The 57015-nt window shown below is 49.2% G+C and overlaps 2 protein-coding genes and 1 non-coding gene across 4 annotated transcripts; 1 reads left to right on the top strand and 2 right to left on the bottom strand.

Moving 5' to 3' along the window:
- Nucleotides 1-10521: 10521 nt before the first annotated feature.
- Nucleotides 10522-35455, bottom strand: FBXO31 (F-box protein 31). 2 transcript variants are annotated; one of them, XM_074582753.1, is made up of 10 exons: nt 35060-35455; nt 27556-27627; nt 25006-25092; nt 20516-20592; nt 18991-19158; nt 18202-18276; nt 16367-16476; nt 15473-15626; nt 14493-14857; nt 10522-13295 (listed from the first exon to the last, which is right to left on the bottom strand). In XM_074582753.1, exons 1-10 carry the CDS (start codon nt 35436-35438, stop codon nt 13073-13075), a joined length of 1710 nt encoding a protein of 569 aa, XP_074438854.1. In that variant the 5' UTR covers nt 35439-35455; the 3' UTR covers nt 10522-13072. The 2 variants fall into 2 exon arrangements, with proteins under 2 accessions (XP_074438854.1, XP_074438855.1); XM_074582754.1 differs by lacking the exon at nt 25006-25092.
- A 346-nt stretch (nt 35456-35801) lies between these two features.
- Nucleotides 35802-35874, bottom strand: TRNAM-CAU (transfer RNA methionine (anticodon CAU)). The gene has a single exon. It is a non-coding gene; the product is annotated as a tRNA-Met (tRNA).
- Nucleotides 35875-43299: 7425 nt separating this feature from the next.
- MAP1LC3B (microtubule associated protein 1 light chain 3 beta) lies at nt 43300-53077 on the top strand. Its single transcript, XM_074582752.1, has 4 exons — nt 43300-43620; nt 46431-46486; nt 48960-49066; nt 51138-53077. The coding sequence occupies exons 1-4, from the start codon at nt 43581-43583 to the stop codon at nt 51310-51312; spliced, it is 378 nt and encodes a 125-aa protein (XP_074438853.1). The 5' UTR covers nt 43300-43580; the 3' UTR covers nt 51313-53077.
- Nucleotides 53078-57015: the final 3938 nt, after the last annotated feature.

Raw genomic sequence — 57015 nt, 5'->3', positions numbered from 1 at the left:
GTCGTCCCGGGAGAACGGGCACCAGTTTGGGGATGTTTCGATGCTGCGGGGAGGGTCCAGCCGGGGCTACCAGAGGGTTTGGGGCTGGCCCCCGTAGCCCGGGTGATGCTCACCTGGCGCAGGGGGGAGATGCCCAAAGGGAAGCTGCCGAAGGGCAGAGCCAGACTCTGTGCTGGGCTTTGCAATGACACTTCGGGGGGGTCGGTGGGTGGTTTGGGGTGGAAAACGGTGGATTCTCAGTCCTCGGGGGAACGGAAAAAGCCACGGATGATCTGACCCGGTGCTGGCGACAGCCCTGCGTGGTGGGCAAGAGACCGCCAGGTCCTTCTGCCAACACATCTGTGATGCTCTCCTCCCTGCACCGCGTTTTCCTTGGCCGGAGAGAACAAACACATTCATTTTATCTCTCCGCTGGTTCCCCTTTCCAGAACTCATCAGCTAGCCTTGGTTGCGGAGCTGCCACCGCGCCGCTGCAACGCCCAAATCCAAACACTAAATACATTGAAAAAGAACGTTTTTGATAATTACCTTCTGTAGAACTGTGGGATCTGTAATTGAGGGTGAAATTACGTCCAGGGTGCATTTCAGTACTGAAAATAGCATGATAAATTAGCTCAGCTTTTTCCTGGTTGACTCAGCTAATCCTTCAGACGCCGACAGCCAGATTTGATTGTATCATCTCTCCTTGGGCTCGGTAAATACCAAGGCCAAGCCGTGGCAGCTGCAGAAGATATATACGGAGTTGCTGCCTGCAATATATAATCTGCCCTTATTTCTGAATGCACCACAGCTCGGCGGCGGAGCCGAACAGAGGTCGCTCACGCTCCTGTTTTGATTTATGAATATGGATTTTGTTGGTTAAGCCATTAGGAGCGGTGATGAAGCAATTCGGCGTACATCCTGAACTGCAGCTTGCCTCATTTGAAGCCCGCTCTGCAGAACATTCTCCCTGTCTTCCCCCTGCAACGCCTTTCATGCAGAGAAGATTATATTAAGGCTTTGTCTGTAATGCTGTAATTCCACCTTGAGCCCTCTCCGGTGTGAAACAACCCAGCCACGGGCAAGGAAACGGTTGCAAAATGAGATTGCAGGGGGCTCGCAACCCGCGCCCGGTGGGAGAAGCTGAGATCCTGCCCGAGAGGCTTAAAGAAAAGCGTTGAAGCCGCTGAGACCCCCGCGGGGACCCCGCTCTGGCTGCTGGCGGCGCTGCCCCAACGCCTCCATCCGCCCCAGGGGAGCCAGGGACGCCCCTGCCCGGGGTGCATGGGGCGGGGGTGACCCATCCTGCCCTGCTGTACCCACCCCCGGGGCCGAACGCTCCAGAGGAGGGTTACCATCACGGCCACGGCTCGCCGAGCGGCCGAGCATCGCTCCCCCCCCCCGGTGAAGCCCGAACCGGTTAGATCCCTCTTCCAAGGTCGTATTCCCCGTTCCCGGGTCAGCACGTCCCAGCCCCATTCCACGGGGCTTTGTACCAGCGCCGGGTGAGAAACAGGCTGTGCCCAGGGAGGCCTCGCTCTGCAATTAGAGAAAACAAAGAGGGAGATGGGAATTGTCCGTACAGCAGGGCGAGGGCCGGGGTACAGCCTCCGCCGCCTGGCTCCCAGCTGGCCGCCGGCTCCGAGCCGTATTTTTCCCCATCGCTGCCGTATCTGCTTGTTTTGGAGAGGAAAAGGCACCCCCCCCCCCCGGGCGGTGATTGCCTCCAGCTGCCCTCGTGTCAGGCACCGCGCCGTAGAGGGCCAATTTGGCACCGTCTCCCTAACGAACCAGCGCAAGCCAAGACGTGGTTGTGGATGAAACAAACGCGTTCTCGGCGCGGGAGCCTTTGGGAAGGGTCCCAGCGAGGGCAGGTTTCCCCTTTCCAGCCAGCAAGATGCTCAGAAAGCAGCGCAAATAATACCCGAGCTCTCTCCCTTCCAGAGCGGCAGAAAATTAAATTTCCACATTATTTATCCGAGCAACTCGCCGAACTCCTAAATGGAGCGGATCGGTCGCAGCCATCTAGCGGGTCGCTTGCCAGCCGTCCCCTCCTCATCTGTTTTTAATTAGCAGCAACACGCCGGGGAGGGGGGGAGGTGGGGCTGAGCCAGGGAGCGCTACCGCTGCTGGTACAGTGACAGATAACGGAGCTGGCCTCCTCCGGCCGGGAGTCGGGGACGTCAGGCAGTTGGGCTGCAAATCACCCCCTAATATGCTGGGAGCAAGGGTGGGATAAACGCGCTGGAGCGGGGAATAAGGTCACCACCAAAAGGACACTCGCTCAGGTATTACGGTAACGAGGATTGAGGGACGACGGGGTCAAACGAGGCTCGGTGGGAAGGGGGGGGTGACAGCAGGAACCAGGGTGAGCTGCGAGACCTGCCCCAGCCGGTGGCTAATTCGGGTTCCCAGAGGGATGAGAAGGTGAGAAAAAGCCCCAGGGAGAAGCCAGCCATGAGAAAAACAGCGCGGAGAGAGGTGAGACAGGGAGGGAGGGGAGTGAATTTACAGATAAGTTTAAAGCAGTTGCATCCCCCTGGCTCGGGGGAGGCACGAAGCGTTCGCAGTGGCTGAGGTGGGTTTGGGTTGTCCCCCGGGTAGGAGCGACAGACCGAGAGAGCTGACGGGAACCGGTTCGCTTGGGACCACGTGGAGAAGGGTGACAGCATGTCGGTGGGCGAGCAGGAAAGATGCTCCAGCTTGGACCTCTCCCGGCATGACCCCAGAGCAGCCCACGAGCCCCAGCCGGAACCACACCGTCCCCCCCAGCCTGGTCCCGGCCTGCACCAGGGGGATGCCGGGGCCACCAAGAGCGTGGACTGACGGATGCGAGACGGAGCGCGCGGTGACAGAGCAGGAAGCAGGGAAGGAAGTGCGTCAGGTCGGCTAACGAGCTGCTTATTGAATAATTCAGAGGGAGTTGATGGCTGGCGGCCACAGACTCCCATTGCCCTCCCTGCCCTTCGCGTGGGTGTTTTGCTTCACCTCGGGCTGCGCTCCCGCAGAAGGCAGCGCTTCCTTACCCGCCTCAACCCTTCCCACCTATTTTCATAGATCTTCATGGTTGGAAAGGACCTCTGAGATGGTCGAGTCCAACCATACGCACACAAAAAAAAAACCCCCAAAAAATCAAAAAAAAACCCCAACAAACAACCTACAATCTCTGCCACGAGAGGCAGAGGCTTCGGTGGGAGGACGCACCGTTCCTGCATCACCGTGGGCCACCCACCCTCCAGGCGTGGCTGCTGGCAAACCCACAAGCCGGGGTCCCCAGGTGTCCCCCTGCCAGCCCCCAACGCACCATGGCACTGCCACAGGGAGGGTGCACAAGGCTCCCCCTCAGCAGGCCTGTGCGGACAGGGAGGGCAGCGATAGAGCACCCTAGGGGTGATGCCACCCGGTCCCCTGGGGTACCCAGGTCCCATGGGTGTCCCCAAGGGTCCCCACCTCATCCTGTGGATGTCGCAGGGATCTTGAGTCCTGTAGGTACCTGGTCCCAAGAGTCTCAGGTTGGCACGGTGCCTGTTCCATGAGTATCCGTGGTCCCATGAGTGCCCGTGCCCACGGGAGTGCCAGTCCCGTGAGCGTCCGTGGTCCCACGAGTGCTTGGAGGGGTGCTGGTCCCACCAGTGTCTGTGTCTAAGGGGGTGCCAGTCCCACGAGTGCCCGTTCCCGTGGGGGTGCCGATCCCACGAGTGCCCACGGGGGTCCCAGTCCCACGAGTGCCCACAGGGGTGCTGTTACCACAAGTGTTTATGGTTCCACGAGTGCCCGTGCCCAGTGGGATCCCGGTCCCACGAGTGCCTGTTCCCATGGGGGTGGCCAGTCCCATGAGTGCCCGTGGCCCCACAAATGTCAGTGCCCATGGGGGTCCCGGTCCCACGAGTGCCCGTTCCCGTGGGGGTGGCCAGTCCCATGAGTGCCTGTGGCCCCACAAATGTCAGTGCCCATGGGGGTCCCGGTCCCACGAGTGCCCGTTCCCGTGGGGGTGGCCAGTCCCATGAGTGCCCGTGGCCCCACAAATGTCAGTGCCCATGGGGGTCCCGGTCCCACGAGTGCCCGTGGCCCTACAAGTGTCAGTGCCCATGGGGGTCCCGGTCCCACGAGTGCCTGTTCCCGTGGGGGTGGCCAGTCCCATGAGTGCCCATGGGGGTCCCGGTCCCACGAGTGCCCGTTCCCGTGGGGGTGGCCAGTCCCACGAGTGCCCGTTCCCGTGGGGGTGGCCAGTCCCACGAGTGCCCATGGCCCCACGAGTGCCCGTGGCCCCACAAGCGTCAGTGCCCATGGGGGTCCCGGTCCCACAAGCATCAGTGCCCATGGGGGTCCCGGTCCCACAAGTGTCAGTGCCCATGGGGGTCCCGGTCCCACAAGTGCCCGTGGTCCCACGAGTGCCTGTTCCCGTGGGGGTGGCCAGTCCCATGAGTGCCCATGGCCCCACGAGTGCCCGTGGTCCCACAAGCGTCAGTGCCCATGGGGGTCCCGGTCCCACGAGTGCCCGTGGTCCCACGCGTGTCGGTGGCCACAGGTGGCCCGGTCCCACGCGTGCCCGTGCCCGGTCTCAGGGCGCCCCCTGGCGGCGGCGCCGCGCCACAGCACCGCCCCGCAGCGACCCAGCCCGGCAGCGGCTGCCGCGGCCCCCCCCGGGGCACCCGCGCCCCGGAGAGGGGGAACTCCCGAGGCGGGGTCTACACGAGGGACGTTGTGACATCAAATGCCGGGTCCCCAAGGCACAGCCAGGTGTGTCGGGGAGCCAAGAACAGAGAGCACCGCGCAGGTCCCGCACACACGTTAATTAGTGCAAGAAGGCATCAGCGGGGATGGCAGGGTGCAAGCCGAAGGGTGACAACTCCAAGGAACCAAAGAAAGATCTCGGGCGTCTTTAATTAGCCATGTAGAGCTTGCCACTAATTAACCTTTTGGACTGGGAAGAGGAGGAAGAAGTGAAGCCCTGCTGGGAAGCGGGGTGAGCAAAGCACACAGCGAATTACTCCTCCTCCTCCCAGCCTGTGCACCGGGGAGGGATGCTGAGAGGGGAGGACAGACCGAAAACAGCCAACATTTCCCCATTTAGGTGCCTCCAAAAGTTTGGAAGCCAGGAGACAGCAGCCCTTGGATCAAGGATCATCATCCCTCTTCCCCTGGTCCCCAGAATCGACCCAGGGCCTCCTAGCGCAGCCCCTGGGAGTGACACCCTGCGGGTCTGTCCCCCTCCATCCCCTCCTGCGCCCGGAGGGAAGGTGGATGATGCTCCCCTCTCACAGCGGGGAAAGAGCTCAGGGTAAAACAGATGGCGGATAAGCAGAAAACAGCGAAAAATTCCAACCCTCCCAAGCAGCACTGAATAAAAGCCTCTGTTCCAGCCCGTTCCCGATGGAGCGGGGAGATCAGGACCGAGGGAGAGCACAGGATGGTGCTTCACACAGCTCACGGTGCCGATGCTCTGGATGAGCGTACAGCACGCCTGGACCAAACTCCATTGGGCTGGCCAGGCCGGTCGGTCAGCGTGAGGCTCCAGACCTGCCCAGCAGCACGCATCGCCCAACAGCCAAAAATAAAATCACCGTTAGGCAGAAAGGCCCAAGTATTGCATTGGGAGGGAATGGCAAAACCTGACGTTGCTTTCGCATCCCGCCCTCACCCCAGGGCAAGGCCTCCGGCTGCTGCCAGGAGTTGGGCTCACCCGGGGAACTGATTTTCAGGCATGTACGTGCAGCATTAAGACGGGAGGACCCACCTTCCTTCCTGGCTGGAACCAACAGACCTCCGACTCCACGTTAAGGCACCAAAGCCTTGCGGTTTTTAGAAAAAAGCCAAGTAGGAAGAAGCAGCATCACTGCAAATGGCAGCAGCGGCGGAGCAGGAACGCAGCCTTGAGAGGAGACCAAGACCCAGCTGCAAACACGGTCCCCAAGCCAGTGTGGGATGTGCCTGCTCACAGCGTCTTCCCAGAGAAGGAAAAATTTACCCTTGCACGGCCTCAGTTTCTAAGAAAACAATTACAGGGACAACCCTCTGCCTGTTCCACAGTTAACAGCCCATAACCAGCCGTAACACTCGAGACTTTACCCCTGGCAGATGGAAAAAACCGTTCATCCATCACCGAGCCGGGAGGAGGAACCCACCTGCTGAGGAACATCTCTGCCAGGTCCCAGACACCTTCCTCGCTCCTCAAAGGTGAGCGAGGCTTAGCCCTGCGCCGCCCCGCTCCAGGAGGCGTTAAGCTGCCCAGCACCGAGCCTTCAACATCTCCCAGTTTTCTTTGGAAGGAGAGGGAGGGCGGCAAGCCAGCATTTGGGAGGTGCACGTGGTTGGCATCCAGAAACGCTGCCACTTGAGAAACTGCATTTGTGCTCCTCGAAGGCCAACCATATGGTAGGAGTTACGGCATGCTTATTAGGCATGTTTTACTGTTCTCCCTTGCTAAGTCTTGAACGACTGTGTAATCATATAAAGAACACCTCACATAAAGGAGCGGGGTCAGATGTGCCTTTAGCACCACAAAATTAATGCAAGGGATTGGTGGTAAAAAAAAAAAAAAAAAAAAAAAAAGGGGGTAATGGAAGAGGTCACGCATTCACAGAGGACTGCACTCCAGGAGCTGTAATTGCGCCCTGGTCTTGATTAACTACCCGCATTAAGGCAGAGGCATTTCCAGATTAAAAGTTCACGCATGAACTTTTGGGAGTTTCGTGCTCCATGGCCAAGGTTTGTTCTCAAAAATAATAACCTGCCAAGAAACGTACGGGCAGAATTGGGCTGCATACCTGGAAGCACAACATCCACTCCAGCAAAGGCAGGACCTGGGCCATTCACACCGAACTGGGGACGCCGCCGCACGTCCTGGCACACGACCAGGCACAAGGACAAACGAGTCCTCGGTGGCAGCTGAGCTCACCCCACAAATTCTCCCATTTCGGCATAATCGCTCTTTGTGAAAAGCGGTGAGGGCAGTTCAGATCCGAGGTGGGTGTGAATCTGAAGGTGGGGAGGGGAAACATGAAAAAAGGCGTAAGAAATACAGACAACTCTTAGCCTGATTCCATAAAGAAGGGAGCTTACGCGATCACGCTGCCTCCCCCTCCTCATCCCTCGTGTTAGTTTTGTGCCAGCTGATCTCTTTCAGACTAAGCGGAAGGAAGAATAAAATAAAATAAAATAAATCAGGATTACCGCATGCTTCCTTTCGGAAAGGGAAAGCTGTGGCTGGGAGGGCAGAAAGACGTCGTCAGGGCTCGGGTCGTTAGTTCTGCCGGCCACAGCGTCTGCTGCGAGAGGGCGCTGGGCACCGCAGGCACCCCGGGGTAGGAGCTGTGCGGGGCAGATGCAGGGGGAAACAACAGAAAATAGGGACAGGGGAAGAGCTGGGACTCTGCAGCACGAGGTGTGGGGGTGTGTGCCTCACGTCTTCAGGAAATCTGTTTAACTTCTCACCAAGTAACAAGGGAAAATTAATTCTTATCGTGTAGTGGAAGACGGGCTGCTGCACAAAGGGTGGAACTCACCCGCCGCTTTCCTGTGGAACAAGAAAAGAAAAAAAGAAGCAAACAGAAGTAAGTTCACAAAACTTTCCTTTTTATTATTTGAAACTGGAAAAGGCTCCTCGGGTAACAATGATCGGGTGTAAAAGTAACACACACATTTTGCTCAGCTTTCTGATACCTGGGATGAAGTAGGCCGAGCGTTGCAAAGACACGTCTGGCTTTTGGACAGCCCGCTCCTCGCAAACCCACAACCAAAAGCACAGGGAAAACCCCATCCCGCAGCCCGGGGAGCAGACCTGGCAGGTGAGCTGTTTAAACAGCAGCTATCGCGTTCCACATGGATATTTGTGGCATGAAACCAAAGTGTTTTGATGTCAAATGGCACTTTAGAAAGAAAAGCTCACCTTTTCCCTCTGCACTACCTTCTGTATGAAGCGGGGATCTGGCGCTTCACCTTCATTTTTAGTAAGTCCCACGGGGTACTTTATAGAGCCTTATTCACACTCAAAGCCTCAGGAGATGCCCAGATTAATCCATCGATATCATGTTAAAGGGGTGAGTGCAAAATACACACGGAAATGGGGTACACCTGCTTAGGGGAAGTAGGAGTAATAATCAATGAAAAAAAGTGCAGATTGCCTTAATTAAGCTAACGACCACAGTTGATGCCAGTGCTCTTTTCCTCAAAAATTAAAAAGACTGCAATCCAAACAAAAACCAGAATCATACTTTTTAATTTAGCGCACACACACACACAAAAAAAAAAAAAAGTAGTCAGTGGCACTCACAGTTTGGTAACTTATCTTCCATTCCACCGCCCGGTCACACATCTCAAATATTTCCCTGTCCAACTGGTGAGTTACTGCTGTCCCTCCGGCCTGCGGCGCGAAGGCCAGCACGCAACCCTTTGGCAGCTGAACCCAACAGAAGATTACTGGCCACGTGAGCAACCAGCTACGAGACAGAGTTAATAGGTCATCATTTCCTACACTAGCAAGTTGAGATTACACAGCCCATTTCCACACAACAGCCAACACTCCCAATAAGTTCCACTAGTTTTAAATCAATAAAAAGCATTAAGAAGCCATCCTTGCTTAAAAGTAAACATTGAGCCAGCTGGATTTTGCTGTTTTTCCTGGTAGCTTCCACCTCCAAGCACACTTGCACAAGAATTTGCGTTCTCCCCAGCACGAGTTTCCCAAATAACTGCCATCCGACCTCTGCTGTCCCATTCCAGAGTAGCCGTTGCTACTGTTCACTCCAGAGGGAAGCTGACAGCCAAAGTTACAAGTAATTCCGTTCTTTTTCCTCCTCACTAAAAAAAAAAAGAAGCCTGACGAGTCCATGTGGACTGCAGCGAGTCTCCTACAACCACAACGCCTGATCACAGCACATTTATAGCTATGAGATCAGGCCCAACACAAACAAACCGGCTGGATGAGGATCTTTGACGCTTCTGCTTTCCAGCTGGCCAAACCCGTGTGTTTTGACAACACTGGAAGCGGGATCTAGGAGCACAAAACAGCCCACGCATGTAACCAGTCACTTGCTTATTGCTCCAGAGCTAGAAACAAGCCCTAGGTCTTGCTGTGGCTACTGGGGCAATACTGATCTGCAACCTAATTGCAAGCATTTCGTTTATTCCAAAAGCCTTCTGCCAAGGGAGTATTCCTACCCCTGACAAGTTGTTTTCCATCTTCCCCAGCACTTTCCACCCATCTGGGATAAGGAAGTAAAGCCAATTGTCCCCAAGATTTTCTACAGAACGAACAGGACGAGGACACGTCAGCACCAGAAATTTACCACCATCTGCAAGGCACCGCCACGCGTTATACCTGTCAACAGCTCACAGAAATATCCCAACAAGCTGGACAACGAGGGTTCCGGAAAGAAACAGGGTATGCACTGAGACATACTGTGCAGCGGAGTGGTACAGCCCATAGCAAACAGGAACAAGTACAGCAAAATACTGTGCTGTCTGCATGGCCTCCCACAGGTACCACGAGGGAAAGCAGGACCGGGGCCACTGTCACATCCCCCTCGGCCACGGACGATGCTCGGATCCAAAGTCTGCGCTCCTTGTTCATCCCTCTCTCCCAAAGCTTTCAGAGCCACAAGTTATAACTCCTCATCGCGTTATTCTGCTTCTCCCTGAAAGCACTGATGTAGCCGTGCACAAAGGAACCAGCAAAGGCACAGGAGCACCCAGGGCATTTATGCCAGTCTCTCCGAATTCACCGTCCTGACAGCTTTCCTCACCCAAAGCCAAATCAGAGGGAATTTTCTTCTGAAATGCCACACAAGCCTGCCAGGCTTTGAGGAGCAGAAGGTGAGAAGAGAAGGCAGAGGAGAAGCATTAATACAAAGTTTGCTATTTTCATTGCCTTTGCTCTAGACAGAATAAAGCCCCGGTGTATCAGCACGTTTTGCCTTTAATCGGGACTAGCACATTCTGACATTTTGAGGCCACTCAGGTACACTATAAATAAAAAGACGCTACTACAGGGGCAAAGCTGAGCTGTGACAAGTTCCTGCAGGGCATCGAGCCTCCGCAAAGCCCTTCTCTCCAGCCGGCCAAGCAGGTCTCACCTTCATAAGGGAGACCCTTAACACTGCCATTGAAAAGGTTCAGAAGGGACAAGCTACAAGCAGAAGAATCATCTTAGCACAAACAGCAGATGCACAACCCGCGCCAACTGCCAACCAACAGGTCCTCGCCCCGGTGACAAAGCAGACCCGTGTTCAGCACCGAGCGAAACACTCCTGCCAACTGCTATCCGTGGGTTTGCACTCCCCAGCAGACTCCTGGTATCAAGGGGAATTTAATCTGCAGGTAGCAAATACTAAAAGCATTTTATGCCACAGCGGAACATGCCTACACGGCCTTTGCACACTCAGTCAACTCAACACAGCAGGTTACAGGGAGAAGACCGGCTACAGAGTCAGCGTCTGTATTTAGGAGACAGTGACTCGGATCTCAGGCCAAGTGCTTGCAGTGCATTCAATACGGTCTGGATTTTCAATCTTACTTTAAAAACAAAAAGCAAAAATTAAGTCAGTTATGTAAAACTTCAGGATTTTTATTTTTTCAAGTGAGTGGGGATAGCGAAGGAAGGAAGAATCCACAACCAGAGCTATGGATCCATTTGCAGCTGAAGCAGAGGTGGTTTTAGGGACAAGCTATTGAAACAGCTGCCCAAGGGACCTCTCTCATCCCTTTAGGCTGTTAGGGAGAATACAAAACAGACTGGCTGCACCAGCCTAACAGCAAGCTCCAAGATAAACCGGCCACCCAGATGCCAAACAGACTCCTAATGTCTTTAGGTATCCCAGAAATCTGCATCACCAAGCTGGAAACCTCCGTCTGCAAGATTAAGCACACGCTCTCCTTCTGCCCACAGCTGGGCAGCTGCAGCTAACGGCCGAGATGCCCGATTTTAGCTTCAGCTCACCTCCCTGCCCACACACCACAGCTCAGAGACCCGCCAGCCTTCCCCTCTCCCTACCCTGCACGATGGGGCGAGATCTAAGTCAACTCTTCCCTCTGCTGATGCTGACAGGTACACCTCTAACAGGCTGCTCAGAAACAACCTACTTTTTATAGCTTATTCACTGGAACAGTAATAGCACTTCAGATCCTCACCTCTAACACCGAGGCAGCTTTTCCGCTACTGACAAAGCCGTAGGAAACAAAGAAAAAAGTGCCCCAAATCACCTTCAAATTCCCAAAGGTTTGCGAAACTATATCCAAAGCGACAGGAATTAATCCTGTGAGTGACGTGACCTTCTGCTCAAAGTCTCTGCTGGAGACTCGGTTCTCACGCAGCTTGAGGGAACACTCAAGAGCCAGAAATGGCAAAAAACCCTTGTGAGAGTGAAAATAAAAGCTGCTCACAGTCAGGGAAACTGGGCAGCAACTGAAACTTTTCCACTGAAGGGGCCTGAATCCGCCCACCACAACACACGTACAGACACATTTACAAATCAAATCCTGCAAAAGATGTAAAGGCAGAGTTTTGTTAGACACCGATTCCACTGGTAGCGGGAAGAGAAGAAACCTGGAGTTTATCACCACAGCCAGAAAGCAACTGCAACAAAGGATCTATTTTACCTGTAACCAAGAGCTTCCTTACTCTTCTCTCCACATAAGGATCCCTATCATCTCTTCCTACGCAGGATTAACGCGTGCTGATGCAAATGCTGATGGTTTATAGCACAGCGCAGGCTGTAGATCAGCACTGGCCAGGATTTTCCTGCACAGGACAGTCTATGGAGAACCGGCTTCCTCGCCTGCAGCCCACACTTCCCAGTAGAGCTCAGATCTGCCACACAGAATGCAGGTATCATGGGAAGAAATTAAGCCCAGGAGCTTTCTGTGCAAGCAGCAATCATCTGGGACGAAACAAGCGTGACGAGAAAGGGAATAGAAGGGTCCTGCGAGTGGAGCAGCAGCACCCACCTGTCAGCACCAACCGTAAAAGGCGCCAGAAAAAGCCACAGCAATATTAGGAGAATCCCTCGCTGCTTCTTCAGACTGCACAGGGCAACCTGATACAAGAATGACACATAACTGGGGTCACATCAGTACCAGTGACACATGGCACCTTCTGCTGCCCATCACAGACAGGGGTCAGCAGGCTGCGTTTGGGTTTATTTCACAGTTAGTTTTCTTTTTGCTTCTTCCTTTACATTTTCAGGCCCAGCTTAAAACATCCAAGGTGAACCTTTCAGGTATGAAACCAGTTCTGAATGCACCGGCTTCTGCAGTTAACACTCATTTCCAGTTCCATACCCAGCTCCTATAAGAAAAAAGAATGACCTCCTATGCGCTCGGGGGGACAGCCAGAACCTGGAGCCTCAGCAACAGCACACCCACCGAGCTCCAGAAGCCAGGGCAACACTACACATACTGTCATCTACACTGGGGAATCCTCCCCTTGCTGCCAAGCTGAGGGAATTTCTCCAAAGGAAACCACCCGCTCCAATTACTAGGCCAAGGATACAGGTATTACACCAGCCTCTCTTGATGACGCTGCACCCAGAGAAAGGTTTCTGGGGAGGAGGATGTGCTCTGTCGCTGCTGACACAATTTATCATTAAGCAGCCAGCCAGTCTGCAGGTTTTCAGGAGGGTAAAGCAAGTCCCCCAGGAGGACAGATCAGCCTAGGATGCAACAAAGGCTTAAATGAGTCCCCTCCACGAAGAAGAGCTCTTTCCGCAGGAGGCTGATAACGGTCAGAGCAGAGGGCTTGTATCTATCCAGTCAATTAGATGTTCTTCTGATCCAGCTCTGACCTTGCATCATTTTTGTTCCAATACATTCTTTTTGCAATAAGGTCTAATTCCTCCTCTGCAGGATCCCTTCAGCTATACAAAGCTATGTTACAGACTGGGTAACGAGGACTGCTAGGGAGCAGTGTAGGGTGGCAGGGAGGTAAGGGCAGTCATGGATATTTTAACCGGGATGTGTACATTTGGGGTAAAAAGGCTTTATTAAAAGTGCATGCTTTTATTCAGAGGTACCAAGAGCAAGGAATCCCCATCCCAGCCCTGGCTGGGGAGTGCAGCAGCCTTTGCAACCCCTAGCCCCGTCCATCACAAACCACACGTCAAGTAGCCAGCGACTGAATGTTCTTCAGCATTTCATCAAAAGCCTCACGGGAAGGCGCTTCGGCGTTCTGGAAGGAGACCTTGATCCGGCTGTAGAGACTGAAGGACTTCAGCTCCAGCCAGATGAATCCAAAGCGATCGTCATCGAAGAGAACAAAAACACCTGGTGTTCGCTCAGGGCTGGTGAAGCCGTGGCCAGCAATAAGCCCCGTCCCATAAAAACTGCGGGGAGAGAATAGCAAAAAAGATGTGAGAAAAGCCATAATTACCCAACATTTAATAAAATAAAACAAGAAATAACAACCAACCAAACATGAAACTATGATCAAGCCGTGGTCAAACACACTGCCAGGTGCTACAGAACAGGGAGTTTTACATTCAGTCAGTTCTTATCACACAGCACAAAACACCGTTGATACCATTTCAAGAAAAGAAACTCTCCACTGCTATTTGGAGGTTGCTGCTTTTAGCTATTCTTATTAGCACCTGCACACCAGGGCTCAATTTCTCTGTAGTTCAGCCTAGTAATCCATCAGAGGTTTACCGCTGCAACTCAAGGATCAACCCTGGCCCAGACAACCCTCAGAGAAAAGGAAAGGCATGTTGAGAGGGTGACCAGAGAGGCAAACCTTGCGACAAAACCCAGGGGGAAGGGAAAGAAAGAAAAATCTAAAAAAAGAAAAACCTAACGGGAGCTGGGGAGGAGTAAAGGTCAGCCTAACCTCTAAGCAAGCAGCAGGTGGAGCAGGGTTTTATTCAAACACAACTGAATTGTGACAGCAGGGGCCTTCTGGGATTAACCAGCTATTGGTAGGTTTTTCCATCAGCACAGATGTTTGGCTGAAGGTCACCTTCCTAAGCCTCAGCTTTTGGGCTCTTTTTCCACACTTCATTTAGTATGCTGCTTCACTGACTCCAGGTCCCATTCAAAAAGGCTCTCTGCATACTTGCACCTATTGCTTAAGATGCTCAGCACCTTCCAGAGCTCGCCCCAAGGCACCAGAGGCCAGGGAGGGGTTGGAGAGAACACTGTGTTCCCACAGCCAAAGAACACAAGTGACACAGAAAAGAGAAGCAGCTTGAACAGATCTACAAATGTACGAGCTGGGCAGCTCTGGGAAACAAAACACACACACAAAAAGGGGGAGGCGCAGAATATGGGAGAGGTGCTAGATTCAGAAGTAGCAGGATAAAATCTAGCAAGGAAATGGGATGGCAGATGACAATGTAAGAAAGAGAGGGAGCACACAAGAGTGTGGGAGATGGGGCAGCAGCAGCACAAAACCTGAGCCCAAGGGGCTGAGAGATCCGCATGCAGGTAAAGGGCAAGCAAATGCAAAACATGCCTCAAAGACTACCCGCTTCTATTTCAAAAAGTGACTGTCACAAGTAGGCTACAAAACCACTAGTTCCCGTTACCAAATTCGGCAGGTCCGGGGATAGTCTTCATTCCTCGATATGACTCCCATAGGCAGCACAAAGGGCTGGGAAGCTGGTGCCTTGTTCTGGGTTGTCCCCTCCGCCCCAGCTGCAGTCTCTTCCCCCTCGGCACCTTCTCCTCCCAGGGGCTTCGCAGCAGGCTGAGCCGCAGCCTGCTGGGAGCGGTCCTCTTCCTCCTGCCGCTGCTCCTCCTCCTGCTCCTCCCGACGCACCTGCTCCTGGACCTCCAGGACGATGCGAGAGAGCTCACTGAAATCACGAAGGGTCTCGATGTCGGGCAGCTGCAGAGGATGCGCCAAGTCAATCTCCACAGTCTGCTGCCCAGCTGGGATGTTGGGATCTCCCTAGAGACAGGAAGCAACAGCATGGCTGCAGAGGCAGGGCGCTACAGAATTCAGACCTGTATCCTCCCCACATCCGCCATCTGACTTCTACATAGCTCGCTCTATTCTACAATCACCCTCGGACTTTGTTCATTGTTCCCTGAGCTGTCTATGTCACCTCTGCATTCCCTCTCCCAGAAACAGAATTTTAAATCAAAAGCTACGAGCCAGGCTGTACTTGCAAGGGTGAAAGGAAGCCAAAGCTGCAACTGCATTTTGTCAGAATCCTTGCCTGCAGAGAGGAAGGAGCTCACTGCCTGGCGGCACTGAAGAGCTGCCAACATTCGGTACCTGCTCTTCAGATACATGTGAGTGATCTCCAGTGACTTGCTACCTGCTGCTCACAGAAAACAGCTGGATGGGAGACAAAAGGGAGGGGGGGGAACGAGGTGGCACCATGAGAAACTTTGCAGAGTAGGTTCGAGCTACTCTGCACGTTTTAGGATTCACTCGATGCCACCAATCCCCACAAGGAACAGGGTCTGGGGTGGCAATAATTGACTGCCTCCCAGACAGAGATCTCTCCTATAAATCCATGGCATCAAGAAGATCTGAGAGAAAGGAAAACGCACTCACGGTGATTTTAGTCCCCTTCGCTTTCTTTCCATGGAAGCTCAACATGACAATCTCCAGACCATGGCTCCCATACGTTCCCTTGAAGAGACCTGGCTTTATAAGGTCATCAGGGCTACTAGGGGGGAGGTAGATGCGTCGGTATGTCAAGCAGTTGCTGTGGAAAAACCAAAAGTTTAGAGGTTAAGAGAATCCCTTGACTTGAGGAACATATTTGCAGTCCATTCCTCCAGGCAGCTTTGGGCTGTCATCAAGAGAGAGGCGGGATTTGCGTTTTCAGCAATACCAACAACAAGCTTAACAGATTTCGCTGTAGACCTACGGAAGCACCCCCTCCCTTCACTTCTCTCTACTGGTCCTTGTTAGCACACCAGGAGGCTCCTGCAGCAAGGTCACAGTCAGCCTCCTCACTCCCTGGGATTTCTGGAGAACTTAAGAGCGAAGCATATTTAAACATGTGCTACAGCGAGCTGGCTGCTATTAGAAGTTTGGAGTGACAGTTAAAAAAACCCCAAGTTCTCAGGGAGCGTGTGATTTCTGCCTAGCGCACTACAAAGCATACTGCTTACTAATACACATAATAAGCAGACAGCTCCTTGGGATCATGGGTATTTGCTCTGTCTTCAAATTAAGCACAGTTAAATGACTCAAAACCATCTTACTGCGCACAGCTATTGTAAAGAACTTGGAACCGTATTATTACCACTGTCATTACATCACATCTGTGTAAAACCGGAAAGCGCTGTGCGTCACCGTATCTCTCACAGAGCCTGCAGAAGGAGAACATTCCCCTGGCTGTCAAAGCCCACTGCAAGCACCCCATCTTCAGAACAAACGACCCAACGTGCTCTTGAAGCTGCAGCAGCCTCATTGCCTAGAAAGAGCTGGTGCCCTTACTCATATTGGCTGGTGTAGATGAACTTCATCAAGATGAGCTCTTGCATGTGTTCATGGAAGATGTCTTCCAGAGTCCGACCCCACTCTTCCCTTAGCCATGTCCGAAATTCCTGCAGCACAAGGAGAAGAGAAAAGGGGGAAGATAAAGACATTTCATTTGTGACAGTGACGTACCCCAACATGACTTCTCCTCGTCAGCACGATTCACCAGCAGAGCCACAGAGAGGGCATATGCTCTGCCAAAGACAGAGGATCATGGCTGGACTTGGGAACAAGTACATGTTGCTACACCACTGGCTTGGAAGTATGCTTAACAAGTACTGATAATGGTAACTGCCCTACACCTGCCAGATGCCACACAAAAAACATGGCTCCCCTTCAAATAAATCACAGGTAGAACCAATACATCTCCTCAGAATAAAAGCGTAAGCATCACCTGTTACTGCAAAGTAGCTGATCTACTACTTCTTTACGTCCTGACTTACCTTGCAATAACTCATTTGTGTGCCCATAAGCTGACTCCTGGGCCCTATCCTACCATGTTAAACATAAAAGGGCAAGCTTTTGAAAGGCATTGAAGATTTAGGAGGTTAAATCCTGCTGATTTAATACTGATGCATCTAAATCCAAAGAGCGCTTTGAAAACATCTCCTGAAGTACCTCTACACCAGCTCTGACAAGTTAATACCCTACCATGAGTTAGCATGATAACAGCTTACACTAAGATAGCCGCCTACCAAGCGATATTCCAAACCTGCTTGCTTTATCTTCTAAAGCCAGATCCTCCAATTACCATAATGCCACGCACACTTAACGCAGTGCTTTGAAAGTATTAAAGCATTTCTCATCTGCTACAGAACCCGAAAACACTTAACTAAACCTTTCACCCAGCTGTTTCCCATTAGTAGACAGACATTTTAAAGCATTTGTTAGAAGCAACTGAAGTATGAGATTTGTCATGTTTAACTAGCTGGCAGCAAACTACCTAGAACAGGTATTAGCTGAAGGTTTTCATCCTGACATTTATACCTGCACCTTAAAACACGTAGTTTGAGTCGGGAATCTGCCTTGCTGGGTATGGCTGACACTGACATGGGATAAACAACCAAATGAAGCTTTTAATCCCTCGACCAAGACGACAAGCAGTAGAAAGGTGCCCCACTGACAAGCAGGTATTCAAATGCAGCTGGTACTCAACATTAGGTCCACGTCTGAAAGATCTTAATTATACAGACAGCAATACCACAGAGATCAGTGCCTGGCAAGTGCTGCACGGAGTACAATGCATGCTGCTGTCCCCCTCTGGACAGGCCTGCTATCAAATAGGAATGGTGTCCCAGCACACAAAGAAAAAGCGTGCCGGGGCTCAAAGAGCACCTTGCCACAGAGAACTGCCTAAAGCACCTTTTTGCTCAACAGGATGAGCATTAAGAGCCTGCTCCAACACTCTGCTACACACCGAGGTAAGGCACAGGGTCTCCACCCAGACATTGCGCAGGTCTAACACCAAATTGATCCCATATACCGGATCCTTAAACCACACCTTCACAAGTACAAAAGAGGTTCCCCAAGATCCTGCAATTCTTCAAATGTGGCCACTAAGTCTTGATTCAAGTCCCAGATCAATTCTACTCACTTAAAGAAAAAAATCATCATAATAAATGAGCCAGAGGCTCATTTCACGTTATGTTCAAGATATACAGAAATTAGAAGGCAGAAGATCACCTCCCAGGCTCCAACATTAGCTGAGAGCTTGCGTAAGGCACCAATGCTTTATCTTCAGAAAAGGGACATACAGCCAGCCTTAATCCAGACCCTTGGCAAAGCACTCTTACCTCTTGCCTTCCCCCTGACATCCGATGGTGATCTGTCTGGTTGCATTTCGTGGAGAACTCATCCTTCTTTACAATCTGTAGTTACCATGGAGAAGAATTTAACAGGTTACAGACCTAATTAGAGATGCCTAGGCTGACGTAACTAAGACTGCTTAGAACAAATGCTTTACACAGCAGGCTTACTGGATTTGCTACAACAGAGAAATTATTAAGTGATACTGAGCTACAGAATAGAGGAATAAAAGCAATAAAACCCCAATGCATTCTGTTGAAAGATACTGGTTTTAAGTTGCTTCTCTATTTGAGCTTCTTTCTTCAAAGAAAAGGCAACAACCTCTCAGGAAACTTGTCAAAGCATCCAGTGTACTGAATGGATGCCACATCCCCTTCTCAAGGTCTCATCTTAGAGAGCTGTGAAACAGAACAGCTCTGTGTGTCTGCTTGGACCCATTCACCAGCTGCACAAGGCCATTTTGTGTACCATTTCCCCCAGCCTGTACACATACTGGTGCTCCCACCCTGCTCCCGCCCAACAGAAGACAGTATAACAGCCCTGCTGTACTATTGCCAGGGAACAAATTCAGAGTGGGGAGCAGCCCACACAACTTGTCAGACACATAATGAGCGTAAAGCTGGCATCCACACACACAAGCGGTGGTGTGGTGAAAGCCGCATCCCTTAAATAGAATTCTCATACAGTTTGTTGATGAATCCATTTCCAGAGCCAATGTGCATGCACACACACGCACTGCACCTAGGACAGATGTTGAAAGCGCTAGAGGAGCTCACCTGGATATGGCCATTATGAGGTCCCTTATGACCATACATACACTCAACCGTTGCACATTTCCTCTCCATGAGATGAATCCTGAAGAGAGGTTTGAATCTCATGGGATCATCAACGTGAGGATCATGAGGCGGCAAGTACATCCACCCGATGATGAACAAACCGTCTACCTGCAGAGAGATGGGAGACAAAACATACAAGGTCAGCCTTGCACGCTTCCTGTTGAGTTTGCAGCAAACAACGCTGGGGCCTATTCTGCAACAGGACAGGAGCTGTAGAACAGCTTGCTGCATTTCCAAACTGCTTTCCAGCAATTAAACCAGACCATATGCACTCACAGCACACCCTTGGTGAAGAGGGAGAGGGTTTCTTTACAAGGCTTTCTGCACCACTGGAAAATGATCAGGCCTTTATTACTGCAAACGACTTTGTGACGGATGCTTGGTGTGCAGGATCCAGAGGGAGAGACTGCACTGAAGAGACCACACAGCTAGTCAAACTCTAATTGGTTTGAGAGCTCATGCTGGCAGATACTCGAATAGACGAATTCTGCTTCTCATGATTACCCGTGCCTTTTGGACAAGGAATTATTTGGCTCCATTACTCACAGACAGCACAGGAAGCAACAATCTCCTCTGCTGAGAGGTACAAGTGCCAGCCCTATTCCTGCATGCCTAACAGAATCCTCCCCCTCAAGCCCGGTAATTCCAGAGAAAGGATATGTTCTAAACAGAGAGATCTGAGACAAAAGCAGAGCAGTGTCACAGAGGCACACTTGTCTTTATACGGTCACAATATCATGTAAGTATTGGTGCACTTGGATGCACTCTTACACCAGTTCATGAAACAGAATCATACAAAACGCAAAGGCCTCATGATATGTTACACTTCAAACCTGTCAGCTATTGAACCTTGGTGCAAAGAGCAAGGGCTTCAAGCAAACTTCTGGCCCAGCTCTCACCAACACAGTGTCAAGTGTTGTCCATTAACTGCTTTTCCCAGCAGCACAAGAGCTGCCAAGGCTCCACAGGTCTTGCATCAGTCATGCACCGGCATCCCTACATCTGATGCAGTAGTCTTGGACACAGCTAGTGAAAAGTATTGCAAACTACAGGAAGGAGTGGTTCGTGAACTCCAGTGCAAAACCTTTTGGAGGCCAAGATAAAGCAGTAAGCAGTGGGCCAGTGCTGAAACCTCTGCTATACTCTATGTACAAGGAATGGATTCCTGCGCCAGCCACTGGAATATGAGCGCTAAACTCTAAATCAAGCCTTTCCCTGAAACATTGCTCGTGCTTTCTGTGTGCTCCTGTGGCTGTTTGGAGTACAGCTGGAAAACAAAAGGACTGTCTGGGGAAAGGTGGCGAGGATGATCCAAGAAGCAACCTCTGGGTCCCAATCACTTGCTTGAGGGTTGACTGTTCAGACTTCTCAATAGCACAGAGATGGCAACCAGGTGTAGAAAGCGGTATACAAAAGACTCATCAGTCCTCAACACCACAGCCCCCAGAATGAGGTACTCACTCACCACCACGTTCAGCAGTCCCCCATAGGGCCCGATGTCCGGCTGCCATAATCCCAGGATGTGTCGGTATCGGTGCAGCACTAGGGAACAGTGAGACACTGAGTGAGCACATCAAGCTAAGGAATTGGGAAAGAAAATCAAAGGAAGACGGCTACCAGACTGCACACAACACTGACCGATACCACCCACAACTGCCTTTAGTAAAGAAAGCTGGTTACTTCCAACCACAGCCAGGCAGTTCTGAACTGAGGCCTCCCACAATTTCACAAAGATTCATGTTTTTCTCTGTAGCCCTGCTCCCGGCCCAGTGCAGGGGCAGGAGCTAGTTTCCAGGGTTTTAAACAACCAGATACCTCGCCAGGAATTCTCAGAAAACTTTTGCAACATGGTCCTGTTAAGGCAAATCACATGATATACCCAGAGCTAAAAACAAATAAAGTATGTGCCATCTCCAGTTACCAAAAACGTACTTGATGCCTCAGACTGCAAAGCAACAGGGGAAAAAAGGAAGAGCACAAAGGCAGTAAGGGAAAGGGAAATTTTAATAATTTCAAATAGTTTCCCCACCTTGTATAGACAAACTTGTCTCCAGAGTTAAGCATCCTTAAAAATAGCCACTGAGAGAGCACAGGCAAAGCACACAGACCATGCCAGCGCAGAAGATCTGGTGATGTTACCAGGTCAGTAACGGCCTTAAAAATTCTAAGTAAGCGGCTACATTTCAGCAGTGCCCAAAAGCTGCTTCCAAGTCCCTCTCAAAGCCTATTGCAGCGGGTGAGGCTTCCCCATTTCTCATCTTGGAGCTGGGTGCGCTTTCAATCCCACCAAAATTGAAGGACAAGTAGGAACATTTTCAGCAAGCGGGAGAGAATGCCTATTACAGAATGATCTTAACAAACCTCCTCTCTTGAAGAAAGCTGAGAGATGTTATTTGTCTCCAGTCCTTATACGTTCAGCCATGAATTCTGTCCATACAATTTCCTGACATGACCAGTTACCTTCATGTGAAGACATTACACACATCTGGCATTTTGAGCAGGAAGAACAGGATGGAGATTATTTCTGAGATGGCAGTTACTCTAGCCTTACAATGATGTTCACGGCCAACTCAGAAGGCCACAGGACTGACTTGAATAACGGTTTTTGCTTTGCATCAATTCATAGGAAGAATTGTGTTTCAGTGCAGCTGTTACATCATCTTTGTTTCATTAACTACTTAAGATAGCAAGAACTATAGGAGTGTTTTTATTACACCAAAGCAGAAAACTTCCACAGAAGTTTAGGACAGCAGGGAGGGCTGTCCAGAGCTGCTGCCAACTGGCCTGGAGGAGCCTTTTTCCTGTGCAGTAAACAATTTAAGATTGATGGCCTGGTTTCACCCAGTGAACGGAGCGCAGCACAAACAGCACTAAGGCAAGCAAGCAAACCACATTCCCAGTCTTCTCGTCTCAGTGCAGTAATTACATATTAATAAATGGTATGTGCATAAGCCGCTCCACCCGCCACAATCTGCCTTCTACCCTGGCTGGTATGGAGCTGATAAAACACAGCTTTTTTTTTTTTTTATTTTTTGGACAGAAAACCTGATGCTAAGCTATGCAAGAGTGCTGAGGATGTCCCTCCTTCTCCCCCCCCGCCTGTCTGAAGTGCTCTCAGAGCTGTAGCTACAATCAACCGACTTTTCAGCAGCGGGGAAAGCGTCTGCTTAACAAGGCAAGCCCTTCCACCCCAAGACACACATCTACTGAAGGCAGTTTGTGTGCTCACTTTGAGTAAACAGCCGGCTCCAGCTGCAGCTCAGCTGACCAGGAGCCGTGGCACGGCTGAGTCCCAGACAGAGCCTGCTCCACCATCTGCCCCAACCACCCAGAAACCCGGGGCTGCAAAGGAGGGAGGAGATCACAAAATTCCATTTCCCTCCAGAAGAACCCTACCCACTGGACAGCCGCTTCTGTGCTTAGTCTGCACCTCTACTGTGGGCAGCTCTTCTTTTTTTATTTTTTTAAAAACCCAGCTGTTTGGCACCGTAGAAGTCTCCAGATCAGACAATGGAAACAGGTTGCAAGGTGGGCAGCGTTCCCCCCGGCCTCAACCTCCCTACACACCAACACCCATGGCAGGGACACCTTAACAGCCCAGTCATCTCCCTTACTTGCTCAGGGCGCCGCGGTCTCCTCCTCCTCCTGTTCTTTCAGGAAAGGATGTTACTGGGGAAAATGCTGGTACTTGGCCAAAGGCCCAAACAAGTCTCAAACCAAAAGCACAGCTCCGTTTTCAGGCCTGGGCTGTCTCTAGGCTCCAGTGAGCCAGCAGCTATATTAATTGCAGGGAAAACCTGATGAATTCCAGCTCTGGCTCTCCCTGGTGGGAGACTCGATAGATCTGACAGTTGTTTCCCTCCCTGCTCCTCGAAAGAAAAGAGCTCTTGGGTCTTTCTCCAAGGTTTTCCTTTGCTATGCACACTGCCTATTTTTCCTCAGCCCTGAAGAAGCCTCTTGCCTATCCGACTTTCTGAGCCCACACCCTGCCAAATGGAGCAAAAATACATCCACTGGATGCTTCACTACAACCCCCACCCAGCCTGAGTATTACCCACATTGCCACAAGCAGCCCTGCACACTCCTCAGATGGAAAAGCGGCTTGAATCCAGCCAGGGATGGGCTACGAAAACGCAGTGAATGCCCAAGCTCCCACCAACAGAAGGCTGGCTGGGAAAGAATGAGTTATTAAAACTGGAGGAGAGCAGATGCTTTCAGATGTTACTGTTTTAACTAAATCTCATTTCATTACATTACCTGTGTCCAGCTTGGACAGCAGAGAGAGAAATGCAAAAACCTAACATGGGAGTTTTCAGTGAAACCTGCATCCTTTAAAGCAGAGGTAGCTCACTTTGAGTGGGGAAGACCTGATCCACTACCAATCTCTCGGACTCTCAGGATGCAGCAAGGCATCTGTCAGCAAAAGGAGTTGGAACAACGTAAGCAGTTACTGCCCCCCAGCTGGTGATAACTGACCTGCTAGTGGAAAGAACCATGTGTCAGCCAGGCCAGCTTAAAACCCTGGGGAAAGTGATCACAGCTGACCTGGCTAACGCTGCGTGAATATCAATTAGGGAGCACTCACATGGCAGATCCCTGCAATATCCCTTAAAACACAGGAGGGGGAAAAGGGGGAAACAAGCAATTGCATCTTACACCGCACCAGCTTTTCCCCCAAGTAATACAACAAGCCCCTAGAGAAAAGGGGCGTGAGATGTCGGAAGTTTGGGGCTGCAGCAAAAGAATTTAAAAAAAAGTGAAGAAACAGCACAAAATGCCATTTCAGAGCCACCACAAATGGCACGTTTGGAGCAAACACTCAGGTAGCAATCTAGAAAGGAATCCCTCATCCTGAGGGGCAGCTTGGGTGTGCCTCTCCTTCCCATCCAGCTCCAGAACAAGGCTGAGACTTTCTACCGATTCCTGCTGCAGTACTGCTGCTGCTTGTCTCTCACAGCTCACACTGAAGACACCATCTTCCCTGCGTGGCCCATGCTCGACTGCTTTCTTTAGCACAGGTATATCTGCAGCATCCACTCCGCTCATTAGTGCGTGCAAAAAACTACATTCCCAAGCACCAGTGAGTTAGTAACTTGAGTCTGCAAAACTCTGCGGACCCAAAGGAGCATTAGAGACAGCTCAACACCCCCTCCAAATACCAAGCAGTACTCGCTTCATTAATTGATGTAAACTAATTAGTACTTCAACCCAACTCCTGCAGAACAGTGAGCGCTGGACTCCAATGTTTTACTGTACTTCCCTCAACTCAGCATCAGGAGGGAAAAAACGGTTTATTTGACTGAGGAAGATATTTGCCTATCCGAATTTCTGAGCCCACACCCTGCCAAATGGAGCAAAAATACACCCACTGGACGCTTCAGTACAACCCCCAGATATTTGACTGAGGAAGGCAAATCACAATCTCTGAAACACCAGCATGATGTTTCCTAGAGAGGGAGATGGTAGTTAAAAGAATTCCCTGTGCAGGGTGGGAATTAGTAGGGTGACTCTCAGCGTTTTAGACTGGGAAGGGCTGTGGATCTGAACGCAGCTCATCTGGATCAAGACAAAGCTTTTTGCCAGTCCAGAGCTCATTGAAAACTTGCTTTTGGGAGCCCTCACCAGGGTATATGAATGCTTCCTTCCAAGAGAGGAGCAATCCATGAAGAGGAGAGTGAGTGCTCCCCTACTGCAAAGAGAGACCCTCCTTTTTGCACCCAGTCAGGAAAACTTCCTAACTCAATGCACTTTAAAAGGAGATCAACATACCTCACTGCCCGCCCAACTCACCTTGTCACTCTAAAGGGTCAGAATACTCCACTAAGGCACAACAGAAAGAACTAACTAGCACACCAAGGTCCACCCCAAAATAATTTGCTTAAAGCAATGTCACACTCCATGCAGCATCTTTTGTGTGCTTAGTGCAGGAAGCATCAACCAGCAGGAGGTACGTACGGCAGGTGTAAACATCTCTGTACTCCATGTGCTCGTAGTCGGGAAGGATTTTCATAAAACGCCCCGACTTCACTCGTGGGTTTATACCTGAACAGACACAGCAGGGTAAGTACCAGCAAACTCTGCTCCACTGTAACCAGCACGTAACAGTACGACGGATCTGCACCAACCACACAGGAAAGTCAAACTCTCTTTTGACTTTACTTCCAGTTGTGATGCACCATTTGTTTCCATCAGCCCCAGTCTCAGGTGTGCCCAGTTAGCAGGACTACTCACACAGAACTTGGTACATTCAAGATTCCCACAGACAGTATTTACAAATGGCATCCAGTGAATTCAAAGCAGAATCAGGGTCCTCCTCAAACTGTCCAGTGCGACTGTAATGAGCACTGCTGTCTCAGTAAGACAACTTAGGCCAAGTAACTATACGGATGGTAGCCCAGGCCTTGTTCTACTTAAGCTCAGTTCCCCTTTCTCCACACTGCTTCATACAGAAGCACATTTCAGTGGACAGCAAAGTGCAAGTGTGTCCTGCCTGTAGCCCCAAATCAACTCTTCTGCAATTAGAGAGGTTTATGGCACAATACAGAAAATGGGGTCACACCACCACGAAACTGTTCCACTAAGTGTCTGCAACAGGGCAAACAGCTGAATCTGAGCAGGAGAGCTGAGATGGTGCATCCCTGAAAGCCAGAAACAGCTGCCAAGCGTTCTGACTTTACAGTAACCATTGCTAGTTAGGATTGCTGAATGGATACGGACACATTCAGAAGGGCAATAAAGTCTATGACAAAGGTGGTTCTCACATGTCAAGTGTGACACTTTGCCGATGGATGCTGTGGATTCACAAACTACTTTGGTGCGAAGGCAGACTGGAAACGTACATGTAAGACAGATCTATTGAGGGCTATTAAATCAACAAACCACATTGACACTGGAAATCCCCCAGCATGAAAACAGTCAGAAGCTGCGAGAGTACTTTTATAAGTATCGCATAGGCTTGTCCTCTTCTCCGTCTTCCCCGGGTGACTGCTCACAGCCATGGCTGCGAGATACAGTACTGAGCTAGAGAGAAACCATTCTTCTGAGCCAGCAAGGCCATTTTTACATAGAATTTGTGTATTAAAAAAATTTAAAAAAAATCACTAAATATCACTTTAATATATCTGAATCATGGGACTACAATTAGTGAAAAAGACTACAGGTCACGAAGAGATGTTCTGCCATTCAAGACTAGCAATGCAGAATTCAGACCCGATACGGTACGTGCTGTATGGCTGTTACCACACCAGTATCATACAGAGATACCGGACTGAATGGCAAGTAAGGGAGGCCTCAACTGCTAACGAAGACTTCTCTGTGGACACCTAAGTGCTGGCTCAGCACCACTCAACCCTCCCACCAAGGAAAATTAGGCAGTTCCATTCCTAGTGCACAAATAGGTAAAGAGGGAAACTAAATGATTAAATAATTTTCCTGTGGATGCTCACTAAGTCTATTAAAGATGGGATTAAAACCCTTCTACCTGTTCTTCTTTCCAGAACTAAGATCAATGCTTGAGGTCATCACCGCTTCAAGGTTCAGCAAATACAGTACATGTAGAAGCTGAATCAGATTTTGGGTCTGCAAAGCATACAGAGACCTCTCACGATTGAAGTCTCTGCTTTTGTTTCATAAGGCGTGACCTTCTTTGAACAGCCAGAAGCCATAGTTCAAGTGCTGCAGGTTAAATCTTGGGGTTTTTTATCCTAAGGATCACTGGTAACTCCCTTTAGAAAAGTTGTGGTGGGGAATTGAGACTACACAGCCTGGCAGGGCTGGTATGGGAGCTCTTGGGGGCTTCGCAAAGCTCTCTGAGCAACGAGCCCAGCTTCTGACCGCTAAGGGCAAGATTTGGTAACAGGGAAGACGGCGTCACCATGGATCCAGGCCTCCATTCAGTCCTTAGCCTACCTTGGTTTCTCTCATGCGACAGTGCCCCCACCCCTCCCTACTGTGAGACAGAAGATGTGCATCTACCTTGCAGAAGGCACAGAGGGTCTAAGGAGTTGGGGTCCCACTCCCACAGACAGTCTCAAAACACACTGACACCTTGGCAGAAGCCCAGCCCTGACAGACTTTCCTCCTTCAGGAGCAGCCCAGCGGAAGGCTCATCCCTTTACCTACAGCGCTTTCCCAGTGTCAGCATACAACAGCATCCTTTCACTGAGACTTAGCTACACTAGGGCTACGCAAAAATACCAGCCAATTCCCTAGCAAGGTCTGAAAACAGGAAAAGATGAAAAAACCGCAATACACTTTATTATAAAGTTAAATTACATGCTCTTTTCCCACCAAAGGACTGGTGAGCACAGACATCCCAATTCTTGGCATCTGCTTAGTATTAAATAAAACTCCAAACATGTCAACTTCACAGATGTAACCCCTGCCATTAGCAAGTAAGTCTGAATAACTCATGCCGTCAAAGTTTAATAAATATTCAACATGTATATACTTTCAAAATTGGTACTAAGCAAGGACATAGAGATCTGTATCAGCTTTATCACTTACGTTTGGCATAAACATCTCGACAGGACACTCCTGTGATCTCCAATTTCCGCAAGTTTTCACAGACGCCGTATTCTGCAACGACACAGATAATAATGTCAGCTCTGGCACAAAGGTGTTTGCTACCCAGGATCTTGCTATCTACTGTTTGTGCAAAAATGAGATCTTACTAGGTGCATTCTTGCAAGCTGCCACATTATTCCAAGAATCTTATTTCTGCTTTGAAGAGAAAACAGAAAACTAGATGTAATTTCATTGCAGTTTGGGAATTTAGCACACTTTACAAGCAAAGCCTGTAACAAACACACCATAAGGAACACACAAACACAGCAAAGTTACAGATGCTTCCTCCTAGACCAGAAAGAGTGTGAAATGTGGAAGACGTACTCATTCCAGCTGGGATTGTATGCCCATTTAGATCAAATCATGATTGTGTGTAGTAATTATCTACTCCCACTGAGGTATCCAGCAGGGAAAACTGCTTATTAGGATCCTAAAGAAAAGGTCACAGACTTTAAAAAGAATGAAATGGAGACATAAAACAGGCATCAGCATGTACAAATATGGTTACACTTGAAAGCAGATCAGATTGAGATGGGTCTGTTATACGCTCAAATGCCTTTGATTGCTTACAGAACACCCAGAAAACAAAGCAATACAGAGATCTTAGAGGCAGCTTTGAAGCAGAAAATGAGATTCTCTCCTTTCATTTTCAGGAAGCCAACGCTGAACTTCTAAGAAACTTTAAAAAAAATAAAAGCCAGTACTAACATCTCTGTGCAAGAAATCCTTAGAAGACCAGAGGGAGGAAATGAGAGGAGGGAGATCCCAAAAAAATCATCAGCAACAAAAACCACCCTGCTGCAGTGACCCTGATAGATCTCAGTATGGAAAACTACCCTCCTTGACATCAAAGACATCCATACCACAGATCAAACACCAGCTTTCTGTAGTAATACCAAACATCTGCCAGGTATTTGATGCAAAAGTGTATCTGTGAAGACCTTCATCAAATCATTAAATACAAAACTTATCCTCGGTTGAGCTTCCTTGAATTAACAATCTACCATGGGTGCCAAATACCACTACCTAACGCTGGTAACCCTGCTGCAAACTGAGAATTAATTTTTCATATACAAGAAAAGCAGAAGTTTTCCTGAATGAATGGAACCTCCTCCTGTCTAGAAATACACTCGTGGTCCATGTACACAATGATAAAGCACGCACAAAGCTTACTGTCAGCCTGCCTCCAGGGAATACACGTTCCGCATAACATCGCTTCGGGTAAGCAGCAAGCTCAGGAAAGGTAAGACTGGGCAGAAGGTACAACAAACACGTTGCCCTTCATTAAAAGATGCAAAGGTCACTGGCAAAGTTCCTGCTGACTTCCGTAGCAAAAGCCAGAGGAAGCTCTAAGCGTTATCAAACACAAGGTGGGATGAGAAAGCACAATTATCCAGAGAGCAGCCAGACGAGCTTGCAGGAAAGTACATCCAGCCCAGCACAAACAAGCTATTTAGTGCTGGGCTACAGCCAGCTGACCCGACACAGCCGTCCTGCAGATTTGTGAAACCAGAGCTCTGCCGGAGGCTGGAAATTCAGACCCACCCTGCAGGTCACCCCGTGTCTACCCCTCCTGCCAGAGCTATCAGGGCTTTCAACCACTGGTCTGCATATGTACACAAGTGGGTATGTGTTTGGTAATTACATCAAAGGGATGGAGGGAACAGTATGTTTCCTCAGCTGATTAGAAAGTTAGAGATCTTTACAAGATGACAGAAACAGTGTGGTCATAGCCTGACGTTTGAAAACAGCCAGCTCTTTCCAGGTACACAAATACTCACCTGGCCACAGAATTGGTAAGATGCACACTTTGCACAGCAGGCACTGCAGCTAGATTAAATTCAGTGTCATTGAAGATATTTATACTGCATCGGAAAGGGAGGAGACATGCAGAGGATCCTGCTCAAATGGCATTTCTCCGTGTCGCTCTCTAAGAGCGGTACTAGCACACTGACGTTCTCTTTTCCTCCAGGTGGTGCTGATTTTTCGCAAAGCGTTTTCCCTAGTAACACTGTAAATCATTTTGAGTGCAGTCTCAGTGCAGTGCCATGCCGGAGCCACTACCAGCGGGAATGTTAACACAACAGGGTGGGGTGGAAGAGATTTCATGTTAAAGCTCTATCCCAGACTCACGCAAGCGCCCCGGACAACCTGCAGTGAAATTTTACAAAAGCCAAACAACTATTAAAGGGTATTTCCTAAGTTTTGAAGTTCAAATCTTTCCTGGAAAGATTCAGTTCTCCCAAGTAATAGCAAGCTCCTTTAAGAACAAAAAAAAGAGACAAAAATTTAGAATTTTTATATTGCTACATGTTCTTTGACATTAGATATCCAAGGCTTATAAGAAAGAATTATCAAGAAAGAAAATAATCTCATTTTAGTGTGCTTTAACACTCATCTCATTTTATGATAACTAGCCCTTATTCTCTTTTGTTTGGCAAACAACTACAAAGAGTCAAAATCACAGAGTGATGGCTTAACTCTGGGCAAGTGCATCACTTAAGCTCTTCTGACCCAGGAGCTGTTAACACCATGACAGCCACTTGACGGGAAAAATCAGTCTCTTGTCTCACAGTGCCTACAAAAACTCCAAATATCGTAAGCAAGAAAGCTGGCCCTCTCTTTTTGATCCAGAAGACAAGAGGGACATAAAATTAACAGTACATAGAGCTTAAAGATAGTTACAGAAAAATAAAACTAATAAGGTTTTCTTTACATAGAATAGAAAGCCTTTTCCAAGAAAGCTTTGAAGGGCTCAAGCTTCCTGGGAAATTCAACTTCAGTGCAATTAAGTCTATTTTAAGGAAACATATCTCAGTGCAACAGCTCACCGAGTAAAGTATTTTAAGGAGTTAATAGTCACAGAAATTCACACACGAAATTCATACCGTCAGAAAATGGCTACTTAATCCTGCTTCAAAAGCAAGGATGGAAATTGGTTTTAAAGTTCTTACTTGACCAGCTGGAAAGCCTGTTTTATTAGCTTTATAAGTAGTGCTTGAAAGATTTACCAAACACAAACTGACACAGTGCTGTTTCCATGGTCACATGCACTGGAATTTAAAGGACTTGGAAAAGAAGTCTCCATTTATTATGAACTGCACTAATAGTTTTGCAAGTGTAATTTACTCCCTGGCCTGCTCTTACCATATGCTCTTCTGAGCCTCACAGTCCCTTCTCCTTTGTACAAGAAGCCATGTCACACACCTCCCTCTGTGCAGCCTACACGATTTAAATAAAAACAAAACAAACAAGGGTCTTTATACTCAGGTAGGGAAGAGCCCCTATACTCATATCAAAGACCAAATTACTGTTCCTTCTTTCTCAGCATGGCAATGCCAGTAAGCAGCTGCAGGCACTGGATGCGAACATCCGCAATTCAGAGGAAATCCGGATGTCTGGTAGAGCTCAACACCCCTACCATTGCTAAGTTTCCACTGTGCCCTGACTAATCAAGTTCTTCAATTATTCCTGGATAAATGCGTGTTTACAAGGCTGCAGACAGCACAAGAACGCGTAGAAGTTTACTGGATTATTTCAGAGACCACAAAAATGGGAGATTAACAGGACAGCATCTCCAAAATACCAGGTGGACACATTTGGAACCGACTTCTTGTTTCCAAAGGCTGAAATACACCAAATACTTTCCCAAACATTTCTCCCAGGGGAAGGCTTGTAGATACCATTGAGATATTTTGCAGACGCAAGCAGGGAACTGAGCAAAAGGAGATTTAATCTGCAATAAATGCAAGCATTTGTGGAAACCCTAAAGCAAAAAACGGGTAGGTTCAGATCTACAGCATACAAACAGATCTAAGGAAGACTCTCTGAAGGATGGCTACGGCTAGTGAGCACCTGCCATTAGCCGCAGAGAAACAGCAAACCATTGCCAAGTTGTAGTTTAAAAGCCAAAGAACGTGGTCAGAGATGAAGAAAAGCCCATGATGGTTGACCAAAGAAACACACTATACAATTCTTTAACCTCACGTAGATTAGAGCCTTGTGACTTACTAAAACCACCTTCACATTTACTAGGGTGCAGCACTACAAGAAATTGTTCCTGTTGTGGGAGCAGTTGTACCTCAAATTGCATGGATTCTCCAGAGTCTTGTAAGAGCTGAACTCCATGCAACAGTCCCCTCACTGAGTGTACAAACCAAATTTCCCACTCTTCTCCATAGGCACAGCTTTCTATAAAGCCTGGTGAAGGTCAGCATCTTTAATATCTCGGCTGACATTCTTCAGCAGGTCCAAAAGCTGTTGGAGACTGTTTTCACAAACAAAAGCCATTTCATTCAAGTTGTAGATCTTGTTATTCTGAACTACTGGTCTGTTTCCAAGTGTTCTGTTGCACTTGCGCTGTTTTATTTTACAATGAAAGTGGTTACCATTTAAAAAGGACTATCGGGTGTTTATCAAGGTAGGTCAGGCCACCAGCCAGGGTGAAACGGGCTTTAATTCTGCTCTCACTGCAGAGATCAGCAATCTCCTATTTATAGAAAACATGAAAGTGACTGCGATCGTCTTCTTGCCAAAGAAGCAATTCAGAGACATTGTTTACCCCAAACAGTTGCAATGATAAAAGGACAGCATCCCAAATAGCCGTGCCAGTGTTACACAACTACTTCTGGTTAACCCCAGCACTCTCCCAGTGCACAGTCACCAGCAAAAGCCACTGTGAGGACAGGCCCTCTGGATGCTTGCACTAATCACAACGCGTTCTCAAGACTAATCTACAACTGAGTTGGCCCACAGCAGTGCAAGGGCAAGATACCGACGCTCGATGGATTAAGTGTCCCATCTGACTTGGGCAATGGCTGGGATTTTGCTGACATTCAGCTGTGCTCCTGTCCAAGACAAAGGTAAAAAATGGCTAAAAGTAAGCACTGCAACAATCCGCTTCTCTCAGAAAAGAACTGTTCTGTTTAATTTTAGGATTGTCATTCTTGTCTCTTTACTGTTGTGCATTTCTGAAAACACAAATAGTTTTGTGTATGCAACCAACATGAAGTTGAAGTTTTCCAGTTACTTCCTCAAAGAGCTCAGCTCTGGACCATCATCAGTAGGCTTCAGAGTGAATAAGCTATCAAGACAAGGAGTACATGCGAAGAGGCACACATGCTCTCACTCTGTTTCTCAGACATGCAGCCTCGCAACAAGACTCAGGCAGATACAAGCACACACTTAAGAACCGTCCTCAGTTGGGAAGTGGCATGTTTTTGAAAAAGACTACAAAAAGGCATTACATTTCATGTTTGACTATCAGACAGTCACCAATCTATGGCTATACAGAAATACAGTACAGGATATTGTAAGTTTCATAGGCTTATTTATATGCTAATACCCAACGTCCAAATACCTGCTCAAGCAGTTGCACTCATCACACATTTGCTCACATGTGAACACACTTAGTAGCTGAGCATCTACACTGCTGTGTAGAGCCATGCAAAGCACTACGAGCAGTGCAAGTCCAGATTAGGAACTGCTTGGAGAACCACGACTGGTTAAAAAATTGCAGTAACCGTTTCATAGATGTAGTAAGTTTTTCATCCAGGAACCTGACCTTTACCTGTTCAGCGCAGCTCACGCGCCATGCCTTTGGTACAAGATCTACCTCAATCACACCAGCAGTCCACCAACACGCTCTCTGACAGTGGTTGGAAAGGATACACCAGGGAAACATAAGAAACACCGTGTGAAAAGAGAATAAAAATTTATTTTTTCTGCCTCTCACCTTTTAGCTAGCTAAGGGCCTTGAGACAAAAGTGTAGTCTTAATACTTACCCTGTACAGATTAGTTTTAACCACACAATGCCCACTGTTGCTTTAAATTTCAGCTAAGCTTTTGCACATTACTTTATCTACTGGCAAGAAACTCCATGAAGCAGTCACAAATTTAATAAATAAATCTATTTTGCCACCAGGCCTACTTTAATGGTTCCTTTACAAGGCAATCTAACCTATACTTAAAAGTTATAAATGTTTCTATATAAACATTTTGCCAGGATCATAACCTATTGAAATAATTAACCAGTGACATTTTGCAAACCATTCATGAAATACAGAAACATCCATGAGGACTCTATGTCAGCAGAGGAGCATAAGGAAAGAATGAATACCATTTTATTAGCCTGTCTCCAAAAAACAATGTTAAGTTATTGGGACAGTGGGATAACCACATGCTGAACTAACAAATAAGAATGCTTTGGTATACATTTTCTAGGTACAGCCTTTGTGCTGTCCAAGGGTTCTTGGATAGTGCTGATAAGGCACAAATTCATTCTTGCAAGGTTTAAAGCATTTGAACGGATCCCACGGCCTATGGCAGGCAGCCACTCCAACATACCTAAACTCTTCATCCCAATGCCCTCACTCATATTCAAAACCAAAACAAACAGCAACAACAAAATATACATGACTTCATGTGCTGGCAGAAGATCCACCTGGCAGGATCACACTATTTAGAGAGACGATGAGCACAGTAAGACAGCCCTTGGACGGTGGGACAGCTGCTGGATTCACAAACAGGGGACAGAGAGACACACCAATGTGACAAAAAGGTCGAGAAGTAAGAATTGCAGTCTAACAGAACAGGGCCAAAGCAACACAGAACTCAGGCGCTACTGAAAAAAAAAAATACCACCAAATCTTTTCATTAATGCAGCACAGCATCCTTGCAACAGACACTCCCCAGGAAACGCACATGCAAACCAGGAACCCCTCCGAACCTGGCCCTGTTCTTCCCAAAATGTGACAGGAGTGGATGACCTTACCCAGGCCTGCTCTCCTCCATCCACTCACTAGACCCCAGTGGGCTCCTTGCTCCTGCTTTACCTGCTGTGCCTCCAGGGCCCCCAGCTACACACCCAAGCACTCCTTTCTTCCCCAGTGCAGCCCCGTTCTGCTGGGACAGCTTATTCCCTTTCCTTGCTGCCCAAAATACCCCATCCTCAGGATTCACCCAAGGACACCCTACACAGACGCATCACCTGCCAGGCCCTGGGCCCATCCCCATTCCTCCCCTCCAGCTGCCACCTGGGAACAACCTTAAGCTTGATGCTTTTTGCTAGAGCTGCTCACACATCGCCCCTTTTACAGCAAGTGCCACTAAGAAGGGACCGTGCCCCAGAGGACCCAAAATCTGCGCTCTTCTCCACCCTCCACATGAAGCCCTGCACGCACTCCTCATGGCCCCACAACCCGCACCCTCTCAGGCCCCAGCTCTGTCCTGCACCCCCAGACCCTACACACCACCTCCTTTCCGCACCCCCACCCTACACTTCATCACCTCCCCACCCCCTCCGGGTCCTCCTGCACTCTCCGGGACCGTGACCTTGCACCCCGACCCCATCTCCTCCCTGCATCCTCCGGGACCCCCACCCTGCTACTCCCAGGGCCATCTCCTCAGGGCGGCCCCGGCCCCCCACCTCGGGGCGGGCGGTACCTTCGCGGCAGCGCCGCCGCCAGATCGTGTCGGTGCGGAGGATGCGGCGGAAGGTGGTGCAGACGCGGGCCAGGCTGGGCAGGTCGGTGCCGGGCAGGGAACCGAAGATTTGCACTAGGAGCTCGGGGGGCAGCTCCAGGAGAGACAGCGGGGCCCGCCCGGCCGGGCCGGCCTCGGCGGGGTGCGGCGCGGGCCGCCCGCCCTCGATGCGCTCCGTCGCCTCCTCGTCCTCCGTGCCGCCACCGCCCGCCTCCTCGGGGTCGGTATCGGTGTCGGGCTCGCTGTCGCCTGCGCCACCGCGCCGCTGCTCCCGCGCCGCCCCCCGCCGGCGGCAGCCGCGGGCCGGGCCCACCCCGCACAGCCGGGCGCACACCGCCATGGCCGCGGCCGCTCTGCCCGACGGGGCGGTGCGCGGCGCCGCGCGGCGCCGACGGGCCCGCCCACAGCGCAGCGCAGCCAATCAGCGCCTCCTCCCGCCGCCTCGCCACGCCCTCCGGGCAACGGACGTTCCGTGGCCGTTATCCGCCCCTCCCCTCAGCGAGATCGCCCACTAGCGGGCGGGGGGACCCAGCACCCGGCCGGGGGCCGGTGGAGGGGTGGCCGTGGCCGGTAACGGCGGCCTGCGGAGTTCGGCCCCGCCGCCCCTGTCCCGCCCCACCTCCGCGCCTCCCGCTGCGATTCGATGAAAACAAACCACGTATATATTGCTCGGGAGGAAAAAAAAAAAGGAGGAAACCACTTCTGCCCCGTGTGAGGATCGAACTCACGACCTTCAGATTATGAGACTGACGCGCTACCTACTGCGCTAACGAGGCTCCTCGAGAACCCCGCTCCCGCGCGGCCCTGTTGTCCCCACATTTTCTCCTGACCTAACCTTTTTTTGCAAATCGCTCTTTTTTCCTAGCTGCATTCCTGAAAGAGCCCTTCAGGGCTCCTGAACATCCTCATCCGGGAATGGGCCGCGAGGGCTGCATTGACGACGCGCTGGCAAGGAAATCAAGTTGTTTCCACTTCATTACAAAAATTAAAGGCCACCTCATTTGCCTCTCTGCGGTGAAGAGTCACGGTTCCACTGGGGTTTCTGCAGTGAAATGAACTCCGTGCGTTTCGCTGAAGCGCTCAGCAGAAGAGGGTTCCCTGCGGCGCCGGCAGAAGTGCTGCCCTGGATCGGGATGGACGGGCCTCACCCTCCGTGAGGGTCTCCAGGCAGCACTCACTGTGGCAATACAGGTACCTAAACTGGAAGAAGACGGGAAAACAGACTTTTGATGCAAAAAGTCTCCAAACCTCACCCACAAGAATCACTGTAGAGCAGCTGTTCGCCTGCAGAAGATGAAGGAGGAATGGACAACAGACAAGAAGAAATGTTTGGGACAAGATATTGGGGCAAGAGGAGAGATGCTGGGACAGCCTGAGGATTTTGCCAAGGGTCTAGTGGGCAGCTCGTATTGTCGATACCCTGATTTCCAAGGATCTGGCTGGCCATGCACTCAGGACGATGAGGTGATGAGCCCAGGCTGCCAGCTCGTGGTGTGAACAGAGCTGCTACGGCCACAGGATGAGTCAACACGTGGCTTCTTACAGCCTGAACCTCTGCATTCCTCCCTCCAACACTGCCCGCGTGTGGAACGAGGATGTCACTTTTGATAGCGGGGCTTCAGGGACGGATGAGTGTAGCGCCCACCATTCTGACTAAATTCAGAAAAGCTCCTCCAAGCATCTAAAAAAATGGCACATGGACAATGAGTCACCTAAACCAAACATCAACTGTTTGGAAACATGTCTGTAGCTGGTTTACACCTGGACTGAATCACATGGTTTTTCCCCCACGTTACATTATGCTCAGCTGGTACTCAAAGTTTCTGACACAGCTCTAGAAGGCCTTGTCATGTCTGTTTGTTTAGGAACTGATGGATTCATGGAGGGGACAGGAAAAGTACTGATGGCAAGGATTTTCATGTGAATGAAACCAAAGATGTCCTTGGTGACATTGCCTCGAGCAGAAACTCAGCAGTCTACAGCACACACATGCTTTCCTCTCTCTTGCATTTTCTATTTTTGTCTGGACTTTCTTCTTTCTCCTTTTCCTCTGAATGCTCCCGATGTGCCTCATTACCCTACAACCTTCTCTCCCTTTACCTCCCCCACCTGACCCCTATAACCATATCCCATGGCCTTGGCTCCACGGATGGTGAGCCACCGCGACCTCCTCCGTCACTGAGGACCTCCTGGCCCACTGACCCCCCTTCCAGTTCAACCCAGCAGAAGGCAGGACAGCCCATCGTAAATCCATGCCACTTCCCACAGAGCTCCATCGCCACATGCCTGTTTCCTCCAGATTAAGAGGAAGAAGGGGAAAAGTCTGGCTGGCTGGAAGGCTGTGCCCACCTCCATGATGCACCGATGTCACCTGGCAGGGAGCGAAGCCCAGCAAACTCAGAGGGAATGTGACAAGCCCTGGGAGCTCATGGTGCTTGGGAATAACAACATTTCCCCTTCCCATGGAGCAGAGTGGGGGAATCCCAGCCTCGCATCACATTACAGTGGAGAAACAATCACTGTCACCCCTCCAAGTCAGAAAAGGTTCCCAGTGCTGTTCTTGTGGACCATCACACAGTAGTTACAAGCAAACAGTTTGCTGGGCACAGCAAAGCTCCTCGGGGCCCGGAAGGCAGAGAGCTGGTGCAGAACGGAGTGCTTATAACTGAATATAACTTACAACTTCAGCATTTACCACCCTGTCATCGGACTATAAAATTGGCACTTTCTCCTCTGTGTGACTGAATCCATTATCTGACTCTACCAGCTTCATTTGTGACGATGGGGAAAACATTAAAAGTGCGTTATCATCAACTCCCATCCTCTGTGGCGCTACCAAGTGTCTGAGCACCTTTTTTTGTAAACATCGCAGACTAATAGCCCAGAGCTTCCCAGTCCCGCTGGTTCAGGCAGGCAGCTTGCAGCCATTACCACAGGGCTCTTGAAAAAGGACGTACTGAAAAGGGAAATTTTATTGTTTTGTTTCCCTTCAGCAATTAAGGAGCTGATGCAGCTCTGGCTGTAGTCAATTAGCCTTCACGCTCACTCTAAAGGGCTTTGGATTGGTCCCAAAGTTAAGTGTCCTCATTTTCTGTAATCCTGGAAGTGTTTACGCCTTCCCAGCCTCTGAGCAGGGATGAGCCAGCTGATGGCATATCCAGCCAATTATAACCTGAGCGGTGAGGAGAGAATTATTTATTTTTCCATTTGGCAGGAGGGACAGAAAAGTATGGCAAGGCAAGCCGAGACAGATGAACAAGCCCTCCTTGCAAGCCCTGTTTGCCACACAAAGTATTTGCAGCATGTTTTTTTGGCATGAGCCTGCAGTGCGATTTCTGCTTTGTCATAAGCATCCTTGGAGGCAGGACACTGTGGAGAGAGAATATTTCAATAGAAAGACCAAAGAATTTTGCTTTGGTTTTTATGATGTACATATTTTCATCTCAGATATCTGTTCTTTGCTATTTTAAGCTGGAAAATAGCACTTCTCATCCTGATTTTAGTATTTCCTATCTTCCTGCTTTTTGTCTGGACGTTGATCTCACCAGATTGCACAGGATAAACTGATCAGTGGACAGGCTGGGCTCTTCAGGGACAATCCAGTGTGCTGCAGAAAACGCTGCTGATGACTCAGGAAGGGTTTTGCATCCTCCTGCTTCAGAGCTGAGCTCACAGTCCTCTCTTTATGAAAGAAGGTATGGTTTTTCTTCAACACACCGTCCTTGCAGTGAGGTATTAGTCGATCTGATGATCAGCTGCGGTCATGAGAGCTTGGGGTCACCCCAGACTTTACAGCACTTGTACCAGAAGCAGTTGTTGTTCTTTCTTCTTTGGCCACGGTCCAGCCTGAACAATTTCATTGTGCCCAGCACCTCTGGCAGCTCAGTTCGCAGCAGCATTATCCTGCCCGGGACAGATCACGGGACTGTCAGTCAGGTGTTGGAGATGCTATTACTGGGTCGGCTGCTGAGCAATGGTTGTGCAATCGCCGGCAGCTCGTTGAGCCTCTGCACGCCTCAGTTTCTCATGATGTAAATAAGCAGGGTGTTTACTGAAGCCACAGGCTACGTAGTACTCAGTTAATATTTGAATATGCGTGGAATTGCTTAAATCCTAGAATTATTTAAAATCAGTGGAAGACTTTGTTGCATGCTGTATTATTCCACAATTTCCCTGCTATGCCTCCCGCACTCACTCTCTCATTACTGCTTGCCAAGAGGTTATGGGTCTTTTTGAGTGAAAGGTAGTACATAAACATAAGTTATTGTTGCTTACACCAACTGATTTACTGTGTTTCCTTGTGAAACCAGTGGCTCCCATTTAAAACTGGATCCTGGAGCCAAGAAATGTTTGCTGGAACAGCAGGAGCAACTGATGTCAGGGTTACAGTACACAGCAATGATGTCTTGGGCAATACTTCTTGCAGGGGGAGTGCAATGAGTTTTCAGCCAAACATTCTAAGAAAATGGTGGTTTTATGACGACATCACGCACGTCTGTCTGTTAGTTTGGATTTACCATCCAGAAAAACATCTAATAATCTCAAAAGCGTCATATTCCAGAAGTCTTGTGAAATAGGTGGCCAGATAGAGGTGAGAGCCAGTGTCAGTGTTCCCACTGAGGGACAGGTGCATCTGTTGTCAGACCTCAAAGAAAAAGCACCAAGGGAAAATGTTCTGCGAGTGGGTTTCTTTAGTTTCACTTTTCTCAAATTATACTTTTATATCCCCTGAAAATAGAGATGTTTTGTCATTCTCATCACTTCTTGCTAGAGTTCTCCTAACTCAGAAGGTGACTTCTGCAGAGAAATTTGAATTTAGGAATTTGTTCATAGGTTAGGCGCCATCTTAAGACAAATTTTAGACTAAAACTTCCCAGAAGAGTTATTTTAAGTCATTGCAATCAATTCACTATAATCTGATTCTACCTGCAAGTCTCCAATAACGGCTGCCCACTGTATTAAAAAAAATCAAGGCCCACACTGATCTTGAGCTGAGCTAGATCAATAACAACAATTCATGATAAAATAACTGAGGGAAGGTATTTTGATTCAGGTTTAAATGCAAGTTACTCTCAGCACCGTGTCCTTCCTTTTATTTTATGGGGATTTTCTCTCTGTGTTTCTGGTGAATTTAATACTGCTGACAGCTGCTGAGCTAATAGCCCTAGACGCTAAAGTGCTGTCTTCCAGCAAGAGTGTAGCGCTGCAGAGGAATAGCTTTGTCTATACACTGTAAAAAGCCTTTTCAGTACTGTTGTACCAGAGAAATGAGAGGATGGTTTATAATTCTGATCGTGAAATACACTCGCTTTGTTGCGAGGCAGCTCATATGGAAAAGATAGGAAAAGTGGGAGTTTTTCCCCAGGGAAATGCTGTAAATACCAGCTAGGGTTCAGAGTCACCATTCATACTGGCTTTCTAACAAAAAAACCCACCAAACCCAACCTTCTGTAAGACACAACAGTTGGGAAAGCCTGGCTTTTCTTTACTTTAGACTTAGATTTAGCATACCCTGGTGTACAGGGTGCAGACACAAGGATCCGAGCTGCAATCCAAACCCAGCTTGTGCTCTAACCTGCTTTGTAAATTTGGGCAAATCCCATCTGTTTTGCTTCGTGAAAAACTAGGGCTGACAGGTATTGTAAGAGATTATTTACCCCATCCTTTTCCTTAAGGAAAAAACAATTCTCCCTAAATCAGAACAGATGTTTTACTAATTTCTTGTTAAATAAAAATATCCAATGGTGACTATTCCACTGCTTTTCTAGGCAATTTGTTGCGGTGCTTACCCTTAACCCGACGTCTAATTTCTATCGCCTTTTCCAAGATGTAAGCTCATTATTTCTTGTCCTAGACTCACTGCATGCAGAGAAAAGCTAATTCCCTCCTGCTCTGCAGCAACCTTTTGCATATTTGAAGATGATATAATGGCTCCTTTCAGTTACGTCTTCTCTTCTTCAGACTAAATGCTTTGTAAAGTGTTCTAAGACTAGAATGAAAATGCTCTGCAGGCTAGATTTTTAAAGGGCTCTGTTCCAGTGTAGTCACCAAGTTTGAAGTGAAAGCATTTTCAAAAGCAGCATTTTCTCACCAGGGATAGAGAATCGCGCTTAGGCAGAGCTGGTCCCAAAGGCTATGTCCATGCTGTCATCCCAACTGCGCCTAACACCTTTCGCAAATCCAGACTCACCAACCGTCTGCACTGTCGTCACGCAGACACAGGCGAAGGCTGAGATGAGGAGGGAAAGGTCAAGCGAGTCTCGGTGTGGATCTAAGTTTTCCTTCTCACAGTCTCTGCAGATTATTCATGAGCGGAACATGCGATAGCCCAGCCTGTCAGCAGATACTCTGATTGTGGCTCTCCCTAAGCACCATATGGATGCTTTCAGCCCTGCTAACAGTTGGTAGCGTGGATGAAAACCACATGACATGCAGTGCTCCGTATTGCCGGCCCTGCCACGGGGACTGACCTGTACACCCCAAAAACGACGCTATATATTTTCACTGGGGTTTGTCCTCCTGCCCACAGCCACACAGCCTGTGGCAGCCCTTGAAGTACAACTCTGAAAGTGGCAGGATTTCCTCATCCCAAAAAATGGTTTTTAAAAGGCAGACATTTAAATAAGAAAGAAGTCTGTTGAAACAGAAATTTGGGATTTGCTAGTTTAAGTTTCAGATGTATCAGCCTTCAGATGATCACCCACTACGTCTCACCTGCCGTCCCTGGACAGTGATGTGATGGGTAGAGCATTCACAGACCTTAGGGCTGTTTTTCTTTCCTTGGTTAGTCACATCTTTAATGGTCACATCCTATAATTATACCGCCACCGGAACTGTATGACCCTGAATCACAAAATTAGGTAACGAACCCTCATTCCAGCATGTGAGCGCAGCATCACTCTAACTTCAATGCATCGTTCCACCCCAAAAAATGTAAAAACCCTGATAATCTCTAAGTTGGTTAGAAAATGGTCCTTCTCCTTCTGCTCGTAAGGACACCACTGACTGCAACTCCCCGCGCCCTCAGCCACTGGACTGTACAGCGAGATTGTGTAGCCCTAATTGCTGCAAAACCGTTCCTATATTTCAAAACATGGTGCCAGGAACATATGTGAGAGAAGGAGAAAGAAAGGCAGCTGAAAGTCCACAGCCAACAGCTTGTGTCAGAAAGCTGCTGAAGGAGGAAACAGTTGGGCATTTTTGATCGCGACACGGTATCTGCAGGATGAACGCGAGCAAACTTGGCTTGTGACTGGAATTGTGTTTGCGAGCTAATCAATTCCTGACAAACCGCACGAGCCCGGGTGATGGGCTTCAAAGTGAATTGGAAAACCTGCCCCTGAAATGGTGTTCCCCGAAAGTATACTTTGCCACGGCCTCCTCATACTTTTGTCTGTCTGTGCTGAAGGCAAAGTGAAGGCAAATCGCCAAACTTGCACCTCTGCATGGAGGCAGAGTCGCTCAAGAGCACATGTTGAAGGGGGACATGGTGGGCCACTCCGAGGTGGCTGGGTGTTGCTGAGACGGAATGTGGCAGGGCTCTCTGAGGCGGCCATGGCTGTGTGTCGCTGAGAGGGGACACGTTGGGGTGCTCTGAGGCAGCCATGGCTGCGTGTTGCTGAGGGGGAAAATGGCTGGGCTCTCCGAGATGGCCATGGCTGTGTGTCGCTGAGAGGGGACACGTTGGGGTGCTCTGAGGCAGCCATGGCTGTGTGTCGCCGAGGGTGGACACTAGCAGGGCACTCTGAGGCAGCCAACACCATATATCACTGAGGGGAGGACACTGGCAGGGCTCTCTGAGGCGGCCATGACTGTGTTGTTGAAGGGCAACATGGCAGGGCTCTCTGAGGTGGTCATCACCACGTATCACTGCGGGGGGACACTGGCAGGGCACACTGAAATGGCCATGCCTGCGTGTTGCTGAGCAGGGGACATGGCAGGGCACTCTGAGGCTGCCATCACCACGTATTGCTGAAGGGGGGACATGGCAGGGCTTTCTGAGGCGGCCATGGCTGTGTGTCACCGAGGGTGGGCACTGGCAGGGCTCTCTGAGGCAGCCGTCACCATGTACTGCTGAGGGTGGACACCGTCACGGCACTCTGAAGTGGCCATAGCTGTGTGTCGCCGAGCGGGGGACATGGCACTGCCCTCTGTGGCAGCCACGGCTGTGTGTCGCTGAGGGGGAGCCACGGCAGGGCTGAGGCGGCCATGGCAGCGTGTCGCCGGGGAGGCGCACGGCAGGGCACTGAGGCGGCCACAGCCGTGTCCCCCGCGGGACGAGGCGGCCGGTGGCGGAGGGGCAGTGGGATACCCGTCCCGTCCCGCCCCGCCGCCGCGGCGGTGCCCGCCCCGCCGTGACGCGCGGCGTCAGCTGACGGCGGAGCCGCCGGTGGTGGCGGGGGGCGGGCGCCGGCACTCGCAGTTGTCCGCCGCCGCCGCGCAGAGCCGCCGCCGGGCCTGAGGCCGAGCCGTCGCCGCCGCCATGCCCTCGGAGAAGAGCTTCAAGCAGCGCCGCACCTTCGGTGAGCTCCCCGGGAAGGGGCGCGGCGGGGCAGGGTCGCTGACAGGTCCCCGCCGGCCGCCCTGGCCCCCTCCGGGCCTCGTCGGTCGGCGGGCGGGCCGCGGCCGGGGGGGGCCGGCGGTGGCTGCCCTCGCTGTGTTGGGGGGTGGAAATCGGTGAGGCGGGGAGGGGATAGAGCTTGTTAGGAGCGGCGGAGATCGCCGGGGCGGCTCCTGCTGGCAGCGGGGGTCCGCGGCCGGAGCGGGCCCGGCCGCCCTGCCCCGGTCCGCGGGGCCGCCGAGGGCTGGGCGGGTGTCCCCGGCCGCTGTCGCCGCCTGCTCGGGGCTGGAATGGAAACAAACCCCGGCCCGGCCTCCGCTGCCCTGCGCGGCCGCGGGACTCGTTCTGCCCCGACAAGGCGGGCCGAGCCGCTCCGCTGTGGGGACAGAGCCTGGAAGTTTGGGGCAGGGTCTTCTTTGGGTGTCCGAGGGTGGAGGTGGGTGGCAAGTGGGTGCCCCGGGGCGATCCCAGCGCTGCGTTGGGAGAGGGGCCTTGGGGTGGGGAGATCGGCTCTCCACATCGTCCATTATCGGCCGCAGAATTCCCAGGAGCCTGGAAACAACACTGCGCGTTGTGTGCCAGGAGCTGGGCCTGCCCTTCCCTACCGACCCGTCTGCTCAGTGTTCGGCTTCGTCCCCGCTATTGACAGCAGAATTAAGCTCCACTTGCTGTTTGGTACTTGGCGCGGTGTGAGGAATTCTCTGCCCGGGGAGTTGCGAGTGGTCTGGGATGTATGCCTCCTGCCTCCGTTTAGTTGTTGAAAACTAGCAAAGGCATCGAAAAGAGCTGTGTAATGACGGCTAGGGAAATGAGATTAGTCCCTTTCTAGAAGGAACAGCCTTGATAGAGCAGTGCCAACAATTCTTTCTGTGCTTAGGATGGGACCAAAGCAATCAAAGAGCTCAGTATCTGTTCATGTGTGTCAGTGAGGTAGGCTGAAATGCTCTGAGGCTAACAAGAACTGGCAGCGTAACCTATTTCTGCGTGAACTATAAAATCCCGTACGTAAAATGGAATCGGTGGAAGTAATTGATCCAGATTTTCTTTTCCTTCTGCCTTTGGGTTAAAGTCAAGCTGCTTAAGAGAGCTTTCTGGTGTGCCCACCCTTGTCTTGGCTGTTCTGTTAAACATAAGCTGTTCTATGCATTGAAGCGGGGAGAATTTTGATCTAATGGAGTCTGTGTTTAAGCTGCCCCTTTTCTTGGAGTCTTCCAAAACTGTTGTTGACCCCGTCGCCTGTCAGCAGCCTCTGTTGCAGGTATTAAGTTCAGCTAGGATGGCAGCCAAGCAGTTGCCACTGCAACTAATGTCGTCAGAGAACAGTGTTTATCTGTGGCTGACTGAAGCCTGATTTTGAACATGCCATACACAATAATCTCAATGATTTGTCCGGTTTATGTCCCTTCCACTCCAGGGAGTTCTGCTGAATAACATTGCCGCTAACAAACCTGTTTCAGCTGAAAAGTTGGTCAAACCTCTCTGTGGTTGCTGGGTTGACGATTGGTCTCATTCCCTCCCCATTTCTCTTGTGTTTCTGGTTAATCTTAAAAAGTATTTTAATTAGCTAGTATCTCTGCCCTTGAAGTGTTAATGCTGGTCTGTAAGAGCGTGGCTTGGGCTGTGAGATGTGAAGCAGGATGGCCTTCAGGTTCTTGGTCAGGTGGAGGCTTTGCATATTCCTTGCCTTAGTTCTGCTTGATTCACCTGCTTAAAACCGTGATTCACGTGAGTTGCATTTCCTTACTGGGCTCTTAAAAAGGCGCAGAGATGTATTTCATGCACACAGACTTAATATGGACTAATGGAGAGCTGAGTGATGTTATTGCTGAGTGACGGGACAGGTAGTGTGTCCTGTGCATTAGCATACCAGCAAGGAGTTGGGCTGATGGGTGCTGATCTAAGCTCTTCCTCTCCCGTGAGCAGCACCTCTCTCTGTTAAAGCTGTGATGCAACACTAAATCCTCTCTCTGAGAGGTGTTTATAAGATGGAGATGGCCTGGAAAGCTCCGGCCCGCTGAAAAGAGCTGGAGAGGTTAAAATTGAGTTCACTGAATCTGAAAGTAGGAAGAGTATAAGCAGATGCAACTGCCTCTAAAAGCAACTGTGCCTGTTTACTTTGGCTCAGACGTGTACTTTAGCCTGGTTTATAATATCTGTGCTATTAATATTGATGTCTGAGGAGAGGTGAACTTTGTTCTGAAAACTGGCACAGAGGACGGTGAAATGTCTAGGTACACAAGAACTTACCAACAGCTTCTGCAACAATGGGTGCGGCATAAACAAAATAGAAAACTGTAATTCAGTAATAGTAGAACGCACGGCGTAAGCTGATGCTGCCAGGCTTCGGCTAGGCTTAGGTCTCAGATAATTGTTGACAACTTCCTCTTTTGGGATCTTTAAGAAATAGTACGGAATATTTAGTCGTTAACTTGGGTGGTGTAATTTGATGCCATAAATTTAGGAGATTAAATGTCTGCTTTACAGGGCAGAAAATGAGGTGTGTGGGGAAGAAGCTGTCTCGTTTATCACTTTCTAGGAGTTCCAGGCAGCGTGCATGCAGTACTTGTCACGTTGGCTTAGAGAGCAAAAGTATCATCTGTCAAAGGAGAGGTTTTACTTCTGACAGTGCTGTCCCATCTGAAAACTGTTTTGCCTGAATTTCATTTTGTGGCTTTTACTAACATGCAGTCCCTCTTTTCAGGGGTGGAGAGATAAGGTAATAACAGCATTAACTGTGGATGTTTGAAAAGACTTTTTTTTAATCTCTTGCAGAGCAAAGAGTGGAAGATGTACGACTGATTCGAGATCAGCATCCAACTAAAATACCAGTAAGTCTGGTTCTTTTAACCTCAATTTCCAGTCTCGTGTTCTTTTTAGTAGCTAGAAACCCATAAAAGATCTGTCCTGATGAGACCAAATTAAAATTTGGCTGTTCAGGCTCTTTAAGCTTGGATTTCAGAAACATTCTTGAACTAGTAACCAGCAGTCAGTGTGGTAGAGCAAGGTGCTAGCTGGGGACTGGAGGAAATGGGGTTTCCTGTGTACTGAAGTTGCGTGTTGTAACTTCAAAGAAAACCACACCCCGGCTGAGCTCTGAGATTCTCCTGAGTGTTCTGCTCTTCTCATCTCAGTGTTTTTCTTCTCCAAAAGAAGAGTCTGCAGAGGCTAACCAAGAAGAATAGGCAGTAATGTAAAGACAGTTACGATTTTTATCACCAGTCTGTGCTGAGAAAGACAGAAATGTTTGCCTACTGGGAAATGGGCCTTTGCTTGAGGTCTCCAGAAATGCTGTTTGGCCCTCAAACCCCTCCACCCTGGTGCTGGCCCACCTCAAAGAAGGCATCAGCCCTCACCTTGTCTCTGTACTTTAGCTGGTCAGCTCCAAATGCTGCCTGAATTTTTATTTTCTTTTATTTATGGCATCCTCAAGGTTACAAATGCAAAGCAAAGCATTCTAGGAAGCAAAAGGCGTGGATTGTGATCTATTACTGATGAGTTCTTCGCAACTGGTGGGCTTTTGTGTGACCACAGTAAGCAATAAATACAACTGTCCTTATGGCCATTTGGTGGAACAGGAAAGGTCTCAGGAGATCTTGGGGGGCAGAAATGAGAACTTAATTGGACACCTCAGCCTGTGGTTCTCAGTGATGAGAGCTGGTGATCCCTGGGAATGGAAATTCTTCTGTCAACAAACTGCTTGCAGACTGTCTGCAGTTCCGGTGCAAGTTCATGAACAGAGGCAGTTGTTGCCTCCGTGTCAAATAGAAACTGAAAGATTTTCAGTTTTCCTTTAGCTTTAAACTAGTTCATCTCGAAGCTGCTGCTTGCTGTTTTACTATGCTGTTGGGCATGGGAACAAGTGATGTTTTATAGCAGAGATTTTCTGACTTTTCTGGAATTTGTGGGTTTCCCCAAAAGGCCCTTTCCTAACAAAGCTGGTTCCTGACAGAAGATTGCTTTTTCACCTACCTTTCACAGATCACTTAGCCGTAGTCCCCAAGCTCTGTGGCCACAGATTGAAAGCCATTGATTTATAGCAAAACTCTCATTACTGGCAATAATTCAGAGGTACCTAAGCAAATCGCTGCAGATGCAGTGATGCAAACTCACAACTATGGCAGAGGCCTGCTGGGATCCCTGAAGGCTTGCTGTGGTTGCCTGTCCATGTCCTAGCTTGAGTCATTGCCTCGTTATTATCATTAACAGTTCTGGTTGAGATAAGATGGCAATGTCACGCTAGATGGTGAATTCCTCCTGTCCTGTCAACATCCTTCATTTTTCTGTTGGAAATATTATCTATTGGTTATGATCTACCTTTTTAAAAATAGTAGTGTTTTGGGTTTGGTTTTTTTTTTTCCAGAATGAGCCAGCATTTATTTAAACTGGTGTAAGGAAGTCTTTCTCTGATATAATTAAATTGGCTCAATATCACTTCACCTGTGCAACTTTTGAATATCAACACAGCCAGACCCCGTGAGCATGGAAATGATCCAAGTGAATGGTGTCACGTAGCTACCGTTGATTTAAAAACAACAAAACCCACATGGCTGTGGAAACGGGAGTGCACAAATTCTGAGATCATTTCTTAAAAGCAGGAACTAAATACAGTTGCTGGGCAGGGTGCTACTTAAATTGGCAAATCTGCAATTTCCTTGTGAATTAAGTAGTTACTACATAATAATCTTAACAGAATTACTGGTTCCTAAGTGTGCTGTTTTGAGATTAAGGAGGAGGAAATTGTCTCCTTTGAGGCTTTATACCCTTCAAAAGTAGCTTTCTCTCCTGCATTAGAGTAACCATGGGAGGTGAATGGAATAGCATACTCACCTGGAGGTGTAGTTCTTCGAAAGAGATGGCCTGAAACTGGAGAAATTCTAGTGAAAACTGGTTCAGTTTGCAGACTTCCATAGCAGCCCGAGCCCCTGGTCAGCCACACTAATGCGTTAGAGGGAAATGTGCTTTATCTCTTCTTGAGTTTCCTTGTTGCTGGGTAATTCATTGCTAGATTAAATGATTCCAGCAAGTGAGCTGTTCTCAAACAGCACCGAAGCTGTGGATGTTTGCTGTTAAATGCCTGTTTGTTACCCCTTCCTGCAGTGACTCTTGCAAACGGAACAAAAGGCACGTGAAGATGGTTGTTCCTTTTCAGATTCGAGATACTTCGTTCACAAATGAAGGGAAATGGAGTTTAGCATAAATGCTTGTACTTTGTTATGTGTAAAATGGAGGGGGCAGCTGAGGGCACCAGACGCCGTTTCTGCATTTCACATCTTCTGCTCCTTTCTTTTTGTTTCTTTTTAGGTGATCATTGAAAGGTACAAGGGAGAGAAGCAGCTTCCAGTTTTGGATAAGACCAAGTTCCTGGTGCCAGATCATGTCAACATGAGCGAGCTAATCAAAATTATCAGGTAGTATGCTGTGATTTCAATGTAAGTTGCATCGACCTAAGGCTATAATTCTTTGTTAATTTCCCAGCTGGTCTATGCATTTGGGAACTCTTTAAATGGAAAATTCATCTAATGAGCGCTTGGTGCCATCACTAGGACAAATGCACGAGAAGGTGCTTTTCCTTTGGCTTCGCTGGGAAAAAACTCTGAAAAGAGCTGAGCTGGTAGTCTGCTTTCAAGAGGAATAACTATTTCCCAGAGATGTAGGAGGGAGTCTGGGGCCACGAATCCCTGTCTAACATGGGTGATTCTGGCCCAGGGCTCCAGCGCTTCCTGCTTGGCTATTTTAGGATGCCTTCTTGGTGTTCTGCCTGGGAGTCTCTCTTTGGAGTGCCTGCCTCTTCCCACCCACTGGAGGGGGAGTTTGGGCTCATAGCCAGAGCTCTGAGCTGTTGCTTAGGGTTGATGTTGGCACCCTTTGATCATGAAATGAGGTTTGCCTTAATGACAGTGTTGAAGCCTGAAAAAGACACGTTCAGACCAGTGTCTTTCTTTTTGTCCCAGTTGCTTGCACAGACTGTGGCTTGAGTACTGCTCCGCTCTGGTGCTTGAGCTTTGCTTGCAAGAAAAGGCAAAGGGGAAGTAGCCACGGTGCGGAAGTTGGGTGGTCTAAAATTGTGGTCAGAAATTCTGCTAGAAGTGCATTTCTCCTGGCTTAACGTCAAGAAGGAATATCTCATTAGTAAGAGTTCTCAAGCGGTAAACTTGGAAGTTAGCAGCAAACCAGAGTTTGCTTTTTGTTGGTCACAGTGTAGCAGGAAGCTGGTTCTTAGAGGCCACAAGCTGTAAAAACGGAGAGTTTTCCTGCACGTCCAAACAATTCCCTGCCTCGGAGGCTTGTACAAAAACCGTCTGTTGCAAGCAAATCCCAGCTCTTACTTGAGCAAGAAAGTGAGATAGGATTTTGGAAACAGGAACCACATTGCTCAAGTCTTCCAGAATTTCTCATGAACATTAAAGGCCCTGGGCAAAAAGGTTAACAGCAAGTTGAAGAATTTTCCCCGCCTTTTTCTTTGGCTTCATTGTTAATAGGTGACTTGGTCCCAGCTGGACTTGGTCCTTAGCCAGCTCCTCTTGTGCGTAGCAAAGCCCGTCCGTCCCAACCCTCAGATAGCTGCTGCCTTCTCTCAGCCTGCTCTCTCTGGAGTGAGCAGAGCTTTTTTCCAGCTGCTGCTGCCCCTCAGCAGCGAGCAGAAGCGGCAGGAAGCTCTTCTGATCTGTTCTTTCCTTCTTTCTTTGGTCGCACCTCCACATATCTGAGTGCTTTCTTGGTTTATGAAGTAGTAAGAGAGCTCCTCTCTGCAAACCTGCTTTCCAATAGGCAGTTTAGCAGAAATACCTATTTCCTCCCAACCAGAGCGAGCGATCCAAGGGAAATGCCAAACTTAGAGGTTTACTGTACCACGCAGTCTGTGAAGTCTGTTTCTCTCTGCCTTTCCCATGATGCGTCTCCTGGGAGGGAGGAGAAGAGGGGGCAAAATGCTCCGAACGTTAAACGCAGGCTGTTACAGAGCTGGTGACAAAGGGAGTTTAAAAGGTCCGGGGCCTTCGCCTGGAAGCTCTGCGCGTCCTCCCTCCCCATCTTCACGTGGAGCTCTCAAGGTCAGCTTGGGTTTACGTTTCCAGGGAGAAGCTGTTGAGCGAAGCTGCGAGCCAAAGGTCCCGCAGGCCTTGCGTGTTTGCTGGTTGTACAGGGATGATGCCACTGCCCCGGCACCATCCTGGCAAGGAGTAACTCTTCCTTTTTTCCTTTTCGCTTCAGTTTAACGCCCTTCTGGAGCGTGGCTTTTCCAGTGAAATAAGGCCGCCTCTCAGTAGATGGATTTGACTGGACTTAGTAGAATTTAATATAGCTTTGAGGTGGGAAGCAAATGCCTTCTGCAGTGGTGGGGCTGCTTTGGGTGGGGACATCTTCCCGCTGTCGGTGGTGGACTTTGTTTTGCCATCTGTCCTGTGTTAATGTGAGTGGAAATGCGTAGTCATCACTGTCAAACTCCTTCCCCTCTCCGCTCCCCCAATCTCCCCCCAACAGGCGACGCCTGCAGCTGAACTCCAACCAGGCGTTCTTCCTCCTGGTGAACGGACACAGCATGGTGAGCGTTTCCACACCCATATCCGAGGTGTACGAGAGCGAGAAGGACGAGGATGGCTTCCTGTACATGGTGTACGCCTCTCAGGAGACTTTCGGAGTGCAATCTTCTGTCTAAGACACGCAAGCGGCTTCTAGCCTAGGATTTTGGTTTACCCTTGGCCGTCACCCCCACTCTTCCCCACACACACCCCAGGGAAAGAAACGGATGTCACCTACGCTCTCAGTACCTTAGCATAGTCTTGCTTTAGCAGGTGTCTCATCTTACCTTGCCTTGTTTGTGACTATTAAACAGTACAGACGAGCACCTCCAGCTTTGAAACCTGCTGTAATATCCCACACAGGCACATTTACATTTCTGGACTTGATGAATGGAACCCAATTGTGCATGTGACAATTGCAAATAAAGGGACACTCGATTGACTTTAACAAGCAAACAGGCACCAGGGAGGAGCTAAAGTGTTTCGTGTGACAGTTTTCTGGAAAATCTCCCTATGATTCCTTAAACCTTTTTTTTTTAAAAAAAAAAAAACAAAAAAACACAAATGGGAAGGCTTCTCATGAGAGCAAATATGTTTTAATGTTCCAAGGCGGAGCCTTGTCTTCTGCAGCTCCGTGAGACTCATGTCAGTGCTGCAGTGAGTTAAGGCAAGTGCTTGGGGTGAGCTGGGGGAGTACAACTCTTTTTTTTTTGTTTCTGTTTTTTTGTGGCACCACCAATTCAGGAATGGTGCCAGTTTCTGAAGTACTCATACCAAACACCACAGCTTTATTGTAGTTTTAGGAAGTGTTTAACTGTAAAATACACACCTGGACAGGTAACACTGAAATAAACGCCGGTCTGTTACGAATTTCCAATCCCTGTGCGTTCGGTGAAGCACTGTTGTTCACACGGGCTCGCTTCCAAAAGATGATTCCCCCCAGCCTGGAGGTTTGCCGTTCCCTTGCTGGGAGAAGGCAGCGGAGGGACCCTGCTGCCAGCACTCGGGGCTGTGCCGATGGCTGCAGCCAGCCTGAATCGGGCTAGTGCAATCTGAGACAGGAGCAGCGCCTGTCCGCCCCGTCTCCATCTCCTCGGCAGGGCGGGTGCGCTCAAAGGCCTCCGACGCGAACGGCTTTGTTGTACACACCTCCGTACCACCATCGGACTCGGACACGCCACTGGAATTACCAACCCGCACTGCCTAACCAGTCTCTCGCTTGTTTTGCATGTTACCACCGGGGGTGGGGGGGTGGGGGGGGTCAGGGCAAACCGCTTTTAGAAGCAGCTCAGGTCCAGGAGTGAGTTGCTGTCGAGAGTTGATGAACAAATGCTATTTTATTTTTTTTCCTCCATCACTGAAGTCTCCTGCCACTTGCATGGGGTTTGGAAGATGTCGGTGTCACTACTGTCCTGAGCAGGGAGGCAGCCTGTGCAGAGGAAAGGTATCTCGTAGGACCTGTGTTTTTCCTCTAGAGTCGTTGTCAAGTGAAGTGTAGCAGGATGAGATTACTCTTGTATATTATGTGTCTGTGAACTAACTACATCTGTTACTGGAAGCTAACTTACTATAACGGGGGGAAAAAAGAAGCAATACTACTGCGTCTTGGCACTCTAGCTCAATAAAGGTGTACAATTTGTACCTACCTACACCTCTTTGCATGCATCTCGTTCACAATGCTTACTTCCGATTTTTTTTTTATTGTTCTCTGTGTTTTTACTCCAACGTAAACTTCTAAATGCAGCTTGTTCTATGTTTAGTTTTGTTCGTGTAAGAAATTGTTTAACTCATAACTGACAACCATACTTGTAATTACAACGTGATTGACTGATATTCCTGTACAAATGTTGCTTTTTTAAAATTAATACAGTGCTGATATGGATGGATTACATCCCAACTTAATTACGGCTTGCGTGGTTATTTCTAGACGGCTTTCTTAGATCGAATCTCTGTAGGGAAGGGCACAGAGAGGTCTGTTCCACCTGCTTCAGGACGCACAAGGTGGTGAACCAGCTCCTGCTGACAACGACTAGACGCCTGTACTGAAACCTCTGACGCTGATGGTCATCAACAGCTCGCAGTGGGAGCTCCCACCCTCCACAAGGAGGAATTTTGGCTGTAATGGCCCTGTAAAACGTTCTGCTTTGTAGATGGGAACGGATCGGGGCACACGGATGGCTTTCCACATCCCCGATTTGTTTCTGTTCCTGCTCAACCGACCTCTCAAAGATTCAGAATCCTGGTGCTGCGTCTGCTCCTCCGGAGCGACCCCAGGCACCGGCCACAAAAGGTTTAAGGACACAGCGAGGTGGCCCTTCCTTTTTCTTACCCTCACCGGAGGCTTCCTCTGCAGTCAGCGCAGCCGTCCCCTTCCCCTGCGCGAGGGGCGAGCCGAGGCAGCAGAGCGGTGTCCGGAGGCTGGGCTTCTGCCTTCCTGCGGATCAGGGCGTAAATCCTCCCTGCGCATCTTTCCCATTCCCTGGAAAACCAGGTACCAGCTTTGGTGGGGGGCAGCTGGAGTCCGGCCGCCGCCACCGCCGCGCTCAGTGACAAACAGCAAGTGCTTCCCGAGGCGGGAGCTGAGTCCAGGAGAGGAGAGCGATTGCGAGCGCTGTAATAGATCCGTGATTCACCTGCAGACGGCTGTGGGTGGAGAGACAGCAAAAGTAATAAAGGGAATTAAAACCAAAAATCCCTGGTAACTGCCAAGCTGGAGAAGCCTCCACACACAGATGAAGCCTCCACACACAGATGAAGCCCCTTTAAATTAAAAAAAAAAAAATAAAAATCCAAAGGGATTCTGTTTAACTCTTTATTTTCCATACATTAAATTTACTCAGATAAAAACATTCTAAAAATGTACAATTTTACTTTTAACAAAGTATAATAAAACATAAAAATCCCAATACCAGAATACTTGACATTTACAATTCAAAATCAAATTAGCTGAATATTAAATATTTACAAAACTATTTAAAATATTTATAAAGTTACATGCACAATTTGTAATACTAGAATTGACCGAAGTAAAAGAAATGGCTCAAATGGGAGCAGGAGTTTCCTTCATTCCTAGTGGAAAGTTATGTCCAAGAGAAGCTGTTAATCTGCACTTGAAAACACGCAGGATCTGCTTTCTGCTTCCGTACCAACGCGTTTCTTGCTCACGTAAGAAAAATTTAAGAGAGCAAAGGGGTGGTTCCAAGGGTTTCTCACAGGAGATGGTGGCGGGCGGGGGCACCTCTGCCAGCGAAAGACTTGCGAGCGCTCCGTGGAGTGGATTTCTGTCCGGCTTCGCCCACGTCCATCTCATTGCCGAGGTGTTCTAGCCTACCCCGACTCCACAGCTCCCAGCGTCCGGGACCTCCAATAAACAAACAGGCGGCGAACCCATCGGCGGGGCTTTCAGACCGTGTCATTTGTATTTTGGGGAGGAGCGGTGCTCTGGTCGCTCTGCCCGGTACCACAGATTACCTTCAATTTTTGAGTACCTTCGCCCTGAAGCTTGCCAGCGAGAAATAGCGTGAAACAGAATTTTGGTGGAATGGTAAAGGTCTAGCGTTAGACCGTTCTTTTTGGAAGTCTGGTGTTTAATTTTGCCAAGATTTAATGGCCGTGCTATGAAAAAGTTCCGCGAAAAGTGGAGTGTGACGCGTTATTTTAAGGAAAAGTAAATTTTGCCAAGATTTAATGGCCCTGCTATGAAAAAGTTCCGCAAAAACTGGAGTGTGACGCGTTATTTTAAGGAAAAGTATTGTGGAACTCTCTGATTAATACCTCGCTTGCTACAGTGAGGCTTCCCTCTTCGCTCTCCTGCTGTTTAGCGTCGAGCCTGGCCTATTTATTAATGCTTAATTTGCAGACTGCCAGCGCGAGGAGGAGTTTGCCGGAGATTCCATCCTATTTCGAGTGTTTCCATCGCCAAATGGAAAACAGGTCTGAAACGGCACCGCCCGTCGCTCGCTCCCCCGAGGGACGGCTCATCGCTAACTTCTCCGTGCCCCTGCAGGGAGATGACTTGGGATTCCCTTCCGTCTTACGCTTAAAAATCATTTCTATTCCACAGTGAAATCCATTTTGAGAACTAATTCTTTTTCTACTTTCAGGACAAAGACAGGAATAAATAGCATTCTTTGAAATCTCCATCTTTCAGTGTATAAAAATAGGTTTTAAGAACTGGTTCTTTCAGCCCGTGAAGCTGGAAGTACTATTCTAAAAGAAGCTGCCTTACTTTTCTTGGGGGGGAAAGATGGATTTGTGCCTTTTTAGAAACAGAGTAAGGATTATTTTATGGAACTAAAGTGCTCTGCTCGGACTTACCAGCTTTGGTTGTTCGTGGTACAAAGCGGACGGCGTTCACTAGCAGATCTGGAGCCGCAGCTCGCTCCGATTTAGGGAAGGCGCTGCCATTGCTGCGGGCTCTGCGATCGTTTCTCTCTCGCACTCGTGTTGCTTTAAGGTACTCACGACTTCTGAATTTGAACTTACTCTAAAAACCAGACTTCACCATTTCAAAACGTTACCCTAAAAGTACACATAAGCCACTCGAAGAAACATCAGCCTTAACTTTTACACAAAGGAAACAATCCCAAAGAAAGCTCTGAAGAATGGAATGAAACAGTTTGCTGGACAGAAGTTCAGTTTTACAGTCCTTTCGTTACGGTTTCGACTCTGTGATGAAGATTAGACGAGACTGTGAGCCCAGCTGTGGGCGTTAAAACAAAATGCAACTGGTACAGAAATTATTTTTTTTTTTTTTTTTTGCTGTTGATTTTTGCTCTTTTGAGAGGGTTTTTAACACTTGCACGTGTGTTGAAATACAGTTTGTTTTTTTTTTAAATACAATTCAGTTTTAAAATATTGTTTAAAAAAAGTGAAAAAAAAAAAAAAAAAATTAAAGGTTAAGGTTTGGCTTTCAGCACATGTTCCAGGCCACTGGAGAGACCCTCAAAGCTGTAAATCGTAAACGTCGTCACTGAAAACTGCACGTTTCCTTCAGCGTAATACAGTATGACAGATTGTTCCTACCATTGTCTCAAGCTCATTAAGGCAAAGTAAATTGCATTGTCAGTTTTCATCGCTTTAGTGTTGTGGGTCTGAAGGCTGTTCCTCGGGAGAGGGGTAACGTCCTCCGACGCCGGCAGAGCGCGCAGCCGCCTGTCACCAGGGTGCGCGATACAGCGGCTGGGCTGGGCTGGGCGGGGAACACACAAATCGGATTCGTTTTTTGATTTTTTTTCATTGCATAGGAAGCAAAATTAAATCTATTGTTTTGGGTTTTTGTTTTTGTTTTTGTTTTTTTTTTTTAAGCCAAACGTTAGGCAAATTTAGATTTTGGTTTCCACGGAGCCGAACGCGCTATTGAGCTGCAGATCGCTCCCTGGACCGAGCCTGGCGTCTGGCCATCTCTCTCCGGTGATGCTCCGTTCTCCCGCTTGCCTCCCCGGCGAGGCTGACGCCCGCCCCCCCGCCCGAAGGATGGCCCAGAACATTTCTTTCCTATGACGGTGGGTCCAGGAAGGTCTCGGCTGTCAAAGCTACCGCGTTTCCCCCTCACGCTGCCATTCCTCGGCTAAGGCCCATCTCCTCGGGGAGCTCCGCGCCGCCTCCAAACCTCCTCCTCGGGTACGGCTTCCCTGGCTTCCCAGCCAAGGCCAGCTGCGCCACCACACACACTGCTCCTCCTGGTGTGGTCTAAACCGGTGTAAGAAATACCTCCAAGTGTAAACAAGGCTTCAGACTTTAAAGGTGTCTTCCAAATTACAATATGCAAATATCTCTCTGTCAGACATTTTTAAGGAGAAGGCCTCACCCATTTGACGCTGTCAAATTCCTCGGGTGAG

The sequence above is a fragment of the Larus michahellis genome, chromosome 4 (genome assembly GCF_964199755.1).
Source record: "Larus michahellis chromosome 4, bLarMic1.1, whole genome shotgun sequence".
Classification (NCBI taxonomy): Eukaryota; Metazoa; Chordata; class Aves; order Charadriiformes; family Laridae; genus Larus; species Larus michahellis.
This window is presented reverse-complemented; position numbering and strand designations above follow the sequence as displayed.

Bases quoted from the DNA above. Each gene is read 5' to 3' on its own strand.
- FBXO31 (XM_074582753.1), bottom strand. From the start codon at position 35,438: ATGGCGGTGTGCGCCCGGCTGTGCGGGGTGGGCCCGGCCCGCGGCTGC. The intron at 27,628-35,059 runs GTACCGCCCGCC...GTGTCGTTGCAG, and splicing joins GCGGCGGCGCTGCCGCGAAG to AATACGGCGTCTGTGAAAAC. The intron at 19,159-20,515 runs GTGAGTGAGTAC...ATCTCTCTGCAG, and splicing joins GGGGACTGCTGAACGTGGTG to GTAGACGGTTTGTTCATCAT.
- MAP1LC3B (XM_074582752.1), top strand. From the start codon at position 43,581: ATGCCCTCGGAGAAGAGCTTCAAGCAGCGCCGCACCTTCG. The intron at 46,487-48,959 runs GTAAGTCTGGTT...GTTTCTTTTTAG, and splicing joins AGCATCCAACTAAAATACCA to GTGATCATTGAAAGGTACAA. The intron at 49,067-51,137 runs GTAGTATGCTGT...TCCCCCCAACAG, and splicing joins GAGCTAATCAAAATTATCAG to GCGACGCCTGCAGCTGAACT.